Genomic DNA, 72,089 nt, shown 5'->3' with positions numbered 1-72,089 from the left:
GGAGAATTGCCTGAACCCAGGAGGCGGAGGTTGCGGTGAGCCGAGATCGTGCCATTGCACTCCAGCCTGGGTAACAAGAGCGAAACTCCATCTCAGAAAAAAAAAAAAACCCTTGGAATCCATCTATTATCCATCTGTCATCTATCTATCTATCTATACTCTATTTATCAATCCATCCATCCATTCTTCATCTGTATTTCTAGAGAAAAATCTATGCTTTCAGATTTTGATAAGATAAAGTTTTAATTAGATGCTGTTTTTAAAAAATTAATCTAAAGCAACATTTAAGCAATGTATAGTCTTAACATTACCTCCACTGAGGAACCTGAGGTGTTTGCTAAAAGTACAGGAATCTGACTGCAGGCTGAGAATCAATATTACCAACAAGATTGCCACCCCTCCCCCAACATTCTTAAGCACATCATATTCTGAGAACCCTGCATATGAAGACTTTGAAACCACAATATATCATACAATGTAAATGACTATTTTGAAATGGTAGCTAAGTAATGCTGAGGGGTAAATATACCTCTGGGAGCTACCTCAAATCCCTTGTAGATATTAATAGTATGAGTGAAATAAAAAGGGAAAGTTATAAATAAATGAATATATAAAAATATCTTTAAGTAGCTACATATCAATTTATTATATGTATTTGATTTGAATGCTCTGTCCTACCCATTCTTTGAAGAGATTAAAACCTCTTTCCCATTAAAATTTGCCAGCCTGTTAGAGCCCATCAAGCTGTCTTCTAGAATAATAATACTTTTTCAAATTTACCAGTATTTTTCAAAATATATTCTAAAGAACTCTAGGTTTGTGAACTGTCTCTACTACCGCGAAACAAACAAACAAACGGTGAGTCACATTTGCAAAATTCCAGTCTACGTAAATTATGAAAACACTACAAATTATGTAGCCACTATGTGAGCTCCATAGTGCACATTAGCTTATTACAGGTTATGAGAAGTCTCACAATAGGAAACTTTTAATTTTTTTAAACCAGAATTTCTAAAACTTATTTGACCAGGGAACCTTTTAAAAAATCACATTTATCAATTTCTCTCGTTTTTTCCCTCAAAGCTGGTTGCATATTTGTTTGCCATTTAATTATGTGAAGCCTTGAATTATCGTGTGTGTGTGTGTGTGTGTGTGTGTGTGTGTGTGTGTGTGTGTTTTGTTTTGTTTTGTTTTATAGGGACAGGGTTTCTTCATGTTAGTCAGGCTATTCTCAAACTCCCAACCTCAGGTGATCCGCCTGCCTTGGCCTCCCAAAGTGCTGGGATTACAGGCGTGAGCCACTGCGCCCAGCCTGAATTATCTTTTAATTATTTTTTAAGCCTTCATGCATAATTATATGCACTCCATATATGTATATGTCATGTGGGATTCTGTGTTTTTATTTATTTGAGTGGATTATTCTGGTTTTGTCTGTTAGTAGGGCTGTTGCTAAATGTCTGCATAGTCTTGTCTTATAGGAGTGGACTTTCTTGGTGCCAATGAACTACGATAAAGCAGGCCTTGAGACAGAAATGAAAATATGGTTGGCAGGCTCTAGGTAAGAAGAGGAAGAACTCCATTACCTTGGGTCTTGCTATCTGTTATGCTTTTACATGATCATTGTTATAATGATAACATTAATACCACTTATGCAGTTATGCTCATGATGTGGCAAGTACTTGTTATTTATTTTAATTCTGAAAACAACCCAATAAGGAAGGCATTATTAATGCAATTTACTTACATTTGAAATCGACACAGAAATATAGTAAAGCTGAGATTTGAACTCATTTCTCACTGGCCTCAAAGCCCAAGATCGTAACCATTCTGTCCATTGCCTGCTGAATCTAGGAGTTCTCAATTGTACTTCCAAGGTGGTAAAGTTTGTAGGTAGCCTCTTCCATATGATGTGAGGCTAGGAGCTAGACAGCGAGGCGACTCCACAAGCTGAGGATAAACACATATATGCTCTAAATCACACCATCGCGTGCCAGGGCTTGTGTGTGTGTGTGTGTGTGTGTGTGTGTCTTTTTTGTTAGCCCTTAGCTGTTAATAATCCTCCCTGAAATATTTAGGCTTTACCTCAGTTGCGCACTGAATAAGTAAAGAAAAGGTGAGGTGGCCATAAATGGACTGTAGAGCTCAGGAGGGAACAGTTCTTCTCACTCTGAATGGCCAGTGTTGTGATCATCGGCTAAGACTGACAAGAATTAGAAGAATGTTGGAGAAAAAATTGGTGCCTGTAAAGGTCGACTGCTTGAGCTTTGATCAATACACCCATCTAATGTCTAGGATTTAAGAATTTAGCACTAAAAATATATCCTCTATAACAGATATTTAGTAAACTAATACTTTAAGGAAGGGACCATTTTTATCATTCCTTTTAAGACTCCATAATGGTTAGCATGGTAGCTTGTTCCAGGTAAGTGCTCCGTAAATACTGGTTAATAAGAGAGACTGAGCCTCTCTGCAAGTTAAGGAAGGAGGGCATTGGGGCCAAAGACAAACTTCACTCAGCACATTGCATGTGCCAGAGTGCAATTTTAGGATTAATGATGAAATATAAGATCATTGTTTTTGATGTATTCTCATTTGCTTAGGGTATATAGCCTAGTTAAGTTTTTTGTTGTTTATCAATTAAATGACATTTTGCCTTTTACATGGTATCATTTAACAGCAGGCTACTAATCAGAATTTCATTGAACTTTCAATTGCATGATATAGTGAGACCTAAAATGGATATAATTTCAGGAAGTTGTTTTACCAGATTATTTTTGGCCTGAGAAGGATATCCACAAAACAGTTATTTGTAGCTTCTATTATATTGAATGGTTTCTACTTAATTAAAATTGTGTCTCTAGCCTAGAAATTATTTTCTAAGAAATGCTTTCTTGCTAAATAAGATTGTTATATATAGGAGAACTAACTCTATCTACTGACTGCTGCTGCTTACTAAGGAGAAAAATATATTTCCATAAATTTCAAATAAAATGTTTTTAGGTTCCAATCAAATGCCTCATCTACTGAGATGACTGAGATGATGCCTATTACCCTAAAGAAGTCAGGAATGAACTGCTTCAAGGTTCAGACATATGTGGCTCACATCTGACACTGGCTAACACTGGAATCAGTGTGGCCCAGTGGATAAAAATAATAAACAACACAAACAGAATAAAATAGAGCAAACACATTACTTAAAATAAAGACACCTGAATTCCAGTCCCAGCTCAGCCACAATTAGGCTTTGTGGGTTTTGTTCTTGCACATTTCAAATCAAGAAGCTGGAACTTTGTTCTTTTCATTGTTGTGAAGATGAAAAGTTGAGTAACTTGTGGATCTGGGTAGGACTGTATTAGGGATTGGTACAGTAAAACAATTGAAATGAAATGATCAACAGGAGACACTTCCATCAGTAGGTAAGTTACAGTGAGTGAGATAACAAGCCCTTCAGTCTACCAGCGAATCAGCAGGATAATGCTGGCACTTCAGCACATTGGTGGTAGAGAGGGGAGCTGGTGAATTTATCAGCATTAAGCTTTTCTTTTATTAATGGAAAACTCTGAGTAGAGCTTCTCTCTAAGAATTTCCTATCTGTTGCCATGCTGTTTGGGAAATGGCCTGCTATTTGCAGAGACTCACTGTCATTCACCCGTCCCAGTTTTAATCACTGTTTGATCTTATATGACACATGAAATAGTAGAAGAACAATTACATTGTGTGTCGCTGTCCCTGAAGACATATTTTCATATATTAATTGCTGGTTAATCTTCTACTCTGTTGTTGTTGCAGTTGTTATTCTGTGCCATCTTCTCTACTTAAGCAGCTAACCCAGGAGGCATCCCAAACAGAGAGAAAAAACAGAGTGAACATTTTGCCTTATGGAATTGTCAAAAGTTGCTCTTAAAACACAGGCAAGATTTGAAAGAATCTGTAATGAGCCAGGGCCAGGTTTCCTAATTACAGAGCCTAGGCTGGAGGAGAAGGCATTAGAAATTGACTGTTCCTGGAAACTCGCTGCCTGTACTCCATGGCCTGAGTCCCAGGACCTGGAAGTGGCTGGAAATCTGAGATATAGGAGAGACTGGTGCTGCTTTTCCTGAGTACGGCTTGGGAAAGCAGCAAGTTCCCTGAATTTTTCCATGGCACAGGAGCATATGAAATGTCATGATTAGTGTCCAGGCTGGTGGATCGAGTTAGCTCCCAAGAGTCCCTGTACTCTCCAGCATGGCATGAGGAGAAGTAGACCATTTTCCCATGCAGCCGTTGGAAAACAGTACAACAAAACATGGAAATTCAGCTGACCGCAATTGCTTAGTGGTCAGTGTGAGCCAGATGGGGCAGGAACATGCATGGATGGAAACCCCAGATCCAAAGTTCATCCCCTTCTCCTGGTGATGCTCCAGCACATTGTAAGGTTTCTTAGAAACTTAGAGGCAACCTTGGCACAAGGACATGATTTACTGGAAATTAAGTTTTGTCACCTGGGGGACTGTGAACTTGATATGGAAATTAATTCAGTTATAGAATTATAAAAATGATGCACTTCCTACACATCTGATTTTGTGAACCCAAATTAGTTCCCACAACACAACTGTATTAACATTTGCTATCCTCTGGTGCAACACTTTGCTATCCTTTGTTGCTTTTTTCCGGAAGTTTTCAGCTCTAACCCATCTGTCCCTTTTATATTTTCATTTCTAAATTCTGGTAGAGGGGATTTTGATAAGTAGCTGTCAGCTATTTTCTGTCTTACTTGAAAAGTCTTCTCTGTATTAAATAACCAAAGTCTCTTAGATAAATATCTTATCATTACCAGAGGGTAGGTAACTGCTCCTCCTATATGTAACTTCTATTGTCTTTCAACCCAGAAAAAAAAAATGGCAAGAGGATAAGTTTTTGAATTTTGTGAACTGTGATTTCTCTGTCGGAAACGTGCTCTTTTGTTAATGCTAAGGGCAACTTCCTTCAAAGTGGTTCATCTTGGTCTATTACCGTGTGTGTGTGTGTGTGTGTGTGTGTGTGTGTGTTTGTGTGTGCGCGCGCGCGCGTGAGTGTGTGCGTGTGTGTGTGTGTGTGTGTGTGTGTGTGTGTGTGTGTCTAGAGTAAAACAAAAGTTTCCTATTATTTTTGAAGGTAATTGGCCCTGCTGGAAGACAGCAGTGTATAAGGTGAAGCTGGCAGAGAGAAAGGGAAACCGGATCTTATTCCCAGGCCTCCCTTCACCAGCTGTGTGACTTTGCTGAAGTCATTTCTTTCCCCTAAGTCTCAGTTCCGATACCTATAAAGTAAGTGTTCTGCCTGGGTGTCTCTTATGTCCTTATTAATGTTGAAATGTCCTGACTTTATGGCTGCTTATTCACTGTGATGTGGTGACCAAAACAAACAGAGATTAGTAACCAGGACTCAATAATGTAAAACACTGAGAATTACATTTTTGCACATTTTTGTAAATGCAGGATCCTGTCTCTCTCAGTGACAGTATTGGTGTGATCCATAACTACATTTAGCGGATAAACAGAATGTAACTTGGAAGCATTATCTTTGTTACCAGGGGAACATGGAGTTGGATGTATATTATGGGGACAGGCAGTCAATTCATAGGTTGAATACCCAACAAGGGGATATCTCTTTCTCACTATTTCCAAACACTCCCCACTCTTCCTCAATTGTCTTAGTAACACACTGCTCAGACTGGATTTCCCCAGGAGCAGGCTATGAAACAAGGAGTTGATGTGAGCAGTTTTTTTGGAGTTCATCCCAGAAAGACTGATAAAAGGCTAGAGAAGTAACACAGAGAAGTGAAGAAAGCTAATAAAAGGTGCTGGTGCTCTCTCCTGAAGGACACCTCTGGAGGACTGAGTAGAACATGCCCCAGAGTTGCCCCCTCTGCTGGGTCAAGAGAATTAGGCTCCCGATCCACTAATTTCCATTCTTCACTGGTTAAGGGCACTAACTTCCCCAGACTTCTGGCCTGTGCCCCAGATAGACTAGGCATGCTTCTATGGCCAGAGAAAGCCCGAGGGTGGAGAGTCACAGATGCTTGTGGTAGGTAGCAGGTGGTGTGTATGGAAATGGGAATGGGATGCCAAGGGGGTTTGGGCAGGGCACCAAGCATCTGCCGCATTACCCAAACCCAGGCAACAATACTCACAATATCCCAGGGATTCCCCTTCTAGCTGCAAATTCCTCTTATTCTCATTTATTTTGTATTTACCTTCTAGAACATAGTGCCTTAGCTATTAAAGGTTCTACTGACTTTCCTCATCTCTGTGCAACCTCCTTTCCTGCTTAGCCTCTCTTCCATGGTCAAGCCAATACACACAGAATTTTGCCTTTCATTCTTTATTAAGGTGTTTCTTCCACTTGGAATCTGTTCCTCGGTCATTTTCACCAATCCACGTCTCTCCCAGCACACAGAATTTTTCATAGATAACATAGGTAATCCTTTAAAAATATATTTTTAGATTGAATTGCATGCCCCTCTTAAGGTTTCTTTCTTTCCAAAGGGCTTTTTTTTAAAACCCCAATTTAAGAATTCTTTAGCCAATACTCAATGCAGTCCTTCTTCTCCACTTCTTTCTTTTTATCTACCCAATGTTATTAATCTTTTTAGTGTAAACATCATTAACTCACGCAAGCCTTTTCAGATCCCCATGATTAGGGTGGGTTTTTGTGTTGCCTGCTCCAAAAGCATTCTGTTTGTCGTTTGTAATGCTCACCACACTTCAGGTTTCTGTTCACTATTAGCTGTTCAGACACACTTCAAAGGCTGTGATGCCTGATACCATGATTTTGCTGCACTCCTAGACCTGGCCTAAGGGTACATAGTAGACTTTGATAAAAATTTGCTGGAGCATTGCATAAATAAACTATGCTCTTTGGGGCTGATTAACTTTTTAAAGAATAATTAATTTTACTTACTGCAAACATTTTTCTAGTGAATTTATAAATATATTGAAGGTGGAGGCTATTTCTCTGGTGTCCCCTCTGGAGTACTATATGCAATGTACCTTATACAGTAGGAGCTTCAAAATGTTAGTAAACTAAATTTACACACACACACACGCACACGCACACACACACACGCACACACACACACGCACGCATGTGTACATGGAGGTCACCGCAAGATCTCTGAGTATGTGCTTTGGTAAGAGGTTACTTGGACCATATAAGCACACTGTTCTCTCTCAGGTGACATGCAGCAACAATTCAAATAATCAGGCTGGATACAGTGGCTCATACTTCTAATCCCAGTACTTTGGGAGACTGAGGCAGGAGGATAGCTAGAGGCCAGGAGTTAGAAACCAGCCTGGACAACCAAATGAGACACCATCTCTTCAAAAAGCAGAAATATTGGCTGAGTGTGGTGGTGCACCTGTAGCCCTACCTACTAGGGAGACAGGTGGGAGAATCGCCTGAGTCCAGAACTTGAGATTACAGTGAGCTATAATTGCCCCACTGCCAGCCTGGGTGAAAGAGTAAAACTCTGTTTCTAAAATAAAATGAAATAAAATTGCTGGACAGGTACTAAGTAATAAAATTGGGTTTCAAATGGAAAAGCAGTAAAAAAAAAAAAAAGGTCCTATGATTTGGAAGAGTAACGAAGTTACTGAAAATAGACACTAATCGTAAATGTGTGGGAATGCTAGGAAAAATAAAAATTTGGGGATATGTATGCTAATTGGTGTTAGTAACAAACATACCAAGAAAAACAAATTGGTTTAAAGAACAAAAGAAGCACAAGATTTGCAGTCATTAATTTTGAAGAAAAAAGTAAACGAGAAAAAAAGAAAAAGGCAAACTAAATTTTTTGAAACAAATAAGTTCATCAGCATGAGAATGATACAATGGACTTTGGGGAGTTGGAGGCAAGAGTGTGAGGGGGCGAGGGATAAGACGACACGTTGGGTACAAGTGTCCACTGCTCAGGTGATGGGTGCACAGGAATCTCAGAAATCATCACTAAAGAACTCATCCATGTAACCAAACACTACCTGTTGTCCAAAAACTATTGAAATTTTAAAAAATTAAAAAAGAGATCTATATGTATTAAAATAGCAGAGACACTTTCGAAAAGACCTAGTGTTTAACAGAATAATATCAATAATCATCCAAAGAAAACTATTCTTAAATTTGTTGTACTTTCCTGGTAAAAATATAATTAGAGAATAAGTGAAATAGAAGAACGTTTTCTTCACATCTATGTATTTTATCTGTTTATGGATGCAATTTTCATAATATATATGCAGATATTTTTCCTAAACAGAAGCATGAAGATAAAAAACTATTTCAAAATAACAGTGCTTTGGCTGAAGCATTAGGTAGAATATGACAGGAAATTTCATTTGCCCATTCTGTGTAAACCAAATTGGATAAAAGCCTGCTAGCTTTTCTTGAGTGTTATCTCAAAAAAAAAAAAAAAAAAAAAAAAAAGGAAAAGAAAAGATAAAAAAAGTTTGTGATAAAGTTGGAGGTTATATATAGTCCATCTTTAAACAACATATCAAGACTGTAAATAAACACATACACAATAGATATATGTGGTTTGGATTTTAGTGTCTTTTAACATTTTCTACAGACAATTAAAAATTATATATATATAAATACTAATAAGGATACAGAAATATAGGTGTTCCTGATTTTATGTTTCTTTGTGTAGCATTGATTTGCTGTGAAGTCATTTGTCTCTGAACTACCTTTCTGAAAAATGTGCACATGCAGACAGAAACCTGTGCAGAGTAGTACACTGGTAAACGCTGTACTGGCCAAATGTTCTTGTATGCTCTTAGCCAGGCAGGGTTTCATGACCACATGAACATGCTCAACCCCTGAGCAAGCACCCCCCATGCCGCAAATTCTCACCTTCAGAGAGCATTGTACTGTGTTGTCCCAAGCTGAGTGTGCTCTGCAGTGTGTGGCTGATGGGGGCCTCCCTTTTTGCCATGTATTTTGTGGTCTGGTCTACAATTTTGAATGGTTGTGGCTTACAGAAAGTGTGTAAATAATCAGTTTGCAAGAAAACACAAGTAGAGTATTGTGGTTGATGGTAAAGTACGTGTTTAATATTGACTTGAGGTATTTTCAGAGAAATGGTCAAGTAGAATTGAACAAATGAGAGGCAATTAGATGTATTGTTGATCTTCAACATAGTGAAAGGCACCACACGTAACTGTAGTTGTAGGAGGTTGAATCAGTGTTTTGTGAATTATGGCTGGAAGAACCTATGGCCTGAGACAGCATAACTTCATGAGATTTGAAGAAAACACAAGAGCAATGATCAATTTTAAAGGCTAAGAAAGAATAGCTGTCCCTCAGTATCCATGAGCAATTAGTTCAAGGACCTTCTTTGGATACCAAAGTCCGAGGATGCTTAAGTCCCTAATATAAAATGGAATGGTACTTGCATATAATCTATGCCCATCCTCCTATATACTTTAAATCAGCTGTAGATTACTTGTAATACCTAATGCAATGTAAAGGCTATGTAAACAGCTGTTGTGCTGTATTATTTAGGGAGTAACTACAAGAAAAAAAAAAAGACTGTACATGTCCAGTAAAAACACAGTTTTTTTTTTTTGAGTATTTTTTTGATCCACAGTTGGTTCAGTCCCTGAATGTGGAACCCACAGATGCAGAGGGTCAACTATATTTCCATAGAAGGCTTGCTTGATCCCAACTCAGCATCCCAGGAAGGCAACCTCTCAGAATAATAGTATATATTTATATCACAGAGTCCAAAATGTTATTGACAAATATGCATTCATGTTTTTTACCTGGTTCTTAGTCAGTGTGTATAATTCATAATATTTTTAAAAGATTGAAAATACAGCTGAAAATAAAATAGAATTCAGTAAAAATACCAAATGTGAGCCTCAGAGCTAAATACTTTCTAACAGCTCCAAGACATAAAAAAAGAATGATCAAATTGATGAAGATTATTAAAGACAAGGACATTTTCATTTATAAAAGAAAGAAGGTATTTAAAGTAAGTTCTTTATACTTCTAACTAAAATGCTTTTCATTTCTAACATATAGCTATGTAAAAAATAAAGTAATGCTCCTTGCAGACATCTTTTTACTTATAGTAGCTGTGAGAGAAATTAGGTAGTTTAACTTGCTCAAGCCCATCAAAAATTCAGGGAAATTGAAGAAAACAGTATTCAAGATTTTATTCACATTTGAATTGCTATTGTATGCAACAAGAGATTAAAGGAAGCGTAAGATAGAGACTCTGACTTCTATGAGTATATGTCCCAGTAGAAGAGCATATGGAATTGGGATTGAGATCATTGCTTTTTAAAGTATTTGTCAATTTACATGTGACACTCAACCTGTTTCTCTCATCCAATAATATGGTACTAGTATTTATCTCTTTAGAGCCTCCTCCGCATTTCTTTTAAGATGCTGCATTTAGGCCGGGCGCGGTGGCTCAAGCCTGTAATCCCAGCACTTTGGGAGGCCGAGGCAGGTGGATCACGAGGTCGAGAGATCGAGACCATCCTGGTCAACATGGTGAAACCCCGTCTCTACTAAAAAGACAAAAAATTAGCTGGGCATGGTGGCACGTGCCTGTATTCCCAGCTACTCAGGAGGCTGAGGCAGGAGAATTGCCTGAACCCAGGAGGCAGAGGTTGCGGTGAGCCGAGATCGCGCCATTGCACTCCAGCCTGGGTAACAAGAGCGAAACTCCGTCTCAAAAAAAAAAAAAAAAAAGATGCTGCATTTAATTCTCTTTTCTCATTCAGAGCAAGCTAATGGGAGTCAAGGATGAATACAAGTTCCCTCTGTACAAGTCCCCATCACCTCAGGTCTGGCCATATGACCCTACAGTCACCTAATATGATATTCCATGTATTCTTGACCATTTAAAAATCTTGTCCTTCAGGACTTTTATTGATTTTGGAGTATCCAATAAATATTCTTCAATTATTTTTGGTGCTTTATAGCCAGGTTTTTTTTTTTTTTTTTTTTTTTTTTTTTTTTCCTAGGCAACCAAGAATCTTGACTAGCATGAAAGTTGGTTCCAGGGAAAAGAAGGAAGTCTGGGATTTACTTGACATCATTGGAGTTAAAAGCAGTGAAAATGCAGTTGTGTCAGTGATCAAAGGATGACAGACTGTGGTAAGCAATGACAAAGTGGTTAACTTTCCTGTCATCACTTGGAATCCAGTGAAAATTGAAGAGCAGGTTTCGGGTATCAATTTGCTGATGTTGAATAACAGCTGAAAAAAATTAACTGGGTATGTTGGGGGCTGCTTTTAGACACACTAGGTGGCTTGGGTAAAAAAAGAATGACAAGCTCAAATGTTAAATTCTCGGGTCACAAACTTAAGCTCAGGGAACTTAACCCGATGATGCTAGCAGAATCTTTAGACTCTTACAGTGGTAGAAATGAGGTATGCAAAAAATAAATAATAAGGTTAGTCTTGGGTTGCCAAGTTAACACGTTATTTATTCCCTCTTCAGCTTCTTTGGTGAGAGTTAAAATATTAAATGGGACAGAGTAACATTCTGTATATTAAAATAAGGATATATGGGAGGATTTGAAGGACTTGAAATACCCACAAAACCCAGATTCTTTGAGCTTTCTTTGCCAGTTGATGTGTTCACAATATCTCAGGTAAAAACCCTTGTCTTTGCGGTAAGAGGCAGTCCTTCCCATTCTTAAGCCAGTTCTCTTCAGATCCTAACCTTCTTTCCCCTGTTTTCATTTCAAGTTGGTAACTAAATTGGATTTCAGCATACTAATAATTTATGTTGTCAAACTTCGTAATAGCTTTATACAATAAAATAAATATATAAAATAAATATACTTAACAATTTGTATAATGACATATCTAGGGGAAAATATGTCTTATTATTATTAAATTCCAAAATGCTCAACCAAAAAGAGAAGAAATATAGTTTTAGGTTAGTCTATTTTTTTTGTATAGTGCCATTATATGAATTCATTGATAGGGCAAGGTAGTTTTAATTCTTAGGTTGGCTAACAGGAAGCTGTATAGATTACTAATCATGCTAAAGAAAATTAAGATGTCATAAATTATTTACAATAATATCTAGAAAGAAAATGACTGAATTTATAATATGAATCTCATCTATTTCCTATGTTGCTTAAGTAGATACACATGACCAGCTTGTTACTAAGGCCTTGAGAAATACTTCAATGAGGGAACTACCAGTATCTATAAAAAATGTGATTGTGACTTCTCTTGTCAGATGGGGATATTGAAGGGAGACACTAATATTGAAGTAGTCTGCCAGATTACAGTGGAGATTGGAAAGATCCTATGATTGAGAAGGGCAGGTGCAGAAGTCAGGCACTTACCCTCCAGAGGCTAGGTATTTGTGCTTTCCCTGATAGAGACACATAGTTATGTAGCACTGGTTTATTGATTATGGAGTCTATAGATCTGAGATATATGGGCAACTCATAAAGTTCCTAATAAATTGGCATAAAATCTCCATGTCTCAGAATAAAGCTTACCAAAAGAAAGGCAGAGTCATTACCCTATTTCTAGACCCATGGTCATTTTTTGGTAAATATATTCTGAGGAAAAGAATGTAAGTAGACCTTTCAGTTGTTTTCAGATAATGGCTCCCAAATTGCACATTTCTGGTGAGGAAGAATGGCACTGTGGTTCAATGGTCAGAGTAGAAATGTATGGTATTCAGGTGATAAATAGAGTCTTGCCCCAAGTACATCTCACTGTAGGCATAGGGGACCTACAGACACATCCTCTTTTTTTTCCCTTCATTTCCTGTGTGTTCTTGGAAAAGATGCTCTAGGCAACTGGCTAAATACTCACATTTACTTGTTAACTCAAGAATAAGAGTTGTTATGAAAGGAAAGAACAAGGATGATGGAACCCCTGGATCTCACCTTCCTTACCAAAAGAGTAAACCAAGTGCAGTAGGATGTTCCCATAGAATCTGAGAGATTAACGCTACCATCAATGACTGAAATGGTAGGTTGTGGTCATTTCTATCGCAACTCTCCAATTAGGCTGATGGGGAAGACAGATGGGTCTTGGAGAATGAGTGTGGATTATTGTAAGCTTAATTAGATGATGCCTCCAAGTGCAGCTGCTGTTCCAGATGTTGTCTCCTCACTAACTCAAATCAACAGAGCTCCTGGCAATCAGTCTAGGCTGCAATGCAATCAACTCTACCTGGCAGCCCATATGATCCAGCAGATCCAATGAAGCTTGAAGAGTCTGTAGCAGATTGGGATGTTTTATGGAACCCCAGTAGTAAATTCACAGTCAAGACCTCTAATATCATTTTAAAAATAAAAGTTATGACCTCCCCAGCAAGTAACTAGTTTTATTTTGAGAAATAACTCTTGAAATGGTAGAGACTAAATGCCTGGCATTATGATCTGAATTTCCCATTATGAACCAGTCATAAACTCATTCACCAAAAAATAAAGTGAGGAATACACAGCAGTACTCTATCAGGTGAAATGCACACATACACATGAACACACACACACATGCACACACATGCACATGCACACACACATGTGCACACACACACACACACAGGAATGGTTCCAAGCCAGTTTTGAATGCACATGTTAAATTGCACAAGGAGTATTCTAATCTTCCTGGAGGTCTTCCTGCTACCATGCTGCTCTCTCTCAACCCCAGTGGCCTCATGGAGGGATTCCTATGACCAGTTAGTAGCCTGAGATGCCAAATAAATCAGTAAATGGATATATAGGTACATAGATAGCTCTTGGTTTACACATGCTTCTTCCTAATTTCCTGGGGCCAGCATTGGTAGACTTATGCTACGTGACTGTACTCCTTAATTCAATGCTGGTCCTAAAGGGAAGTAAACATATTGTCTGATTTGCCTGTAAGAAGTCATAGATTGAGTTAAGTAATAACAAAAACCAGTGGGTAATAATTAATAGTTTGAGTAGATAGTCAGAAACTTAGAAGTAGCAAGACTATTTTGGTAGAGGGTAGTGGATATCTTCTTCCACTCTGAATGCTCTCAGAGTGGAAAAATATTAGTGTACCATTTGAATGCCTGTCAAGAGTCTCTTAAGGTTCAGGATAGATGGTGTCCCACTCTGTAGATGTCAGTCAGCCCTCTTGCCCATTCTCCTTGTGCTTGCATAATGATCTTAGGAATGATATAGCAATGGTGACAGTGATGAAACCCATTGTGGTGGGTTGAAGATGGCCCCCAAAAGATATGCCCACATACTAATCCCCAGAATCTATGAATATGACTTTATTTGAAAAAGAATCTTTGCAGGTCTAATGAAGTTAAAGGAATTTGAGAAAAAGTCACCTGGATTTCCTGAGTAGGTAGCAAATCCATTGAAAAATATCCTTATAAGATACTTAGGGAGACGGAGCAATAGCCAAGATGTGGGAGCAGCCTACGTGTCCATCAACTGATGAAGAGTGGTATATATACAGGCTGGAATATTATTCATGTTCTCACTCATATGTGGGAGCTAAAAAAGTTGATCTCATCGAGGTAGAGAGTAGAATGATGGTTTCCAGAGGCTGGAAAGTATAGGGGAAGTAGGGATGAAGAGAGGTCGGTTAATGGGTACAAAATTATGGTTACAGGGAAGAAACATGTTCTAGTGTTAGCACGGTCAGGTGACTATGGTTAGCAATAATTTATTGTATAGTTAAAAATATCTAAAAGAGAAGATTCGGGATGTTTTCAATATGAAGAAATGATAAATGTTTTAGGAGATGGACAACCCAATTACCCTGATTTGGTTACTACGTATTACATGCTTATATCAAAATATCATATGTACTTCCAAATATATAAAGTTATTATGTAGCAATTTTTTAAAAAAAGAGGCAATGGAGGAGAAGAGAGACACAGAGCAGGCCATGTGAAGATGGAGGTAGAGATTGGAGTTATGTTGTCACAAGCCACAGGACTCCTGGGGTCACGAGAAGCTGAAAGAAGCAAGGAAGGAGATTTCCCTAGACTTCAGAAGGAACAAGGTCCTACTGATGTCTTGTTTCTGACTTCTGGCACCCAAAACTGTGAGAGAATGAATTTTTGTTGTTTTGAGCTACTGAGTTTGTGGCAATTTGTTACGATCAGCCAAAGGTACAAAAATACTAAGGAGAGACTTCTCTATATTATTTTGTTATCACTATTGCTGAGGACTCAATTTTTCCAGTAGAATTAGTCCCCTCTGAGCTAGGGAGCTAAAGCCTGGGTGGGACTTTTGGCAGGGTGATTACTTTTTTTAGTGGGGCATCAAGTATTTGTGTCAATGAAAAACACCTTAAGGATATGGATTGGATTTGTTTTTTCTGTCTATTATACTTCTAGAAGCATTAATTCCTGTTATTTCAGGCATTGATTATAGACTCAACAGACGCCTTTTAGTTCATCTTGTCCAACCTTTCTCTGGCCATGAAATTGTTGTTTTGTGAGTGAAATCAGGTAATATGCTGCTGGCCATGGGATAATTGGTTTTATCACGTATGCTATCATCCCAAAGCAGCTCACTTACAGCATAATTGGATGGCTTATTAGAGGCTCTCTTACAGTTTCATTCAGGAGATCTCCTTATGAGATTGGAATGCTTTTTCAGGAGAGCAGTATATGGAAAGATTTCTCTCAGAGATAGATAAGATGTGAGTCTGGAGAAGAAGGAATGATAGAAAGTTTGATGCTTTTCAGGTTACAACTCATAGTGTGCCCTAGAAATTGTGCTAACTCCAAACACTTCTGGCTTAGAGGATTTAGTAAGCAAGAGATGAATGCATCCACCAGGCATTGTAACAAGGGTTCTTTTGAGTTGGAAGCTGAGACAGCTATTTGGTCTTTTTAGGTTCTTCACCATGAGTTGAATATACTAAAAAGAGGGATTATGGTGCTGTCTGGGGTGATTAATCCTGACACTGAAGAAAAATAGAGTTGCTAGTTCCCAGCGGAGGCAGAAAGGAGAATGGACTGAATCAACTGAGACAAGAATGGGGTTGGGGGAAGATCTTTGTATTGCCAAGTATAGCAATAAAGAAAAAATGGCTTAAAGGTGACTTTAGTCGTATACAGTAGGATCACCTAAGTCTTAGAATTCTCAGGAATAAAGGTTTGGATTATCCCAGAGATTATGTTATTTAACCAACTTTTGTGATGGCTCATGGCAAAGAGGACATGAAATGAAGGAGTGGGGAAGGCATATTTGTCTTCATGATTTTGCATAAACCAGAAGTGTAGTCACTTATTATTTTACTGGTTCTGTCTCTCTCTTTCTCTGTATATATTTACGTATGTGACTAATCTACCTTTTATTTCCTACAACACTATTTCATATAGAGCATATTGAGTTTATAGGCTGAACAATATTTATGTGTGATGGAGGCAAAATTTGAGAAGAATAGATTGTAACTAAAGAGCCAAGACATGTTTTTAGATTTGTATATAATGGGACTCTGGATGGTCTCCTTGTTGTAGGAGTAAAAAGACGTGTTTTCGTTATACAAGAGATGGTATCATTATATTTGGCAGAAGCATATTTTTGAGACAAGGGTATATTTAGATTTTAATTAGTGAAAGAGTTTATAGTGTAGGGGTATTTGTCATATTTTTGCTGCCCAGGAACTCGAGTTCCTATGTGATAGGAATTCTGTTATTTCAGGGAAGATCCTTATTTCCACCTTAGAAGTCTACATGGTATAAATATTCATCTTTCTCAAGAGCTAGTGTGTGTGCAAATGGCCTAAATGTGGATAATGAGATGCTCATGCCAGGGATTTTGAATATCGGAGAAGTGACACAAAGAATCTAGACAGTATTTAGTCATTTTGATGTGGCATTAGTTTGTCGGTGCTCAGTGTACACAGTGCTACCTGCTGTTTGTGGTAATCTCAGTGGAGAGTTCCAAGGATGTCTTTGGAGGTGGCAGTTATGTTCTAAGACAACTATTCCATTGGAGAGGTCCTGACTGTAATCCTAGTTTCTACTAAGTTTCTAAGCCTGGTTCTTCAGTGTGGTATAACATAAAACCTTGTTGGCCTATGTCCTGTTTACTAGGGGGAGTCTCTAAATCCTTGAAATTCTCTGAGTAATAGGAGTGTCTTTTTTTTTCATGATGAGCTCTTCAGATCACACTCGATAGTGTTTACTAACAAGGTGATTCATGGCAGACTCCTAGGTCATTTATATTAATGAGTTGACTCCGAATTGGGCTGGCCATGCTAGAAAGACCAATCAGATGAATAGAGGGTTAGGGTTTTGCATGACATGGTATCAGCCCAATCTCCTAGCCTCCAATGAGGTGAAAGGAAGTGGAGATTCAGTTCTATGTGGCTGATGATTCAACCAATGATGCTACATATAGAAACTTCAGTAAAAGCTCTGGAAACTCAAAGCCTGACCGAACTTCCCTGGTTGGTGATCACACATCAGTGTGCTGCAAGCATGAAGCATCCTGAGGACACGATTTGTGTTTGGAAAACTTTGTGTTTGGGACATTCCAAACCTTGCCAATTAATATACATCTCTTTATTGATCTGTATGGATTTGTGATCTTTACAGTAAAAAATTAATCATCACACTGTCCTCAGTTCTGTGAGTTGTTCTGTAAGAAAATTATTGAGGATGTAGTAGGAATCTCCAAAACTGTAGCTGATTGGGTAGATGCGCAGGTGGCCTGGGAACCCTGGAGCTTGGGGCTGGTATCTGAAGTCAGGGAAGTATCATGGACTATGCAGTTAATCTGTGAGATTTGACCTAACTCTGGGTAGTTAGGATTAGAATTGCCTTGGGTCTGGCTTTCCTGTTAATTCTGTGAGCCACTTGATATTCCAGCAAATTCCCTTTTTGCTGGTTAGTTAGAGCAGCAGTTCCCACCCCCAAGGCTGGGTACTGGTTCATGGCCTATTAGGAACTGAGCTGCACAGCAGGAGGTGAGTGACAGGTGAGGGAGCATTACTGCCTGAGCTCCACCTCTTGTCAGATCAGCAGCAGTGTTAGATTCTTATAAGAGCACAAACCCTATTGTGAACTGTGCATGTGAAAAATCTAGGTTGAGCATCCCTTATGAGGATCTAACTAATGTCTGATGGTCTGAGGCGAAACAGGTTCATCCCAAAACTGTCTCTCCCACCTTGTCTGTGGAAAAATTGTCCTCCATAAAACCAGTCCCTGGTGCCAAAAAAGTTGGGGACTGCTAAGTTAGAGTAACTTTCTGTTGTCTGCAATCAATATAAGGCGTAAGGAGAAAAGAGGGCAGCTATGCTAAGCATTAGTAGAAACTAAGGATTAAGCCTTGGAAATTAACATGAGTTCTCTAATCCCCTAATTTTCTCTTCTTCCTTTAGCAAATTTACTTTATAAAAAAGTAAAAAATGGTAGGACCATTTTTATATCATAGAGGAAGACATTTGTAAGGTAAAAGAACCTCTTAAAAAAAGAATGATCATGTTGCGTCTATAATATTTTAATTTTTCCTCCAAAGGAAAGTCACTTTCTCGATGATAAACACATCTTCCTAAAATATATTTGTTTTTATAAAATAAATAAAATAAAAATTTCATAGTCACCTTTTTGCCAGTTATATTAGTTAGAGATATGTTGGACTGCTAGCTGCAGAAAACACTAAATACAGTAGCATAAAAGGGATCATTTTTTTCTCTCATCTAATGGAAGTGTGAAGGTAGGCAAGCCAGGTATGGTATGCACAATGTCATCGGAGATCCAGGCTTCTAACTTTCCCCTCAAATGTTTACTCTCTTCCTCATGATTTCAAGATGGCTTTTTGCCCCATGAGTATGGTGACCAGACTCTAGCTAGCAAGAAGGGTGAAGGGCAAGCGGCAAAGAACTCATGCCAATGAAGTCAGCTCTTTATGCAAAACTTTCTGAAAAGTTTTTCAGTGACTTGTATTTGCAATCTTATTGGCCAGAATTATGTTTCTTGGCCAACCTTAGCTGCAAGGGAGTCTGACAACAAAGTTTATTCATTTATTTATTTTTTGCTGCACATATTGCCATCATAAATAAAAATCAGGGTTGTAAGGAAAACTGGCACATTGTTATCTTTAACTTCTAATGTGCTACTTGTAATTACTCTTGTTGAATAAATTGCTCTCTAGTCTGGGACTTATAGTTCTACCAATTTAACAACTGATTACAAGATTAATACTCAATTTAGTAAGTATTTATATGTATACAGGCTAAACATATACATGGAATAAAGTTAAGACTCCCCTGATATTCCTTTCTTGGAAATTCCTGCAATAGTCACTTTCTTGGATTGTCATTGAAGAGTGAAGTTAAAATATCTGGGAGGTTGAGGTTGGTGTGGCAAATCTTAAACATAATTGTATAGATTGAGAACCTACACTGCTATTGAGTCAAACTTAAATGTTGCAAGTTGTACAATAGTTGTCATATTAAAGTCTTTGAGAAGAGAATATATCTACCCAAGAGAGCCAGAGATATGACTTCAGATATTAGGTTTGAAGCTATGGAAAGGAGGACCAGTATCAGGTGGTAACACTTACCTAAGAGGGGACTAAGCAGAATGGCATGGAACATTAATACAATATGAGAATGAAGAGTTGAAAGAAACAAGAATGGATTCTTCATCCACTAGGGAGACAGGAATAAAGGAAATTCTGAAAAGTAAAATCTTAAATATTTAGAAGTAGGCTATATGTTTAGAAGGGAGAATGAGTGATCTAAAGAATATTTTGAGGTTGGAGTTTAGGAAACTCAAGAAGTAGAATTTTCCTGAAGCCAAGGAGGGGCCTGATTTATAGACAGATAAGACCTTGGTATTCTAGGTACCTGATATTCTGAGCAAGAACGAGGTGTGTCCAAGGAATAAAGGTTAAATTTTAGAAAGAATAGACTAGCTGTAACAGCAAGAACTTAAGGAGAAACTACGTTGCTTTAAAATAAATTAATCAAACTGGGTTAAATGGGCTGTAGAAACCACAAATGCCATCTTCTTTTCCTTTTGGTGGGGTGTGCTCTACTAGTATCATTTCAAATAGTGCTCATTTTAGTTTTTCCTTTCCTTTTTGGAGCAGTCTAAACACAGAAAGACTCGCTAAGAAGTCATTACAGAATTCCTTATTTTGTGGCATATAGTTATGATGCAACCAGAGAAACAATGCCAGATTTTGTTTGTTTGAAAAATGAGGATATTTGAAGTTTATTGAATGTGAAAATATGCTTCTTTAAGCTGTAAATAATACAGTACTATCCCTTCAAATTTCCATATAAGCAATTTATATTCTTTTCTCCTTAGGCTCATTTTTTCCTTTGTTAAGTGTATCTGTGCTGCCTTGAAAAATGATTAGAATTGACTTAATGTTAATCTATTCCTTTAATAGTCTTTATATCCAGCTTTTTTTTTTCTCTTGAGCATGTACAAATCTTTTTTCCATATTTGTAAAGTATTCCCTTTATATCAGAACTTTGCAATGGTTGTGTGCAATTCTGTTATACTCTAATAGAATTGTGCTTAATATTTGCTTAATCTTAGTCTTCAATACTCAGTAAAAATATCATAATAAAATTAATAATCATAATAAACCTGAATGGGTTATGCAAACTAGAACACTTGTTTCTACTGTAACTGAGAAGTGGAATATTTTTTGGCTTTTTAGAGGGTTGATAAATTGGTTTCAGACTCACAGCTTTCTGTGAAAAGCCAAAATCACCCAAAGGAGTTCAAATAGTACAAGGATTATGTAATGCCTGGCAGCTGGTGGGTTGAAGACAGTCTTCCACCCTAATTCTTACTGAGACACCTATTTCATTTGGGTAATAAAGAATAATTCAAAGTATTACTTTAATGAGACAAGTGACAGTTACTCTAATATTAACCCATGCCACACAGGGCACAAATGCAGTGATCAAACATCATAGTGTAATTAAAAATAGAAGACTGGCACATGAACTTAAGACACCAAACTCTGCTTCTTGAGGCCTGCACTGAAAATAATCTTAATGTGATAAAAATCTATTCTGCAGGAAAGTCCTCCAGGGAATGTGATTATACAACCTCCCTCTTCACCCAGTACCAATGTTTACAAATCTTCTTGTAAGGAAATACTTTTCTTATATTTAACCTAAATCCCTATGTGGAAGCTTAAGCCCACTACTTCCTCCCCTAGCCTTAGTGAAGATGCAATACAGCTGCCACTTCCAGATGGTCCTTAAAAAAAAAGACCTAAGGCTTATTTACATATAATCAGCTCATACATCTCTTTTCTCTATGCTCATCAACAAGAGAAAAATATTGCAATGCTTCTTCTTACATTGCTTATTACCTCTAAGATTGCACATTACCATTTTATTATATTTTGTAGTTAAATCCTTCAACCTGTTCCTAATTATCTCCTTATGACCAATTTTCAGAAGTGAAATTCTGGGGTCAAAAGGTAAGCATATTTTAAATATTTTTACTCGTATTGCTGAATTACTCTTGACAAAGATTGGACTTATTTATGTATCTAGTTGCCATGTGGGAAAAAGAAGGAAGTCCTTCTTCTCACTCATGCCAGTGTTGTATATTACCATTCTTTTTGTCTTTGCTAGTTTGGTGCCTCATTACTTTAATTTTCACTTCTTTTTTTTAATAATTGAAGTTGAATATTTCTCATACATGTTGGTAATCTGTCTTTATGTATGTATAAGCATTTTCTTTTCCATTCCTTTACTCATTGTTATATTACTTCTTTTACATGTCATAGTTTTTCGTAGGAAAGAAATTATACTTTGTTTGGCACATGTTACCAATATATTTCTTCCACTTCTTCAATTTTTAACATTCCATTTGTCATATTTGGATGTTTTTAATTTTTGTATGGTAAACTTTATTAATCAGTAATATGTGAGTCTTGGTTAAGGAGCCTGTTTACACCTCAAGATTACATAGACTCGCCTATATTTTCTTTCTTAGTACTTTCATATTTTCAGTGAAACAAGGCATTGAGATGGTGACATTTGAGCAAAGATCTGAAGGAGATATGGAGAGAGTCATGTGCATGTTTGGGGGGAAATTGTTCAAAGCAAAGGGAACCACAAATGTGAAAACCTTGTAATTTGAGCTCTTATGTGTTGTTTGCAGACCAGTAAGGAGGCCAGTGTGTGAGGTGGAGTGATTGGCGGGTGAGAGCAGTACCGAATGAAGTCTGGGAGAAAATACGTGTCATGTTATTTAGGCTTTTCAACGTCATTATGAATCCTTCACTCTGATGGATATGGGGAACCATTGGAGGGTTTTAAGCAAATAAGTCATGTGACCTCACTTTCATCTTAACAGGATTATTTATTTATTTATTTATTTTTGAGACTCAGTTTCACTCCTGTTGACCAGGCTGGAGTGCAGTGGTGCGATCTCAGCTCACTGCAACCTCCTCCTCCCAGATTCAAGCGATTCTCCTGCCTCAGCCTCTCAAGTAGCTGGGATTACAGGCATGTGCCACCATACCCGGCTAATTTGGTATTTTTAGTAGAGACAGAGTTTCTCCATGTTGATCAGACTGGTTTTAAACTCCCAACCGAGGCCCGCCTCGGCCTCCCAAAGTGCTGGGATTACAGGTATTAGCCACTGCGCCAAGCCTAGGATAATTCTTTATTCTGTTATATATATAGTCTAACTGGTTGCTTTCAAATAATATGTTGAATAATCAAATTTTTTCTAGAGATAGAAGCTTGCTTTTAAAAATGCAACTTGCATAAATTATTAAATTCTTATGTAGAGTTAATATATATGTGGGATTTTCTCCTTGCTTGCTTTAGTCTCCAGAATTTTTCTTGCATATACAGTATGGTTTAATTATTATATCTTAAAATATATTTAAAATGTAGCTGGACAGATTCCTTGTTACTGCTTTTTAAATCAAAATTTTCCTGCCTCTTTTTGGGTAATTTTGTCTGTATATAATCTTTTCTTTCTTTCTTTCTTTCTTTCTTTCTTTCTTTCTTTCTTTTTTTTTTTCTGAGACAGAGTTTCATTCTGTTGCCTGCAATCATGGCTAACTGTAGCTTTGACCTCCCAGGCTCAAGTGATCCTCCCATCTCAGCCTCCTGAGTGGCTTGAGACTATAGGTGCACCACATTATGCCTGGCTGATTTGTTTCCTTCCTTCCTTCCTTCCTTCCTTCCTCTCTCTCCCTCTCTCCCTCCCTCCCTTCCTTTCTTCTTTCCTTCCTTCCTTTCTTTCTCTCTTTCCCTCCCTCCCTCCCTCCCTCCCTTCCTCCCTTCCTTCCTTCTTCCTTCCTTCCTTCCTTCCTTCCTTCCTTCCTTCCTTCCTTCCTTCCTTCCTTCCTTCTTTCCATATTGGGCAGAGAGGCATGTGAAAATAACTGTTAGTATTATATTAAAATAAACATGGCTCAGAGGGAGTCATCATAAAGCAATTGTAGATTATTTCCAAGAGCCCCTTACGATGAACTCTATAGGGCTATTCTTTCTTCTTTCCCTGGCTTAAAACTTAGGAAGGAACTACAACTTTTAAAAATTTGTTCTTAGGGCACAAAACTCTCTCTCTTTCAGTTTAGTAATTAGAATGTCCTGTCTCATGGGGTGTCACAAGGTCAGTCCTGCTGTCCAGTTGAGGCATCTCCCATAGGTGCTCAGACACATTTTAGGTTGGAAGCCTGAGCCCAAAGTATGGAGAGTAGATGGCTTCTTCCTCTCTGCCAAGCACATCTACCCTTCCGCCTGCTACTGTTAGTGAAATTTTATTTTCCCTTAAGGATCAGAGGTGATGGGGAGAAGGGTAGGAGGAGAGATAGGTTGAGGCAAGATATACTTTAGATGCCTGGTACTATTGTGGGTTGGGAGGTGCTGTTCTCTGGTCCCAATGTATGTTTAATCTGGACATGTTCGCTTATGGGTGCTCTCATGAATTCTTTGAGGATTCCACCCACCACCTCTTGCTTCCCAACTTTTCTAGCATCCCCTCCCTTGCCCCAACCAATCTATAGATGATTTCTATTTCTATTTGGGCTGATCGTTTCCTGCTCCCTCAGCCCTAGGAATCTGATGATAGCTGCCAGTTTATCTCTGGTGAGGTCTATTCCTACTTCAGGTCACTTTCTGGATCACGATCTAAGATGATTTCAGATAACGGCTTTTTAACTCATTAGTTTCACTCAAAGTTTCCAGTGAAAACTTTCATGCATTTTTTGCTGAAATGTCCCTTTCCTTCTCTCAATCTAAATTCTTGGTCTACATATTGATCCCAATTCAGCAACAACTCTCTTTCATTCTTCCACAAGAGAACCTGTCAGTGCACGTTTCACATTTTAGGTTTTCCAAAAGAATCAAGTCACCAGTCCATGGTATCCTCCAAACAGCCAAGAATGTATATTAAATCCTGTGGTTGTTCCTTAAAAACGCTTCCTTTTCATGTGAGACAGCATGAGCACCACATTGTGATCCAATAGCTGCCTCCAAAAATTCTCCTCAATCTCCACCCCCTCTTTCCTTACCTCTTCCTAACTTTTGAATGGAGGGCTATTAACTCAGAAGCTGCAAAATTAATTTTCTGCCTTGGGATGTTTTTCAAATCTCACTTTGAAATGTAGTATCTATTATTTTCAGGCCTCAGCCAAAATAGAGAGAGGATCTCATTTTAATATCCAGTTATATAATAAGTGTCACTGTTAAGAACGCTAATTAAGGAACTGTTAAGGAATGTTGATTCTCTGGCTCCTGTTATCCAATAAGAATATACCCCACCTCTTTCCATGGTGGTGAGATTACTTGGACTACTTTTGCCAGGAAAAGGTAATACATCTTTTCCCATAGCTACCCAAGAAGCTCTGTCAGTATCAACTCTAGTGAAACTGGAGACAGCCTGTATTCTTTGGCTGCATCCATGTACTAGTGGGTCATATTTCTCTGCCCAAACAGGTTCTAGACTCACTCTTTTCCTCTTGGACATACCTGCCCTTATGCCAGATACAGGTGAGGGGGAGGAAGGCAGCAAATCACACTGCCACGTGTGTACCTATGCAACAATCTTGCATGTTCTTCACATGTACCCCAAAACCTAAAATGCAATAAAAAAATCCCCTGGGGGAAGTCTCCCCATCACAGCACTGGGGTATTATAACGGGAGGTAGGAAGCCCCACTGTGCTCTTTAATTTAGTTGATTCATGACAGCTCTGTCTAAAGATAATGCATTTGGCTCTGATCTTTGTGCTTAGACCAGGCCTCCCCAAACTTTTTACGCAGGGGGCCAGTTCACTGTCCCTCAGACCGTTGGAGGGCCGCCACATACTGTGCTTCTCTCACTGACCACCAATGAAAGAGGTGCCCCTTCCTGAAGTGCAGCGGGGGGGCCGGATAAATGGCCTCAGGGGGCCTCATGCGCCCGCGGGCCGGGCCGTAGTTTGGGGACGCCTGGCTTAAACTCTTCTATCCTGAATGTAGAGTATTTTGCATTCTGACTTCTTTGACTTCTACCTTGAATGGAAGAAATATTATATAGCTTCCCAAAATTAACCATGCACATTGGTAAAGTGTGGTTTAACTTTTGGTGGGTAAGAAAAATATGTTTTTTCTGCATAGCAAATCAGTATCTCTCACAATGGTTTGAAATAAACAGAAATTTTGTTGACTTTTTTTTTTTAGTCATAAGGAATTTATTAACGGCTAAACTTAATTCAGCACAGTAAAGTGTTGAACTTAATCAACAAATTAAGCACAGTAATGAGAACATCAGTTCTGTAACCAGGGAACAAAATAGTAAATGACATGTCAGTCTGAGAGTTTAGCTTGAACAAAAAATATGTGGTACAGGAAAACACAGGAGGTTGTCCCATAGCGGACTCAACAGAGAAACAGCATGGAGTACATAATGAGCATTGTCAAGTGTTGCTAAACTAGTTTGATTTGAGATTTTAAGGACCCTCAAGTTCCATGTTAAGAAGCTTTGACTTATTCTCATGGGCAAAGAGGATCTAAGTCTTGTGCAAAGTCTCAAATGAAGATGAAACTGCGAAATTTCATCTCCCATATGAGAGAAGGCGAAAGTCTCTAAGAGTGAAGGAATGCACAAGAACATAATCTTAAGCACAGAGGACCAGATGTGTTGAATACCTGTGATCTGGACAATGGGGCAAGGAATAGATTTTACTAATGTTTTTTGTTAGAGCCTCTGTAGGATGTCCTCAGGGCTGCAAATGAGCTTACAAACCTTCCCTTTAAAATTGACCCTAAGTGTTTGGTGAGCATATTAATAATTGTTATAATCTATTAAATTCTATTGTCATGTAAATTATTACCAATCCTCACAACAATGATGCAAGCCAGTCTCATATCTTCTTTACGGTTTAGGACGCAGGTGCTTAGAGAAGTCAGGAAACCTGTCCAGGTATTCAGTACGATGACTGCGACCTGATAGGGTCTGATGATCTTTTTGGGTAAAGTCTGATGACCAGTTTTGTCCCTGCTACACCCAATACAGAAGTCCCTGAAACCGCTGGAAACAGCCCACACTTAAATCTGTTCCGTAGACTTCCGATTAAAGGTGTGATCAGAAAGTGAGCTTGCCTTACTACCTGATTTTCTCTTAAGTAATATAAAATCTACACAGGAAATTGACGAATTTGTACACAGATTGTGTCTCATGGTGGTGAAAACTGTTCAACTCTGGGGGTAGTCAGGGAGGCTAATGAAAGAGATACGATGGAGAAATACATCTTGGGATCAAAACATTCCCTAGTTTTCTGCAAGTTGTTGGTAGAAAGTACCCTTCATGGATAGAGTCAGACCTAACAGTGAAAGAACCTTTGGTGTGAAGCCACCTTGTGAGAATTGTAGCAAATACTGTTTTGTTAACACTCCAATCTACGCTTTTTATTTTGCCAAAGACTGTGCCATAAAAACTGAGAAAAAAGGAGGAAAATAAATTCAAAAACATATTAACCTTATCTGGAGCCACAATCAGATAGTCACTACTTTTGATATGTTTGATACTGTCTCCAATGACTACTTTACAGTGGGTTAAAAGCTACTTGTAATCCATTACTAATGGGTTCTTAATGCTTCTCCTAGACTTCTACCTCCCATGGTCTTGTATATAGTATCTATATTTTATTGTATTTTATTGATCTGCATGTTTATCTTTTCATCTTCCCCTTTTAAGATCTAATTTTTAAAAGAATGACTTTTTAAATTCTCTTCTCTATTTAAAAAAATATTTTAAAATAAAAATAAAAGTGTTATCTTAAGATGCCCACACACTACTTCTCACCACACTTCATGAGTTGTTCTGGTAGAAATTGTACTGGCTGAGAATATATTGACCCTCCCTGCTACAATGATGAAGTGGTTTTGCACTGACTGTCATCAGAGAAAAAGGTGAAAGTTTATTCCTGTTTCTCTTTCCCTCAAAACCTTGTAAGATAGGAATTAAGACTTAAAGAATGTGAAAATATTTATTTTGGTGTGATAAGTGTGGATGCAAAGTATTTAAAAAATTAGATATGGCATAAAGTTATTAATAAAAAAATCAGTTCTTAGAGAATTAGGAATAAAGTAAGTACTGGGGTATTTATTTTATTGTAAGATACATTAAATTGCTTTTAACTATATAAAGCTATGAACATATTTTAAAAATCAGCATCCAAGTTTAGAAACAGATAAATATTTTCTTCTATCAAGGTAATGGAATAAGGCTATAGAATGAATAGGGTCCAAATATGTACAAATTCAGTGGCTCACAAATCATTTTTTGATCTATGTGCTTGGTTACAAGACATTCTCCATTTTGGAAGATTGTTGCAATCGTCTCGGTGGTTGTGGGGTGGCTGTTTTTCTTGCACAATAATTCAATATCTCTTACAACAGTTTGAAATAAATGGAAACTTCGTTGACATTTTCTTCAGGTAGATGTAAAATTGTTTCTAGTAAACATTGCTATCTTTGTAAGGGAGATTTCCTTGGAAATTCTTATCCAATTTCTGCACATAATATCCTTTCTTCAGGAGCACCTTCAGAAGCACAGCTCAGCCCCCAAACACCAGGGATCATCTCAAAGTTCAGCTCAGTCAACCTTAGTAAGGTCAGTCAATTACTGGAGGAGGTTAGGGGAAAGTGGGAGTGGGACTTGCAATTGGATGACAGCCCTAGCAAGTATGACTCAGTTTCTAGTGGCAACAAGCTCCAGACTCCTCTGTGGGGCAGCTTCATAATTAAATGTTAAAATACAAGTGCTTTTCTATGAAGAAGAGCATATTTTCCTTCCAAAATTCTAATTTAATATTCATGTTCAGAGCTCACAGCTTAGGAGAAAATTCAGTCTTAAGATTCTGCACACTTAAGCAGGTAGTATGTGATTAAGATGATGCCTTAGTTGCAAGGCTTTTAAATCCAGTCCTCTTCCTTGCCACATACATGGTTTGTGAATCCTGGTGATTGGATCTATGTATTTCCTCCATGTTAAACACTATTTTCAGTGTTTTCTGTGGCTTCACTCTGCAGTGGTGGGAACTGAGAGGGTGAAGCATGTTAATGGTCTGAAGTTCCCCAGGGCTACAGGGTGATGATGTTATGATCTTTTCACACAAGCCTGGCCTCAGTGTGATGGGGATGCCTCTCCTGAGAGCCTGTGTGATGGAAATTCAGATCTATGGGTGACTGCATGACAGCGTGGGCAGAAAAGGAAATATGGAAATAATAACTTCAGAGAAGAAGAAAGAGCAAACCAAGGAATAGAAGTGAACCAAAGAACCAAAACTGAATAGAAAGGGTAATGAAATACGGATGGGTCTCAGAGGTTAGGGACCTCCATTATGGTTTCAGTTCTATTACTGAATGCTGTGTGACTTAGGGCAAGGCACGTAACTTGTCTGGGTCTCAGTTTCTCCCCTGGTTATATATTGGCTATACAATTCATGAAGTATTTTATGATTCTAACCTCCTAGGATTCTACGTTCTCTACACTCATATTTTGATTTTCAATATGTTGATAGATTTTATTTTCGCAAAACACAAATGTGTCTCAATTCTTGATGACATATTGTAATGATTTAGCAAGAATGTTATTTAAAAAATTGTCCAAAAAAAGACATAAAATTCACAATATTTCTCTACCTTAGAAACAAACAATATGCACATTAGTTTCCAACCTACTGAATTGGAGAAACCAGAGGAAATGTAGACTGCAACCTGCACTGAAGAATCTTTTCTGAGAAAATCATCTAAGCCAGTTTGAAAATGTCTTCAAAAATTCAGGCTATATTGTTTTAACACTGACTATATATTTTCAATGGTTACTTCCTGAATATTCTAATGCAAGTAATATGCTTTCCTTTGATTACCAAAACTACTAGGAAGACATTATTAGCATAATCTAAAAGTTCTGCAAAAATCTCATTGCTATTACATGCTGAGCCATAATTTGGAAAGTAGTAAAACACATAAAAATATAGGTAAGTCCAGTGGAATAACCCAAGAGGTTCATGTTAATAAAACAGAAAAATCAATTCATCTAGACAGGGCATAAACTAAAGATACGTATTATATTCCATGCAGACATTCCTCTATATTTAGTACCTACAAGTATGTACTGTGGGCAGACCAAGCATTAGGTTGGAAATCAGAGGAATTGGGGCTGTATTTAGAATTTTTCATTTCTTACTCCATAACTTTTAGTACTCTCAGCCCTTGTGTCTTCGTTTCCACATCTGTTAAAATGAGGATAATGATAGTCATCTAACCAATCTGGGATGAAAGTATGAACTCTTAAAAAACGAAACCCTATGCATTTCTAGAAAAAAAAAAAGATGTGATTATTACTATTTCACTGAGACTGAGGCTTTTGGCAAAAGTATCATCCATAAGTGTATAAAGTCTTGTAAGTTCCTTGGCGCCTTTGAAAATTTCCAGGTATACCTGTGATTTTATAGTAAGTGGATCCACCCTTAGTGCTCTTAGTTCATCCAGCTGACCTAGGCCTTTTAATCTTAGAGTGAGGCTGAATGCCAGGTGAAAAATCAGGGGCTGTCAATTCCTCAAAACTGACTTAGAAACAAAAGGTCTTGAAGGGGGACTTGAGAATGTTATTCAGAATACAATCCCCAGGCACTGTGGAATAAACACCCTTATCAAAGAACGAAAGTAAAACAGTGTGATGATATCTGTGCAACTCAGGACTCCTCAGGATGGTGAGTCAATCGGCCCACTTGGCTAGGGTGATCGCTGTGTTACATTGCAGAATTGCATCCTCACCTCGAAGGCAATGGGACCCCCGTCCAGTCTTCCTTCATGGAGTAGTAGAGTCCGAAGCCAAGGCCCAGCTCCTTCTGGCTATGCCCAACTTGCTTCTAATTCATGGCTCCCTGACAAAGGGACAGAAGGATCCAATGGCTCTAAGCCTGGTAGGCAATAGTAGCTTTGGAGGTGAGAGGAGAGCCTTTCAATGGGAATGTCAGCGAAGGGAGGACATGCAAGGGGGGTTTCTGTGCATGTTCTCACCTTTAAAATATACTATGAAGTCCATGAGAATTATGAGCATTGTGGTGTATTTACACTACGGTATAGAATTATGACAACATTCTCACTTCTGCAACATTTCATATCCTATTTGAAAGTGTAAATATGTTTCTTTTCACCCATTATAAGTAGGGCCTTTTGGGTAAGCATGAGCTCCCTGAACTGTGAGCTAATAATTTCCACTGTTGTGGCCTTGAGATTGGAGGTTTATGAAAGTTTTTTTTAACTCATCAAATTTCTCTTGTATGGAGGAGGACAAGTAACTGCATGAATTTATTTTCATAGAGCACATGGTTTTTCTTGTGGGCATGTGAAATTCGCTTACAACCCCTTCCAACACTTAAATAAGATCAAATGCATATAGCCAGGCCTACCTGATTTTTTTTTTTTTTTTACGCTATAGAGAATTGACTTCTTGTTAATTGCATCTGCAGTCTCAATGCTCTTTATAGAATCTTTCGTAAGTGTTATTAATAGTAATGGTGGTCTTTTATTAATAATGCATAATAACAGTAGCTGGCATTAAAACAATATTAGTTAAGTGATTAGAGAAATAGCTAGAGTTGTGGTTAGAAAATGGGCCTGTAGACATCAATACAACTAAAGTCATTTATTCTTTCCCTCATAAAACAGGAAGAACTATAATGGCCAACTAAGCTCTTAATAAAATCCTGCCACAATTGCGTAACTGCAGACTGACATTTTCATTTGTGGGAGAATCCTTGGTGGTGGTGTGTGATGGGGCATCCCCAGGAGAAAGAACAGAAAACAGAGGATTATTTGCATAATTTCCTTATACTCCCTATGATTTTCTTTCATTCTTCCCCATCTGTAGTTAACCATTAGTAGCAAAAATGCAAGCAGAGGGCCTGGTTTCCAGTCCTGGTTCTTTTACGTAATGGCAGGTGATTACATGACAATGTTCCTGAGACTCAGTTTCTCTCATCTGTGAAATGGGAAGGATTATATTTATTTGATAAACATTTTATTGAGTTTGGAAGGTAAAAGTGCACCTAGTCACGCTTTGTAACATGCTCTAAAAGAGTTATAAGCATTTTCCCAATAATTCTTAGCCAAGCCCTGAAGCCAACGCACGTCATTCCCACGCTCATACCTCTGTTCCAAGTTTCTACTCTCCTACCTTTCCTATACTGTTTCACAGGCCCAGAGTGCTTTAGTTGTCTTTTAGGCACAAGAAATTATCCATGCACATAGAAAATTAGGACTACTCCTCTTCCCAACCACTACTCTAGCTTCCTTTCTATCTTCCAAAGGATAACCGAAGATAAACATGATAAACAAATTCATCGTAAGATGCTGAATGTTGACAACAGGGTCATTTTACCACTTCTTTTTCCACTCTCTTTCTCCTCTGTCTCTCCTTTCCTTTCTTCTCTTCTTTCTAAGGGGATATGCCACACTGAAATGGATGTGAGGTAATATACACAATGAAAAGTACAGATAAAAGTAGAGATGTGAGATGTGTTAAAACTGTAATATGATTAAAACAAGGTAGGATGTCACGATTCAAATAACATAGAATGGAGGGAGAAATTACATAAGAAAATCTAAGCTAGGGAAGCGACTGAAATTCATGATGACATTTCAAAATATTGAGCTTCCAGGAAGACAAGATAAAAAGGGAAACAGTAAAAAACATATTCAGGAGAGAGAAATTTTCTCTAACATAATTCTTAGAAAAAAATTATCATATGCATATTCTTGGTGCATAAATTAGAAGGCAGGTAATATCGTCAATGCAGTTTTTTTTTAAGTAGGGATAGCCTTCATATGGGCTTATTAAAAAATTGTTAGCGTTGATAAAATACAAGCTGACATCACTTTTACAGGGACTCCTGAGGAATTTGCATTTTTAAAGTGAACTCATCTTAATCCTGAGATTTCTTGCAAAATCAACATCTATGGTGTTAGGACACGGAGGCTGATTTTGTAAGCAGAGATCTTCACTGTAATAATAATTTTCTGCACTTGCTTTGGCTTTGCACACGTATTTTTCCATCATGGGTTGGATTCGGTGTGCCTTCTGTGAGTTTTATGTCTCTGTCTGGTTTTTGGAATGAGGACTTAGTAAATGGATGTTGAACCTTGGAGAGAATAGTCCAGAAATCATTTAAACCAAGCTGTAGCTATCATTTTAATGTCCCTTTGAAGGAGAAAGCCTCTGAATTATTTCACATATAGCCTCTTACAAATATTTTAAAGTAAGCTTTATTAATCATTACATGGCTGTTTCCTAGCTCTGGTCCCAAAGGTCTGGTAAGCTTTAAATCCCTAGTGACACCTGCTGGGGAGACCTCGGCTCAGTGCTGCAGGCTTTCCATCAGCCTACCTTCCATCTTCTTTAGCATTGCAAAGCTGCAGGCCACTAGGTAAGGGGCTGGCTGCCACTTCCACAGCTTGCAGCCGGTCTGCTCATTGCTCATGCAGGTGACCTCTGTTGGCAGAATCATGTGCCAGTGTTCCCAGTGCTCTCTTTGCTTTGGGGAAATGATTTCCAAACTGCCCAGGTCCCAGAAACACCACACAGGGATCTATCAAAGTTGCGAGAGAGAGAGAAAGGGGGAGAGAGAGAGAGAGAGAGAGAGAGAGAGAGAGAGAGAGAGAGAGGAGAGAGAGAATCCACCACTATCCGCCCCCAACCCCAGCCCCAAGTTCCTAAGCTGCTGCTTTGTCTGAAAACTCGGAGGTGAAAGATGCTACTTGAGCCGTATGTTTTGTTCAAGCACAAACCAAATTATGCTATACTTGCTTATATCTGAACATATTGGTTTATCTTACATAGAGTTTAATTGATGCAAACTTGAACTTCAGTATGTTAGATTTTCAGGGAAAACACCATCCCTGTGATTTAGATTGCTATGTTTTTCTTTGAACAAAGCAAAGAGGAGCCAGGCAATTACACCCCTGCTTTGGTTTGTTTCTTCCATATTCACCAACCATTACAAAAATAGTGTTTAACCTCTTGTAGCATGACCTCTTGTGTCCTCTACTGTCCAATTGCACAATTTATTTCTGAGCCAGCATCTGCATCCTTGGACAGAGCAACTTGTGTGCAAAGTCCATGTTAGCTGATCAAGCATGGCTTTGTTTGCACTTATTCACTGCTCATCCAGCACTGCGTAAGTGGTTTTGCATATTAACTAAGTGCACAGTAACCTTCCCTTACCTCCTTACAGCTCCACCCCCTCCCACCCGGCCCAGGGAAATCAACACTGTTACTCGCTGAGGAAGCTGCCAAGGGGTTGCCATGGCAACTGTTCTGCTTTCAGCAGCTACTTTTCTGGTTTGAAGGGGGGAAGAAAAAAAAACTGGGGAGAACTAGGCAGCTTTCTGATCAGAGTTCAGATAAAGAGGGTCACAGTAATTTGTGGGCACTGACTAAAATAACCCAATGGATTTGAGAGTTACTGCAAAAGAAGCAGACAAACTGAAGAGGTAAGTCTAGTGGAAGGCAAATAATTAAATTATTTGGTAGTGGTCTTAAGCTGAAGCATTTCAAGTTTACATCTGTCCATCTCATCTAAGTTGCTATCTTATGAGTCTTTTCCTTTTTGTCCAGAGTCAAACACAGACTATGAGATTTATGGGATTATAAACAGCAGAGAAGCGAGGTAATAGGGTAAAACAGCAGCAGAGTGGGACTCTGTAACATCTGAAAGTCATTTTCCAAAACTTCAATCAGCACAGGAACAATACGGCATTCAGGCATGATAAGCTGAAAATGTGTGGTGCGCCAGGTCAGATCGGCAACCTCTGCACTCCTCCCAACAGAGTAGGGAGTGGTTTGCCAAGGTAGGGCAGGAAACAGTCTGATTTCAAAGGAAGGGCTGGGATTAGGCAAGGAACCATGCAGAGTCAAGAAATGGAAGCCTGGGCAGCCTGGACTGGTGGGTTTCAGCGGCATACATAGAGCTGTGCTAAAAGCTGCTCTAGACACCTTGTTGGTGGGATTTGGGCAGCTACCCAGCAAAGAGCTGCACCCCTTGCAGTGATCCTTGGCTGAAAGCTGGCAGAGTGATGTCAGGGCCAGCCATGCAGCACGGGGGGGAGAAGAGCCTCACCCTTCCTGCCTCTGTTCTGCCAGTCTCCCTAGTCAACACCTGCTCTCCATTGGCCAACAAGCTTCCTGGCGCTCCTCTGCATTCAAACTTCTCTTGCATTATTTATTCACTTTAAGGAATAGCTGTGATGAAAACGTAGTGCCTCAACCATCCTCATCCAAGCGACTGTTTTCCAAACGTGTATAGCTTTGTTCAGAACCTAACAACAGCTACGACACCCAGATAAAGGAATTTTAATATATTTTTTCTGATTTTTTTTAAGACTAGTCAAGTGCAGTAGTGAGGAGGGAGAAAAGGGTAGAACAAAGGGTTCGATCTGTAACTGACTGTGAACCATCAATCGAGGTAACTCACTACCTTGGGTCCAGTCAGCTAAAAGGAGTTTTAAGTTAGAGAAGCCGTACAAGGACAGAGAGATGAAACGGGATGGTAACTAAATGAGAATGTCATGTAGTTCTGGTGACATTGTCATTAATGTGTGGTGACATGGTTATTAATACTCTCAGTGGAGTAGTTAGAGAAGCTCTAATCTCTCAGAGGTTAACACCTCTTTAAGGACATGCAATAGTGGAACAAGGAATCTTGAGTTTGGATCAGAGAGCTTAGCTATGTGCAGGCAGCAACTTGTTTCTGACTGGAAATACAGCCATTTTGGCTCATCTCCATATTATGGCAGGTTTATAGTCAACATTCTGTGTTCTTTTGTCATTTCCATTGTTTTATTTGTCTTTGACAAGTAGAGAAATTTTGAGGTAGAAAGTAATAGGTAACAAGGGAAGGGAAAAAAATGGAAATAAATTTCCGAAACAGGAAATGACCAAGGCAAATATACTCTACAGCAGGATTCAAAATTTTACATGGCTTCTATACAAAATGATTTTTGTAGATGCCAACACACAGTGAAACAGAAGTCTAAAGAGAGAAAATAAAATAAGGCCAAAGACCTACAGCATTTTATTTAGGCAAAGTTGTGTGAAGTCCCAGAAACCAAACTAGAAAAGGAATAGATAGATCATTAAAGGACAGCCTCCTTACATTGGAGCCCTCATCAGTTAAAACAAAATACTAAGAGTTAAAACGTGAGTGGGCTCTCTCGTGTATCATTGATGTAGCTGGAGGCCCTATATTATATAACAGTAACAGGATACAGGATGACAGTTCCTCACAGACTACAGTAAATGTGATTAAATTATCTCATCAGTTTCATACTCCTGAGTATTTCTACAGTGCCAGAAAACCATCCATTAATCTGACCTGTCTGCTAGACCCCCAGACAGCACGGGCTAGAGTTATTAAAATTCAAAGAAATTTCCCTCTCAAATGGCCAATTGGAGGGATACCAAGTTTAGTCTTTGCAGCTGTGGAGACCAGGAATGAGACACAGAGAAATAATAAGGGGGAAGGAATAAAAGCAAGAAGAAAATTCAGAAATTTGTTTTAACTCAGCCACAGATTCTTTTTCATTCCTTTCCACTGACCTGATCTAATTCCAGCAGCTATTATCCCTGTGAAACACTGCCACAGCTGAATTTATTTTTATTTTGTCTGCTCAAAGGCAATGTAAAGCGAATTTGAGAGCACATCACCTTCAGGGAAAAGACTGCAGCATATTACTCACTGCCTCCCTCCGCCCCTCTGCGTGAAAAGGTTAATTTGAATAAGGCTGCTGCTTCCACAAATAGAGCGGTAACCAGCACCCAGAGGAACCGCCAATGAGACTGTGTTTCAATGATGTCATACTTATACCTGCCTCTTATTATTTGCTGAGTAGTGACAATGTGTTCCTTGAATCTCACGTATCATTGGTTAAGAGCCCTGTCATTCTGAGTACTTCTGGAGAGTTTTAGGCACTGCAGTTTCTTCACAAGCCCAGAATTTTTTCAGCTTCTGTACCTCAACAAACTGTTGGAGAAGGCAGAGTATTTTAAACATTGTTGTCCTGAAAACAAATATAAAAACCTTTGTAATTTAGACCTGATTTACATGCCACCTGAGGCTAGGTCCTTTTGCACTGCAAAGGCAGCATAGGAAAAGTCTAGTTTTTGTTAAAAACACATGAACAAACAAACACTTGGACAGAACTTTCGCTGAAGTGTTTCTAGAAAGAGTGTGCTTAGTTTAATACTGTCCGAATGGCCTAACTGAAAACAGGCTTATTCCACTGAGTCCACAACGATTTGTTGCCCCAGGGAGCAGAGCTTTCTTAAAAAGAACGAAATCTAAAATCTACCAGTTTGTAGGATAGGGGGCACTGGAGGGAGGAAAACCTACTGGGTTTATTTTTGTCCTAAGTGGGTTTTATTTTTAAATCAATTAGGTTTTTGTGCCATTAAAATGTGTGCTTCAGGTCACTCAGATTCCTGGGCTTTTCTGAGGAAACTCCTATAAATAGGTTTGAAAATTATACAGCCTTATAATGAAGCTGACAGTTAGATAAATCACTTGTGCATGAGTTAGGGATTATTCAACTAACTGAAACATTTAAAGAAATATTCTGGTCAGCATGAGATGCAAGTATGATTGGGAGGCCAGGAAGAAATGTTGGTAGTGATCTTAAGCTGAAGCTCAAAAGTCCCATCATCTGTGGCAGCAAGTGAGGCCCCGAGCATGGCTCCCTGGGCAAAGTCACATCCCCGGGGACACAGAAGACAAGGTCAGGCTGTTCATTGTCAGTTGGCAAAGCAGAACATATATAGTGAAGGTTAATCCAGTCCACGGGGCAGGGCTATATATTAAATGCTCCAGTGAGAAGAGCAGGGCATTAAAGGAGCAACTTGATTTTAACTGGCAGAGAAAGACTGGAAAGTGTTCTTGTGTAGGAGAATGAGATGAGAAAGGATGACCATGGATGGAACTGACCTCGCTGACTGGATATACATGTAATATACATACACAACTTAGCGAGAGAAACCTGGAAAAGCAGGCACACAAATCAGCAAAGATGATGTAAATTAGGAAGAGGTAGAAAACACCAGATATTTTGGCATCCATACCTCCAATTCAGTAGCTAATATCAACTATTTTAGAAATTAAAATGTATTCTCAGCTGTGTATCAGAGCCTACTGTCTGCAGAATCTGATCACGGGTTAGTTAGATGTTATAAAGTTTGATTATTTTATACTTTAAATACAGGCTTGCAGAAAATTATTGTAGACATTGGACATTCAATGAGATACTTACTGTGTTAACAGCACGTGAAATGAGGCCGAAGTGAAGTTTAATTGCCATAAAATGTAGAGAATAGACTACCATTCTATTAAGGTTAGAAGGACCTAAAGCTGTATCCACTGTACTTGGACTTCCCGGTATTTCCACCAACAAAGTGCATGTAAATTTTGATTCAAGAGATCTCTCTGTAGTAACATCATGGTGTTGAGTATAATGGCCTTTGGTGTCAGTCAGTCCTGAGTTCAAATCCCAACTTCAACATTTAGTAGCTTTGAAACTTTGATCATTATAATTAATTTGTATAATTAAGTGAAGTGAAGCACTGGTTTAGATGAAGTGAAGCACTGGTTTAGATGACATAATGCCTCCATTCTCTTGAAGGATAATGATGATACCCAGGCATGGGAAGATTGTGAAAATTAGATTGAATAAAGTGTATATGTTTTATTAGCATAGTGCCTAGCTCAGCAAATGAAAGGTGTTTCTTTTTATTATTTTTATTTTATTTATTTATTTTTAATGTTTGTGGTTTTAACCTTGTTATGTCCTTAAGGTCCTTCGGGAAGCTACATGACCTGTTCTTGGCTGACCATTTCTTGTCACTTCTTTTCTCCTACACTCTATCCCAGCCATACTGACCTTCCTGCAACTTCCCAAACAAGCCTAATGTGTTTTGGCCGGAGGACTTGACTTTGCAGCTTCCCTTGCGTGGAATGCTTCCCCTCCCAAATGTACCTTCATCACTTTCTTCAGGTCTCAGTTCAAATATTAACAAGAGAAATCTGACTTAACCCCCTGAGTGAAATGGCTTCCCTATGGCTCTCTTTCCCATAACAGCATGTTATGCTTTTCCGTTGCCACTAGACAGGATTTTATATTATATTTTTAATTTGTTTATTATCTGTTTTGCTCTTGAATGTCAGGTCGACATGAGCAGTATCTTTGTTCACTTTTGAGCCCCTGAGCCTAGAAAAGTGCTTGGACATAACAGATTCCTAAAAATCATTGTTAATGAACACTGACAAAGGCAGCAATAGGAACCCTTAAGTTCTTCAGGGCAGGGATACAACAGGCACATAGGTGCAATGACCAGAATAGGGATCTGAGCACCCCTACCTCATACCAGAGTTGAGAAAGTTGAGTTTTAGTATTGTTTACCGAAGGATGCCAGTGTTCGTTAGGGCAGATGAGGTGTGGGAAGCTGAGACAGAAGAGATTCCAGGGAAAATCCTGGGTGAAGATTTTTAGTTGGTGTATCCTTTCTGAGGTCTACTGTTTTTCTCCGTTCAGACTCTCTCAAAACTAGTTCATGTTGGCTCTGATTCTCATGAATTGTTGGGCACGATCAAGGACTTTGAAACAAGAAGAACTGGAGATCAGATTAGTAAATGCAGGAAGTAATAGTAAATTCAAGAATTTCAGACATTCTCAACATTACACAAAGCTACACACATATTAATATACATATGTATGAAATGAACTGATGGAAGTTTCACAGAATATTTTAGGATCTTTCCGCTCTGTCTCTTTCTCAGTCCATCATCATGATAAAATAGACTGTCCTCTGGATTTCTATTTTCCCAGTAACTGAAGGACAATATAAGACAGCATCCAGCTTACGTAAGCACTATCCCTGCTGACATTCCAAACAAGCGGTTCAAATGCCACCTAATCATGCAGTTATAGCCTGGATTTTGGCAGCCTTTTATAAAACACTGCATTTGAAGGAGCATCTGCCTTTTATATATTGGCCATGTCAGCACCTGTGGCTGCTTCCTGTTCTAGAAACTTCTGAACATAGTAAAAGTAATATGAAAAAAAATTAATGCTAACCAGAATGCTCTTAAAAGCACAGTCATGATGGAAATTCTGAATTTAGAGCCAATTTTTAAAGAAAATTGGCTATCTCCTCTCACCTTTTTCTCCTCCATGACCCTCAATGTTAGTTCTCTTAGATGAGTGCTTCTTAAACTTCAAAGTATCTATGATCACCCAACCATCAAAAGGACCTTATTAAAATAGTACACATTTTTCCAGAATGCCGGGAGTAGGGCATGAGATTCGGCGTTGCCAAAAACTAGGTGAAGTCATGTGCTGGTCTCTGATCCACACTTTGAGTAGCAGGAGTTTATTTTTATTTGTATTTGTATAAGTTTATTGGGTACAAGTGCAATTTCGTTACATGCATAGATTGTGTAGTGGTGAAGTCAGGGCTTTTAGGTACCCATCACCCAAATCATGCACACTGGATCCGTTAAGTGAAGCACTGGTTTAGATGACATAATGCCACATGTTTGGCTTTGTAATCCCCCAAATTAATAAGAAACTTTTAAAGGAGGTCATTTACTATTCTCCCACATACTTTTTTGTTGTTGTTGAGGTGGAGTCTTGCTCTGTCACCAGGATGGAGTGCAGTGGTGTGATCTTGGCTCACTGCAACCTCCACCTCCTGGGTTCAAGTGATTCTCCTGCCTCAGCCTCCCCAGTAGCTGGAATTACAAGCACGCACCACCACACCCAACTAATTTTTGTATTTTTAGTGGAGGCAGGGTTTCACCATGTTGGCCAGGATGGTCTGGATCTCCTGACCTCATGATTCACCCTCCTCGGCTTCCCAAAGTGTTGGGATTACAGGCGTGAGCCACCTTGCCTGGCCTCTCCCACATACATTCTATTATAACTGTGTTAAGAGATTTTATTCTGAGGTATATTCACATCCAATTGGTAACCAAGCCATTTTAAGTCTAAGAAATGTTTCTCTCTTCTCCATCCCCACAGGCGCTGCCTCAGCTGAGGCCTTCCTCATCCTTCCCCTGCAAACCAGTAATAACCTCTGATTTATCTCCGAAGCCCCAGCTGCACCTCCCTCCAATCCATCATGTTATATTCCATCTCCTTATTTTTCTTTCAAAAATTGTTTTGATGAGTTCCTTTTCTAACTGAAAGCCCCTGCTGGCTCCCCTGCTTAAAATAGAGGTTGGCATAGGCTCTGTCCCCTGACAAAATTGGGCTGGAATCCAAACTCCTTCAATTTCCTTTCATGTAACTTTGAGCAAATTGCTTAACTTCAGAGAGGCACACTTTCCTCACCTGCAAAATGGAGATACTACTGCTTACCTGGTAGTGTTGTCATGATTTAGATGGAAGAGCATAGGTAAAAGCGTCTAGTGTTATGAAGGCCACAGTAGATGTTTAATAACTTAATTACTCCTCCCTCCTCCTTTTCTTTCCAGTCTGGACAGTTTGGGCTTTTCTCACCTCTAATGTGGGTACTCCTGAAACTCTTTCTTCTTGTTCTGCCTCTACTCCCTATAAACCACACGTATGCATTCTCCAGCTCCCTGAACATCTCGTTTCCCAGTATGTCTGCTGAAAGACTCTTCCCTCTCTCCTCCAACCCAGAAAGTCCCCTTGGATTTGCTCTCTTCCCTAGGAGCCTGCGCCTTTGTACTTGGACAGAATTTGCCACTCCTTCTTGTCCTCCCAAATCACTGTGATTATGCCTCTTTCAAAATATACTTGCCACGACCTGCTGCTGTAATGTGTTATTATGATTTGTGCTCATGGAGGTTTGCCCCAACATCATTGTCACCTCTCAGTGGCACGGACTTTCCCTTATTTCTTGATCCTTAATGCTTCGAGCATTTGTTTAATAAAATAACAGAATAAATAGGATATGTAGTTTAAAGAAATGGATTTTCAAATATTATATTCTAGAAAATATAAGAATATGTAAAGAAAAATAATACTGAAAGCTTTCTTGGATTAAAAATAGTGGTTTAGAGTACTGATCCCCATTTTCTTTTCTTTTTTAAAAGTTTTTTTGAAAAAAAAATTTTTTTTGAGACAGGGTCTTAGTCTGTTACCCAGGCTGGAGTACAGTTGTGTGATCTCAGTTCACTGCAACCTCTACCTCCCAGGCTCAAATGATCCTCTCTCCTCAGCCTCCTGAGTATCTGGGGCTATAGGCATGCACCACCACACCCAGCCTAATTTTATTTTTGGTATTTTTTAGTAGAGATGGGGTTTCACCATATTGTCCAGCTCTTGAATGCCTGAGCTCAGGTGATCCACCTGCCTCGGCCTCCCAAAGTGCTGAGATTACAGGCACAAACCACTGTGCCTGACCTCATCCCCATTTTTTTTAGTACATTTAAAAAAATGTTTTAAGGGCGGTTTTAAATGCTTTGTGTCCACCATATTTCCAGAATCCTTTATTATTCTTTGTTGTAGGTGTTATAATACTTATTTCACAAATTGAGGAACTGACATTCAGAAAGGTTAAGTAGCCTTTCATAGTTACACAATTTTAACTCTTAGAGTGGGGATTTGAACCTATGACTTTCTGACTCCAAAGTTTATCTTCTATATGGTACTATCTCATGTAATCTATTGCCATAGGCTGGTTTCATTTTAAACATAGATGAAAAGTGAGGATTAGGATCTTGACTACAGAAAAATTTGTGAAGCAGGTGACAGTTGTCTGCAAGAGTCACATCTTTGAGTGGTTGGAGGTAGTAGTTATTAGGTAGATAAAACATAACTCAGAACTCTAAAATTCTAAAATCTTGACGCCTCATAAATCCTTTCATTTTCACTCATTATTTGTTTTGAAGAAGTCATGAAGCAATCTTGTTCCGAAAAGAAAACTATTTTAATAATGCCTTTTTGACTTTCAAAGGTACTTCTCATTTCACCATACAATACTTGCACAGGAGATCCTTACACAGTTAATTTTCTTGAACAAATCACATAAAAGAGCTCATTCCTCTAGTCTCAAAGAAATCAAGCTACACCCCAAGCAAATCATGCAGATTGCTGTGTGTTATACTGTCCTGGGAACTGCTATTTGTAACAGACTGTCCAGGAATTTTCAGTAGGGAACTCTTGTCTATAAGAGCCTATGGATATGGAGAGTAATTGTATAGCTAATTGTATCTGCAATTAATGACAAATTTGTAAATTGATAAATTGTGATCCCAAATATGTTTGAAACCTCTTGGTAACATAGCAACTATAAACTGCTAGAAAAGTTCTCATGAGGGGACTCTTGGAATACACAGTGAAAATCATTCATTCATTCATTCATTCATCTTATCAACCTCTTGGAAGCCTCTCAAACTTAGACATAAGACGTTCAGTTGGATCTATAGAGTTTCTGTATCTATGAACCTGTTGAGATCTAGAATATGCCAGACTATTCAGCAACAGGAAATTGATCCCTGGAACAGCTTAATGCCTAGACAGGGTTTCTCAAAGTGTATTCCCTGGAGCGCTAGCTGCAGGGCTCTTAAGAGATGTCAGCTGAGAAAAAAAGTGTTTTAAAGTCAAATATACAGAGAAACACTGGGTTTTAAAAATTCCAACAGATTTCTTTGCTACTGGACTTCTCAGAACCTTTAATATGTCACTGTTTGTTCTGACTCTCCTGGGATAGTAGTTACTGTTTGTCAGTTTGCTTTGTTCAGGAAGTATCTCAAAAACAATAATCTGGAAGTATCTCAAAAACAAAATAGGAAGCACAAGTCTGAAGTGTCTCTGTAGGTACTGTGGAACTGTGGCCAACTGTATTTTGCCCCTTAGGCTTTGATAGATTTTGTCTAGCTGGGAGCTAATATCTGTCTCATTGGTGTAGCACCATTGTAGCAACTTTGTGCAGATACAATGTCAAGAGAGTAGTGAACAAAGTCCTACCTAAAAATACAAGGAGGCAAAGATAAACAAAACATTGGTATGGCCCATGTTATACAGAGATTTCTGTAATTATAAATAAAGAAAAATTTAAAATAAAATACATTCCATATAGCATCTTAAACATATGTTGAGTGAATTACTATGGACAAACTTGAAATCTTATATTTTCTCTATAGTATTTCTAAGAACACTGTTAATTTTTGTAATGTCAAATTATCCCAGGTAATAATAATTCATTGAGGAAAGTGGGATAATTTAAATTTTATGTAATCAGACATTTGCGATGTTTCAGAAATCAGGTTATGAAGGTCTCTGTGTCACTGTCTCTTTCTCTTCTGAATCTTTCCATCTGGAAATCAAGGTCTATATCTACAGTTGTCTCTTTAGTGTGGTCAACAGAAATGAAATGAAATATATTCTGCTATTCTAGTAGCAGAGTCAGGGTAGGAGATTATAAACCCAAAGTTAATGTGAAGTCCTGGTCTTATTATATTACTGATAAACATATATACTCTGCCACTTCAGGTGCTAGAGGGTTGGCTGTCAAAGTAGTTTTATGGTATTTAAATACTTTTCAGAGAAATCTGCCTGAAAGACACTGGGTAAGTAATATGTTGTATGTCAAGGAGAAGAAAGGAATATGGGGATGGAGATGGATATAGATGTAGATTGTAAAATTGAGCAGGTGACATCTGCTGTTTCCATGTTTTGTAGGAGATATTTACCTTCATTAAAGATGCCCTTCTAGAAATTAAAAATTTGTTCCTCAGATGTTCTAGCTGAGTTTCAAGTGCTCCACAGCCACATGCGGCTAGTGGTTTCTGTATTGAACTGGGCAGGTATAGAACGCTTCTGTCTTTGCAGAAAGTTCCACTGGGCAGTAGTGTTTATATTAATATACAGATTTCAGACCCATGTGGGAGTTAGGAGTAGGAAAAAAGAAGAGAGGCTAACATGGCAGGGTTTTATCAGAAAGTGGTAGATTTTGAAGTCATAGAGGCTGATGAAGTATAATGTCTTAAATTCTTTTCTTTATTTGAGACAGAGTCTTGCTCTGTCACCCAGGTTAGAGTGCAGCAGCACGATCTAGTCTCACTGCAACCTCTGCCTCCTGGGTTCAAGGAATTCCCTGCCTCGGACTCCTCAGTAGCTGGGATTACAAGTGCCTACCACCACGCCTAGCTAATTTTTGTATTTTTAGTAGAGACAGGGTTTCACCACCTTAGCTAGGCTGGTCTTGAACTCCTGACCTCGTGATCCACCTACCTTGGTCTCCCAAAGTGCTGGGATTACAAGCATGAGCCACCGTGCCCAGCCTAATGTCTTAAATTCTTTAGAAATTGAGTACTATAAAAAGACTTTTATGCCTAAAGAATAAAGAAGCATTAAAAATACAGAAACATGAGAAAAATAAATTAACATTTAGCTCTATATTTAACATATTCCTGCTTCTTAATGTATTACTCTTAAGGAAGGAAGAAGTTGTCTTGCTTTGAAGCACATCTTTTACATGACTAATTGAAACCAGGGACTCCTGTGCTCAAACAGCACTGTGAGAACTCAGTTCCACGAGGGACCTCAGTCTACTATAATTTTCCAAAGATTATAGTTGGAGCAATCTCAAAGAGCAGGATTCTCAGCAAAGAAAGAGAAACCAATGCAATGTGTAAGTAGGACATGGCAGAGAGAAATTCAAGATCTGAAGGAAATGTAGGCACCCACACAGACCCATCTGCAGAAATACTGTTCCAGGCATGGGAATTAGTTTATGCAAAGGTCCTGAGGCTGACGTGTGTTTTGGACTGCTCAGTAAATAGCAGGACGTTTTAGTGTGTTTGGAATTGAGTGAATGAGAAGGAGCAGGGAGAAGTGGAGGTCTGACAGGAAGGTGGAGTCAAGTACAGAGATAAATACAGACCTTTGTAAGGGCAATGGACATTTTCTGAGATGGGAAGCCACTGGGAAATTCTGAGTGGAAGAGTAATGTGACCTGACTCAAGTTTTGCTGGTAACTTTCTTTCCTTTCACCCTATACATGCTTTTACAATATCTTTTTATTTGCTTCCTTCATAAATTAGAGTGGATATATATAATTTTGTCAATACCGTGGCAATATTCTCTATCACATTGGGGTAGATTTCATTAATTATGGAATTTCCACTGTATTCCAAATAATATCAACCTGACTTAGGTTACACAGCAATTACCGACAAAAGCAAATGGAATTCAGGTTTCTTTACATTGCTCAATCCTTTCCTCCCTTTTTATAAAGTCTCCCAGTGTTAAGGGCAAGTAAGAAATACTTTTTGAGGAATTGCGGTAGAGAGTTTTGATGAAAAACTTACAGCATAGGCATGCCAGGGAGTTAATTTAAAGCAGAGGAAGCAGAACTAAAAAATTTTCAATTAGTGTTTCTATTTTCTAATTCTTCTTCTCCTTTCTCGAAGCTCACGTACATTTGGGCCAGTGGAGGAGCCGTGCAGCCATTGCATCCCCAAGTCTCTGGCTCTGTTTCTTCAGTGCCAGCAGCTCAGGAAAGGCAGAAGAAAGACAAAATAAGAAAGAGGAAGAGGAGAGGCTACTACAAGTTCAGAAAGAAGTAGAGATATGCTGAAAAGTTTTCACTTCTCCTTTTCCCAGCCTGGGAAGTAGAAAACAAGACTCTCTGCATGTAAAAAGTATTCCTAATGGGAAAAAAAAAAATCATTGTAAAAAAGGGGAAATCACCTTTTGTCCCAAAGACCAGCTAATTGGGTATCTTTAAAATTTTTCAGATAATTGAATAGAGGAACTTAAGCAGGAAAAAAAAATTTTTTTAATTTTCTTTTAGAATGCGAGGGGAATTTCAAAAGGAGGGCAATTTTTAAAAATGCTGTCATGCTCGATAATAAAAAAAAGAAATATTTATTTAATCAAATAGTCTATTGGCTTCGTGCCTCACACATCTATCTCTGTTTTAGAGGTTTTTCTTGATTGCTGTCCTATGACTTTCTTCGGTTCCACACAGTAGCCATTGTTGAATTCATAATAACATGAACAAGAATAGGGTTGTTAAAGATGACCTCCAAGATTTGAACATCAAAAGGACTATATAGAATCAAGAATCAAGGACAAAGCTATAAAATTCATGTTCAAGGAAGATGTGGTAGGGATGGGTGGATGGACTTGTTTCTTCATTTCTCTTTAAGTCTCTCTCTGGGCTGATTTCATTTCATTGAGGAAGATAACCATCACCTTGCCCCTGCTTCCTAAATGGATTATTGCAAGTTTGAGGAATAAAAGATGTCATGCTTATGCCTTCGTCTAGAAGTCATTGCATGCAGCTTTTTATATAAAATTCATCCTTGCAGTTTGAGATTTACATTCTGTTTGCCACCTGATAGTAATATTGAGGAAATTTGAATTGTAAAGATTTTAATAATCATTTGCAATAAAGATAAGTAGTTCTCAGAATTATCTCTGGAAGCTGATTTAAGGAAGGTTAACAGCTAGGCCTGGGTTCCTGGGATGGGATTGAGAAGATCAGGTAGGCTTTGAATCTTGGAGGACTCTCACAGTACTTATTCAAGCAGCTGCTCTTACTAACTGACTTTGACAACTAGAGAACTTCCTGGGACATCCTTTGGGTGAGGATCATGCTTAAGCAAATATTATCTTGATGAGAAAATTTCCATCAGGTTTTGGTATGTTGAAGATTCACTATTGCATTTCTAAGTGCCTTAACTTCTTAAACTATGTTCTGAAAATCAGCAAACTCTGCTGTGTTTTAAAAAACTTTCTGACTCACCTACCTTTTATTTTATTTTTGTAGAAGTCTGTAATGAGGAACATCTAGAACAGTATTTCAATATGGCCCTTAGCTGACCGTCTTAAATATTCCAGATCCCTGATTACTTTTGCAGTTGACAATGTGAACCCAGAAAAATCCCTAAATGGAAATCCTAGTTCTCCTAATCACCAGCGCTGAACACTGTACATTAAAGGCCACCCAAAATAAGCCAGGGCCATAATTTCCATGATGACAGTCCCCAATACAGTGTTTTGTTATTGTTTCTTTCAAATCACTAGAATTCTTCCCATGTGCTGTCATATCTTTAGATAAGAGCCACATGGAGATTAAATGTGATTTTAAATGAACTTTTACAGGCCTCTATATTTTCTTCGTGGCTTTTATTATTTTTAGAGGCAAGTGATGAAAGGTTATTCCCTGCAAGATCTGGCCAGTTAAACGTGCAGCATAAAAACCTGAAGCCCTGCAGTCAGACAGAGAAGAGCAAAGGGGAAAACGAGAAAATGTTCCATTGGGGCTGCAGCTTTTCAGAGTATGCAGGAATGATGTCATTTGTTTTCACAAAACCCAGTTTAAATTTGTTCCTGCCTTTCAAGAACTGCAGCAGGGAGCATGTGTGGAAACTCCTGCATACCATATTTCAGGGCGTTAGAGTGTAAGCTGCATCGGAATCCAACCAATCGCAGTATTCTTGCCCGCCCCAATTTTCATTTGTTCCCCCTACCTGAGCTGCGCCTATTAAATGACCGCCCCGCACCCTCTCCCATGTTACAACTGCAGAGGCATCTCTCCATGCCTTGAAGGGTTTAAAGGAGAATAATACCACAATAAAAACCTGTGATCACCCAGGCACATTCATTTCAATGACAAATAGCCTCCAAGGAAAGATCCATCTGTGAAGGGTGTTTTGGTTTGTTTTGGTTTGGTTTAAATGAAATCTTAGCCTTTTGTTTTTGCAGCCCCTAGGTAGCACTGGGACCACCATAAGAAGCAAGGAAACAGAAATCCTAGAAATCCTAGGCTATTGAACTTTCAGGGGCAGAAGCAGGACCTCCAAGTTCTATACCAACACTTACGTTTTCACAAAGCAAACCCCATTTCTGCGCATATAGTTATACGTGATGACTGGACAGTAAGTAATGCAGCAGAAACAGCAGCATCTTAGGAACTATATTAAAGTGGTAGAGGGAGATTATGGTGTGAACTTTGCTTACAAAAATAACGGATAAGATACAGAGTGAAAAAGATAGCACTGGGTAGCATATTGCCTCACTTGCTCTTAGTTCGTCTCCTCTGTATGTAAATACAGCATATTGACAATTGCAGTTATCAGTGTAGGTTCTCTGGCTGTGAGCAGCTGTAAACACACTAAACTAAAAGAATATTTATTGGAGGGCCATGAGGAAACTTACAGAATAAAAGGAAGACTAAAGAAATTGACTCAGAGATGACAGGGACGTGGTGTTATGGTGCTTTCGTTGGAGGCACTGCTTGTTGGGATTGTAGGTCACCACAGCTAGATTGAATGATCTCCAAGTTTCCCTCCCACTTTTCTCATAATTCAGCTCAAGGGATAAAATTCCAGGAGAGAGTTTCCCATTGCTGACATGTCCAATGTGACTGCTTGGCTTGGAGAAAGCAGGGAGCCCTCAGCTTACTGACTCAGAGGGATGCCTTGCAAAAGGAGAGGAGAAATTCTGCCAGAGGAGGTGGGGGTACTGCTTCTAAAAGAAAAGGGAAAATGAGTGCTGTGTGCTCTTCTCTGTCACCATGATCAATGCCTTGGGTCAGGGCCTCCTAATTTTCTTGCCAGAGTGAACAGTTCTCCTCCTTTAACTCATTTCTTTAAACTCATTTTTAATCCTTTCAATGATTCCCTATTTGAAAAGGCCAAGCCAGGACACTTTGAACCCAAGTGCTATTGATTGTTATGCCAGGACAAGAGGCATAAACTAGGACCATCCGTGGCAAACTGGATGTATGGTCATTCTTCCTTGAACCAGACTTTCTTCCTACACTTCACCGGTATCTATCCTATTCTTCAAGACTTGATAAAGAAAACTGAAAGCTCTTTGAGGTTAGAAATAGTGCCCTTTTCTTCCTGTGTCCTCCGCATCTTGGGAAGGACACATTCTGGTGTCCTTCATGCTTGACAAATGGCAGGTGCCCCATGAACCTTTACTGTGGAGCTATCATTGAGTGTGACTATTGAATTCCCATCTTCCCTATGAGGAAGGATAACCAGGCATCGGGGATCAACTTCCCCTTTAACTGTCACACCACATTTCAATAGAAGAAAAGGCTGACCAGCTGGCGCCTCCTAATTCACCTTCCTGTAGGTGGCAGGCTTGGTCTTGGGGAAACTCTCAGGAAGGCACTGTTTTTACTAAAACAAGATTAAACCCAAAACCTTTTCACATGTAAGTCCTAAAACTATAAACCTGAAACCCTTTCATATGTGATTCCTAAAACTAAACCCAAAAACCTTTCCTGTGTAATTTCTAAAGCTGTAAACCTGAAATCTTTTCACATGTGAGTCCTAAAGCTGTAAATCTTCATATGCAATTTCTAAGGCTATAAACCTAAGTTTCTTCCATGTGTAATATCTAAAGTATAAGCTTATATAAAGGCAGAACCTTCCTTCGTTGGATGAGCTGGGTAATTTGGAACCATTGCCCGGCTCCCTGCAGTAATATTAATAATAACAATAATAACAATGATAATAAACCCTTTCCTTCCCCATTTGGTGTTCCGGAGCTGTTTCTCATGGCCGTTCCTGCTACACCTGCTCCTATATGCTCTCACATCCACATTTTCAGTGTATCTTGGGAGTATACTATTCCCAGTATTCACCTTGGAGGGTATAGCTAACTTCTGTTTTCTTTGCATACCTATCTTTCTTTCTTTCTTTCTTTCTTTCTTTTTTTTTTTTTTTTTTTTTTTGAGACGGAGTTTCGCTCTTGTTTCCCAGGCTGGAGTGCAATGGCATGATCTCGGCTCACCACAACCTCTGCCTACTGGGTTCAGGCAATTCTCCTGCCTCAGCCTCCTGAGTAGCTGGGATTACAGGCACGTGCCACCATGCCCAGCTAATTTTTGTATTTTTAGTAGAGACGGAGTTTCACCATGTTGACCAGGATGGTCTCGATCTCTTGACCTCGTGATCTACCCACCTCGGCCTCCCAAAGTCCTGGGATTACAGGCTTGAGCCACCGTGCCTGGCCCATTCTTTCTTTCTAATAGTGACCGCAGTGGGCTTTCCTCTCCATCATATAAATGGGTAGGATAAAGAACTAAATGAGTTCAGACCATTTCTGTTTATAAAAGATGCTATTGATGAAAAGATACTTTTTTGATGAAATAGAAAGTGACATATTTAAAGAGACTCTCCTTAAAATGGAATGACTTTTGCTGAACACCTCTTTTGTTGTATACAGTAGAGTACTATCATAGCTGTCCCTCAGCCAGTAACTTATTCTCTGTGTTGCCAGACATTGTCAACCCATAAATCCTCTAGGCATTCTTTCAGATACATCCACCTGATTTCAGAAATGCTGGAATTGGAGCTCTACCTTGAATTGTCTTTACCAAGGCCCATTTTGTCATCAGGATTAATCAGAAGGGTGCGTTATTTGTCCAGGTCAGTGCTCAGATCATGCCCTAAAGACTTTTTTTAAGCAATATATTCCCTTTAAAACATTGTTTTAAAAAAATCCTGATGTGTACTGCACAGTTGCATCTCAGAGTGAGACTCAAAGAGGTTTCCTAGGTCAAGCAGAACCCCAAGCAGATTCCTCCTAGGCCTTTCTGAGGGCCAACTCTGCAGACTAATGAGTGTGTGCAACTCCAGGCTGATCCCTTTCTGCCTCTAGCTGGATGCTGTGGGATTTCGGAACCCAAGCCTAGTGAGCTACAGCACACTGCATGCAGCTCTGTGATAAAGGCACAGGCTCAGCCTTGACCAAGGGCCCAAAGCCAAAAATTCTGTGTCAGAAACCAGGTAATTTCACAGAATTTGCACTGTAGTCCCCCTTATCCATACTGTTTTTCTTTTATGGAAATGTTTTTTTCTCTTTATCAGTTACTCTGAAGCCTTGCTCCTTCATTGACTCAATTCTAGAGCAGTACTTTGTGGCCCTTCTCGTAACTATGTTGTCTCCCTGTTCAGAACTTACAATGCAGAAAGCAAAGCATAGGATGCTATTGAAATGTGGAGTTTTGTCTCTTAAATATCCATGACGGTATCAATTACAGCACCAAAGCAATGACATGGAAATTTTTTGGGGGGAAAAAAGGAAAATGAGTCATGTTTATATTATGCTAACATATTATTAACTTAAAGTTTTGAAAAATAAACTATTTGGCATTGCCATTATTAATTTGAGAGAAAAATGAGTTAACTCTGGAACAAAGAGGATGATAATTAAATGTAAGGGGTGAAGTACCTATTTACCACTTGGATGGTATAGTAGAGAGATGGCCCAGTTCATTGGAGGGTAAAATGAAAGAAGATGTAGGAGACAGTGAAGTGTAATTGATAAACTCAGCTGAGGGTAGAGAAAGAGCTTGCAAGCTAGAGAGTTGTGAAGTTTCTGATAAAAGAATACATGCATTAGGACCTACCAGACATCAAGTTCTGCAAGAAAAGAAAAAATACTTTTCTTGTTAGAAACTCTACAGGACATTTTCTGTCATTCTGCATTGCTGAGGATAATTCTTCCACACTCTTATTTAAGATGCCTTTCTCAGAGTCTGTGTCTATACAGTCAGAGTTATGGTGAAAGACAGTATCCATCTGGGTAGTTTAATCAGTGTAGCAGGTACTGCATGATTACCCTTCTCCCTCTTCCCCACTCATTCTCTTTTCCCCAGTAACAATTTTGGGAGCTTTCTCCTCTGCATCTTGAATTATCTGGATAATTGTTTTCTGTATTTCATTTTGCTAGAAATCCATAGCTTGACTGATATCAGTAACAGTTCTTTAAAACCTCCACATCTGCAGAGAGTACCATAGAGAGAAAAAAAAGCACTACATTTCCATTGCTTTTGCTGGTTACCTAATGCACATTTTAAAAATGCTGTAAATTTTAAAAAGTTGTTTAGGAAAACATCTGTACAGCCATTCCCTGAAACTGGCTTATTTACTGATCTCTAACTTTTCTTCATTTAACTTCATGTAACTGTCAGGTCACTGAGGGTCACTAAATATTTAGGTGTTTTTTTTCCTTTTAAAATTGTTGTTAACTTAAATGAGAATTGAAAAAAAAAATAGTGTGCTGCCTTGTTCTCTCTCTCTTTTTTTAAGTTTAAAATCTGTGAGGTCAGGACTTACATATTCTCTGTTTATAAAAAAACATCAAAACTTACTCTACTGCTTACAGTTCACTGTGGGTCATTTAATAATATCAGTCAAAGTCAGTGTCAATCTTTAAAAAGAAATCTTTTTCATCCCCCCGAAAATATCTCTCTAGTAAAACTTGTTTGTCAAATGACTGCAGCTCCCTGAACAAATAAAACATAACAGTATTTGCTGCTCTTTTCCTCTGAAGTGATGAGAAATTGCTGGGGAGTAAAAGCCTTCACACTAATAACAGAGGAAAATTGACTCTAAGATCCCATCATTTTGTTTACCAGCTGTCTATACAATTCTATAATAACCCAGCCCACATTAAAAAATTGTTCAGAGATAGTAAAATAGACTAGAAACAAATGATCTGTCTGCTGAAATTAGTTTAAGCAGGGGAACAGGCTGGAAAGAAAGATTTGATCCAAAAACTTACCTAGCTCTCAGGCATGATACCCGGTGACCACATAGCCGGTGCTGAAACACAACTCAGGAGCATTACATCATCGTGACAAACTTTCATTGGCTGCAGAAACCCCAAGGATAAGACAGGCTTTTAAGGTGCTGTGTGAAAACCCCTGTTGGTTCTTTATCAGGCTATGGCCAATATATTGAAAGAAATACTTTTCCTACATGAATGTTGTCATGGCTGAGCTGACTGAACATTGTTAACCATTTCTTATGCATGTTTATCTCCACTTTAGTCACTAGTTTTGTATTTAACTCTAACCTGTTGGGAATAAACCTGTTAGTTTATTTTCTTAAAACTAATTGTTTTAAAAGCCTTGTTTTTTGTTAGCTTGTTTTTCTTGAGGGTGCACAGTATCACTCTGTGAATGGCTATTTCCCCTTTTGCTCCTTAGACCATCTTTCCTGTTTTTAAAACCACATTTAAATCAATACATCTGTTTTCCTCTCTATTATTTATTTTGTCTTTATTCTTTCTAGGAGAGGACTAGCACTCACAGATTTGAGAAAGCACAAGTGTGTTTATTTATTTTGAGCAATTGAATTAGAACTAACGCACGAAGTCCTTACTTCCTAGTTATTCATTGTCATTGTTAGTTTTTTTCTATATTGACCTCTATGAGTTATTTATGTCGTGCTTATTACCATGGTGATTTATAAACCAAAACCATATGTGTAATTTGAGTATGAGGAGCTTTAAGAGACTGAGTGAAAGGGATAGGACGAGGGCTACAGTCCTGCACCACTGCTGCACCAGCCTCTCTTGCCTGAGGGAGAAGCATTTGATGTAGGGGAAAATGCTCTTGTTATAAAGCTGGGACATTTGGACAATTGGATTCATCATTCAGGAAATGACAACAATATCACATCACTATCGAATGTTAATTTCTCTCTCGCTCTCTCGCTCTCTGTGTGACTTGACTTTATCTCTGTTTCTGTCTCTCTCAAATTTAAGAGCATAGAGTAGCAGAATGATGACAAGAGTGACTGAATTAGTGTCTTTTAAAACTATTTCATGCCCTCTCCTAAGAACTTGACTCTGTAGTCTCTTAAAGATAAGCAAATACACAAATACCCTATAAAATCCTCAAGGCTAGGAATGTAGAACTATGTTTCTAGTGCATGTCTGGGCTACTCAGCTCTGCTGTGAATACTCTCTTATTCCTTTCAGTCTCTTCTCAGCCATGGTTCTCAGCCATGTGCCTTGGAGGAAGCCAGTCTACCTATTGCAAGAGAAGGAGTGGTGGCTGGGCCTATGACCTTGCTTCCATTGTTAGGAACATCTTTCTGCTATTGTTCCTTAGACCTCTGGTCTGCAAGAATAGCCAGTAATCCTCTTTTTTTTTTAACTGGTGTAGATTAATACTGAGGACTCAAGGGCCTAGATTAGGGCCTTGAGATATTTAGGAACATTTCTAATAGTGATGAGGAAAAAGAGAGAGAAAAAAGAAGAGGGAACTCTGTCTTAAATTTTCTCCTCTCAGAGGAAGGAAGAGATAAACCCTCAACAATCTCTCTGTTTTGTAGTAGGATTTACAGAGTAAAATAAGACCTATCCCTTGCCCTCACAATGTTTTGTACAAAGAGGAAGAAAAGTAATAACCCACAATGACTATTAAAATCTGATAAAAATCTGATAGGTATGTGTGCATTGATGGGCCTCTAACTGAGACTGGTAGAGCTTGAAGACGTAAGGGTTAGCTAGCTGGAGAGAGATAGTAAAGAATTTTGGAAAGGGAAAACACAATGTAAAGGCAAGGAGGAATGAAAAGCATGGTTTGTTTGAGAAAGAGTGAAGAGTGTTCTGTTCATAGAAAGAAAGAGTGGTGTGGAAGATAAGGCTAGATCAATAGATACGATCAAATCATGGAGGACATTGTGAGCTAAGCTAAGGAATATGGACTTAACTTGAAACTATTGTAGGTCATTGAGGAACTATATTCAGATTTGTAACTAAGCTGTATTAGTCTAGCAGCAGCCTGGAATACACAGGAATGGACTGGAACCAGAGATCGCAGTTAGCTTATATGTATTTCAGTTAAGCCTTGACAGGAAACAGATGGTACTTTCAAAAAGTGTAATGGTAGATAATTTATGGAAAAAACAAAACAAAACAAAACATTTGCACAGGTGTGAATGGAGTTAAGGAAATCAACAATGGATGGTGAAGCACCCAGAGAGCCACAACAGTCGAGAGTTGTTATTGGTTAAGGTCTGTTATCAGACACTGAATCCAATGGGTAGCCACTGAGAAGGATATCTGGGTGTTGTAGTAAAGAGAAGTTAGCCTCTTGGGCAGGGAGAAGAGTAGAGATATTTATAGAAAGTAACTGTAGATGGAAGGAGACAGGCTGTAGACTCAACAGTACTGGTGTGTGTGTGTGTGTGTGTGTCTGTGTGTGTGTGTGTGCGTGCATGTGTGCATGTGTATGTGTTTAAGAGAGAGAAAGAGAAAGAAAATGAGAGAGGGAAATAAAATAGAAGTATCTAGGTGGGACAATTTGTAGATTGTTTTTTAGTCCTATCAAAGAGGTGAATGGTTGTTTTCCATCAATGTTTCCATTCATTGATGGAAAAGGCTTCATGGATACATGCTCATTTCAGTCTAAGTAAAGTTCCATTTTTATGCTTTCGGACTTTTAAAGAAATATCCATGTAACTTTCTTTGTTTCTCTTTCTGTCTCTCTCAAATTTAGGAGTACAGAGGAGCAGAATGATGACAAGAGTGACTGAATCAGTATCTTTTTAAAAGTATCTCATGCCCTCTCTCTCCTAAGAACTGGACTCTCTAGTCTCTTAAAGATAAGCAAACACACACACACAGACACACACACACATACACACACACACACACACACACACACAAATACCCTATAAAATCCTCAAGGCTAGGAAAATGTCAATTATATTAGTGTCTAGAGCTCAGAAAAGAAATCAAGGATCAAAGATGGGACAGTACATTTGGTAGACATTAGCGGATGCATTGTTTTTGGGGCCATGAGTGTGGTTGAGATGACCCAATGAGAAAGTATACAATATAAAGAGAATGGGGTTAAGGTGCAAGCCTGGAAATACTAACATCGAAGGAACAACTGGAGTAGAGGAGCATCTGAAAGAAAACAGAGAAGACATGTTATTAACAAGTATGGTGTTGAGAGTAAAAAAGTGGTAAGCTTGAAGGACAAGCTGTCAAGTTAAAAGAAGGGGGTGAACTCATGATATTAAAGATCATATCCAGCGTATTAGTCTGCTGGAGCTCTCATAGCAAAACACCACAGACTGCTGGCTTCCAGAACAGAAACTTATTTTCTCACAGCTCCAGAGGCTGCAAGTCCAAGATCCAGATGTCAGCAGAGTTGATTTCTCCCAAAGCCTCCTTCCTTGGCTTGCAAATGGCTGCCCTCTCACTGTGCCCTCACATGGCCTTTCTTCTGTCTGTGCATATCCTTGGCCTCTCTTTCTCCTCATACAAGGACATCAGTCATATTGAATGAGAGCCTCTGTCTTTTAATCTCATTTAACTTTAAGTACCTCTTTAAAGGTCCTATCTCCAAATACAGTCACATTGGGTAAACCAGTGGTTACCCACTGACTTCAACGTAGTTATTTTGAGAGGACACAATTCAGTCCATAATACTGTACCTAGGCAGAGTGTGGATAGGATGGTGAGTTACTAAAATAAAGAGCAGACGAAGCTCACTGGAGCTGAAGCTAACAACTGCTACTCTCACAATAATTGACCCCACACTTATAATTGAATTTTTTTTAGTCATCATGTCCTAGTGAGGTTTCTACTATTTTTGCCAAATGAGCCCAGTAGAATAGGATGACCACTACTGATAGTATAATTATCATATGTACCAATAAAACATACAAGGTATTTATCTATGTAACTTGGAGATCAACTAAAACATTTTATGTTAAAAATATCCTGGCCAGGTGCAGTGGATCACACCTGTAATCCCAGCACTTTGGGAGGCTAAGGTGGGTGGATCACCTGAGGTTGGGAGTTTGAGACTAGCCTGATCAACATGGAGAAACCCCATCTCTACTAAAAATACAAAAATCAGCCAGATGTGGTGGTGCATGCCCATAATCCCAGCTACTTGGAAGGCTAAGGCAGGAGAATCGCTCGAACTCAGGAGGCAGAGGTTGCAGTGAGCCAAGATCGTGCCATTGCACTCTAGCCTGGGCAACAAGAGCAAAACTCTGTCTCAAAAAAAATTGTCCTATATATATAGGTCAAGTTGAAGAGTCTTTTTGTATATATAATCCATGGGTGTATGTATCCAGATATATATATCATGGTCATATAATTTTTTTTTGCCATTGGAGAAGCTTGTTTGAATGTAAATATAATTGGTATGGAAATTTACATGAAATAGTCTAAAGTAAAACTTGTACAGAAATTCACACAAGATAGTCTATTTTTTTTACATAGTATCTTCTTTCTATATGGGATGATTTAATTCTGAAAATGGTTACCAGATACTCAGATTATGTTTTTATGTATTTATATTGCCATTACATCCTTAGTGAGTAAATGCCAGAAAAAAACTAATCAAGTATTATTTATCAATTTTGATTTCTCTAAAGAGGAAACTGAAGCTCAAGAATAATATACAATTAGTAAAAAATTAGCAAAACACTGGCATGAAAGAGTTTAGCTACCATTTTTCTACTTTTCACACTGGTACATACTCAATTATTTTTATTTTCTAGGTAAGTGAAATTGTTTTAAAGTTGACTCAATTGACATATCTTCCCTAAGAGGTACAAAACTGTCATTTTAAAGTAAACGAACTGCAGTACCATGTACTCAATTAACTTGCCAGTCTCAACTCAGAAACAGAGCGAGGAAGGCTACCCAAATCCCTGGCTCCTCATCTTATGAACCTATACCTTGGCCATGTTTCTTTACTTCTCAGATGTGTTAGTCCATTCTCACATGGCCTGAGACTGGGTGATTTATAAAGGAAAGAGGTTAATTGACTCACAGTTCTGCATTTTTGGGGAGGCCTTAGGACACTTACAATCATGGTGGAAGGCCAAGGGGAAGCCAGGAACTCCTTCATGTGGTCTCAGGAGAGAAAAGAAGCAAGCGAGTGAGAGAATAACTACAAAACACTCATAAAACCATCAGATCTCGTGAGAATGGACTCACTATCACAAGAACAGCATTGGGGGAATCAACCCTCATGATCTGACCACCTTCCACCGGGTCTCTCCCGCAGCACCTGGTGATTACAATTCAAGATGACATTTGGGTGGGGACACAGTCAAACCATATCATCGGGGTTCAGTCTGCTCCTCTGAAGATGAGAGGCTTGGTATGAATAATATCTTCTCACTTTAAACTTCTATTTGCCCCTAATCTTTGCATTCTAAGAATTCTAGGGATTTCCAGAAAGCCAACCCTTACACAGTTGTAATCCTTGAATACAGACGACATTACTGAGGCTACAGCATGGCCGGCACTCAACACAGTGAAATCTGAGGTCTGCTGTGTTCTATGAGTATGCCTGGGTATATTGGGTTGGAGCAAAAGTAATTGCAGTTTTTGCCATTAATTTTAATTGCAAAACCACAATTACTTTTGCACTAACCTAACAAAAGGTATTGTGAAAATTCTCAAAACAAGATTAATTGCATTGGACTTAATTCATACATATCATAGATGAGAAAACAATGAAATGCATTGCTTAATCCGTGTAATTATTGTCAAAATTCAAAGATGATTAGAAACCACTGGAATAAGCGTTATTACAAATAGACCAAAATAATCTTTTTAAGTGAGAAAAAATTGAGGTTTTAGAAGCATCACCTGTAGAAAAATGAAATAAAACAGTTTAATTATATAAAAATAAAAAGAAGTTTGAAATTTAGCAAATGCCAAAGGGTCCTTAAAGAAATAAACAAAAAACCTGAAGATTGCATCATCATTTCAGAACTGCCTCAGAGACAGAGTATGTAAAAATAAGATTCTCCCAAAATGTTTGAACTAGATTCTAGGCAACTTGACTAAGAAAATTTTTAAAACACTCACAGAATATTAAAAACTAGTATTCCTTGGTGCCAACTGTAACTGAAAATGAGCAGTTCAAAGATGATTTCTGAGGCATGTTGTTTATGGCAAATTTTAAATACAAACTTTTCCTCTACACCAATTATGTTAATGATTTAAGAACTTTGAAAGAAAGAGATTGGAGAGCAGAATAAAATCAAAAGGGTAATATCACCTCTAGGAGGTATCTGGATTACCAAATGTGATGGTAAAATAAAATTGATTTTATGTGTCAATTTGGGTAGGCAATGGTGGTACCCAAACATTTGATTAAATATTATTCTGGATGTTTCTGTAAATGTATTTTTAATGAGATTAACATTTAAATTAGTAGTCTTTGAGGGAAGCAAATTACCCTCCACAATGTAGACAGGCCTCATGCAATCAGTTACTTTCCCAGAAGAAGGAGAAACTCTTCCAGCAGATGGCCTTTGAACTTGAATGGCTACATTGCCTCTTTCCTGGGTCTCCAGCCTGCTGGCCTACCCTTTAGTTCTTAGCCTTGCCAGCCTATGTAATTATGTGAGCCAATTTCTTGAAATAAATTATCTATATACTATATACATATTCTATTCTGTCTCTAGAGAACCCTGACTAATACATCAAGGTTCTATTAAATGGAAAAATGAAACAGGACAGATTTTAAATCAATGACGGTGAATTAGGAGTTCTCTGCAATTTCAGTTAAAATTCTGAATCTGGAATATAAGTAAGGAAACAACCCCAGGACTGATGGATTAGTTTTTTAAAAAACTCAGCTTATATATTTTACCCATTGCTGCAAAATTTATTTTGATTGAAAGGCAAAACCATTTTCTAAACATCGTTAATTTAATTCTTCTCTCTAGATATTAATATGCTAACCTCACTTTCCGTTTTATTATCTAAATGAGAATCTTAGGTAGCAAAGAATAATGGTAACAGTTGATAACTACTTCCATTTCTTTTATACATGCGTCTTCGTGTATGCATGTATGAATGTTTATCTGCCTTTTCTATTCCTCTTTATTACTGCCTGTCCTACAGAAAATGTATTTTTTGAAAGTCTTAAAATTTTTTTTCTTTTTTTTACTAAATTAGCTATAACTTAATTCTTAGAAGACTTTTGGTGTTTGGAATGAATTGGGGAAATATTTGCAGGGTGGGCGAAGGGGGAAGAAGCTTTCTTACTGAACTTAAGAAAGGTTGGATTCTGAGACCCTATAGTTATTTTCAAATGGCTTCTCATCTTCTGCAATTTCTCCAGCAATCTCCTCTCACCTTGTAATCAGATTCGTAATTGTTGAATCTTTCCAGTATCATGTAGTATATAATATCATTCACTCTACACCAGACATTATGCAAAATTATGCAAGAGGTTACAGACTCTAAAACATTGCAATTTAAATTTTCTCTTCGAGAACACAAACAAATCAGCAAGAAAAAATATAATCCCAGCAAAAAGTGGGCAAATGACATCAATAGACTCCTCTCAGAAGAAGCTATATAAATGCCAAGAAACATGAAAAAACGTTCAACATCACTAATCATCAGGGAAATGCAAGTTAAAACAATGAAATACTACCTCACCCCAACTAGAAAGGCCACTATTTTTGTTTTTAAAAACTTTTATTTTAGGTTCAGGGCTACATGTAAAGATCTATTATATAGATAAACTTGTGTCTGGGGGTTTGCTGTACAGGTTATTTTGTCACCCTGGTACTAAGCCTAGTACCCAATAGTTATTTTTTCTGTTCCTTTCACTCCTTCTACCCTCCACACTCAGGTAGGCCCCCAGTATCTTTGTGTCTATGTGTTCTCACCATTTTACTCCCACTTATAAGTGAGAAGATGGGGTATTCAGTTTTCTGTTTCTGCATTAGTTTGCTAAGGATAATGCCCTTCAGCTTCATCTATGTTCCTATGAAAGACATGAACTGATCATTTTTAATGGCTGCATAGTATTCCATGGTGTGTATGGCCACATTTTCTTTATCTAGTTTACTACTGATGGCTATTTAAGTTGATTTTATGTTTTTGCTCTTGTGAATAGTGCTGCAATGAACATACGTATGCATGTGTCTTTATGATAGAATGATTTATATTCCTTTGCATATATACCTAGTAATGTCGAATGGTAGTTCTATTTTTAACTCTTTGAGAAATTGCCACACTGCTTTCCACAATGGCTGAACCAATTTACACTCCTCCCAACAGTGTACAACTGTTTCCTTTACTCTGCAACCTCACTAGCATCTGTAATTTTTTTGACTTTTTAATAATAGCCATTCTGACGGTCGTGAGATGGTATCTCATTGTGATTTTGACCTGGTTTTCTGTAATAATCAGTGATAAGCTTTTTTTCAAATGCTTGTTGCCTGCATGTTTGTCTTCTTTTAAAAAGTGTCTGTTTATGTCCTTTGCCCACTTTTTAATGGGGTTGTTTTCTTCTTAAAATTTTTTTTAATAGATGGTGGATATTAGACTTTTGTCAGATGCATAGTTTGCTAATATTTTCTCCTGTTCTATAGATTGTTTGTGTACTCTGTTGACAGTTTATTTTGCTGTGCAGAAGTTTTTAATTACATCTTAATTGTCAATTTTTGGTTTTATTGCAGTTGCTTTTGGTATCTTAGTCATGAAATATGTGCCAGTTCCCATGTCCAGGACAGTATCGTTTAGATTGTCTTCTGGGGTTTTTATAATTTTAGGTTTCACATTTAAGTCTTTAATCTATCTAAAATTGATTTTTGTATATGGTGTAATGAAGGGATATAGCTTTAATCTTCTGCAGATGGCTAGCCAGTTGTCCCAGCACCATTTATTGAATAGAGAGTCCTTTCCCTATTGTTTGTTTTTGTCAGCTTTGTCAAAGATCAGATGGTTGCAGGTGTTCAGTGATCCATGTGTCTGTTTTTGTTCCAAATATCATGCTTTTTTGGTTACTGTAGCACTGTAGTATAGTTTTAAGTCAAGTAGTGTGATGCTGCCTGCTTTGTTCTTTTTGCTTAGGATTGCCTTAGCTATTTGTATTCTTTTTTAGTTCTATGGGTATTTTAAGATAGTTTCTTCTGGTTTTGTGAAGAATGTCATTGGTAGTTTGATAGGAATAGCATTTAATTTATAAATTGCTATAGGCCATTTTAATGATATTGATACACGTATAGCAATCCATATTTGAAAGGCAAAACTGAAATATTGTATGGCACAGTTGGAGAGGCAGGCAAACCTTCCTGGGAAAAACAGTCTGGCCATTTTAATGATATTGAGTCTTTCTATTCATGAGCATGGAATGTTTTCCCATTTGTTTGTGTGATCTCTTATTTCACTGAGCAGAGTTTTGTAATTCTCATTGTAGAGATCTTTCACCTCTCTGGTTAGCTGTATTCCTAGGTATTTTATTCTTTATCTGTGGCAATTGTGAATGGGATTACGTTTCTGATTTGGCTCGTGGTTTGTCTGTTGTTGATGTATAGAAATGCTAACGATTTGTGTACATTGATTTTGTATCTTGAAACTCTGTTGTTTATCACTTTAAGGGACTCCTGAGATGAGACTATGAAGTTTTTTTTTTAGATGTAGAATCATGTCATCTGCAAACAGGGACACTTTGACTTCCTCTCTTCCTATTTGGATGTCTTTATTTCTTTCTCTTTCTTGATTGCTCTGTTCAGGACTTCTGATATTATATTGAATAGGAGTGAGAGAGGGCATCCTTTCTTGTGCCAGTTTTTAAGGGAAATTCTTCCAGCTCTTGTCCATTTAGTATACTGCTGGCTGTGGAGAATGACCATTATTAAAAAGTCAAAAAACAATAGTTGTTGTGGATATGCTACAATTTTGGGAATGCTTATTCTCTATTGATGGGAATGTAAATTAGTATAACCTCTATGGAAAACCATATGGAGATTACTCAAAGGACTAAAAGTAAATCTACCATTGGACCCAGCAATTCCACTACTGGGTATCTACTGAAGGAAAAGAAGTTATTATATAAAAAAGACATATTGCACGCATAAGTTTATCACAGCACAATTCACAATTGCAAAGAAGTTGAACCAACCTAAGTCCCCATCAACCAATGAGCAGATAAGGAAAATGTGGTATGTACACATCATGGAATACTACTCAGCCATCAAAAAGAACAAAATAATGTCTTTTGCAGCAACTTGGATGGATCTGGAGTCCATTATTCTAAGTGAAGTAACTCAGGAATGGAAAACCAAATATATGTTCTCACTTGCAAGAGTTGTTCTCACTTTGTGTATGGGAACACAAAGGCATACAGAGTGGTATAATGGACACTGGAGACTCAGAAGGGGAGTTGTAGGGAGAGGTGAGAGATAAAAAACTACATATTGGGTACAATGTACACTTCTCAGGTGACAGGTGCACAAAAATCTCAGACTTCAACACTACACAATTCATCAAGGTAACCAAAATCACTTGTACTCCTAAAGCTATTGAAATAAAAAAAAATACTAAAAGCCAGTGATTTGTATACTTTAATTGGGTAAATTGTGTAACATGTGAATTATGTCTTAATAAAGTTGCCATTAAAAACTTGCTCTTTGAGTTTGACTTGGTGTTCACGTTTTCTAGAGTCAGACTTATTCTTGTTGTTTGATTTTGTCTTGTTTAGAGACAGGTTCTTGCTGTGTCACCCAGGCTGGAGTGCAATGGTATGACCATGACTCACTGCAGCCTCAAATTCCTGAGTCCAATGAATCCTCCCACTTCAGCCTCCAAAGTAGCCAGAAGTAAAGGTACACACCACCACTCCTGGCTAATTTTTAAAATATTTTGTAGAGATGGGGATCTCACTATGCTGTCCAGGATTCTTTAAGTACCATATCCACAGTTTTTCCAGGAAGGTTTGCCTGCCTCTCCAACTGTGCTACATAGTATTTCAGTTGTGTCTTTCACATGAGTAGCTATAGATGTATTTTATTTTTCAGTTGCAGACCCAACATATATGAGCGAAGTGAACATCCTCAGAGGTTTGACTTTCAGTGGCAGCAGGGATGCACATGTAATTGAGATTGGTTCCTACCTAGGGATTATCTCTCATTGGTGACTAATGGACACTTTTCATCATAGAGAAATCAAGGTATTTTTTATGGGGTTGTGGTCTGTTTATCTACAGCAAGTACATTCGGAGAGTTCATTTCAAATGTTCGCTTCTTTTGTCAGGAAGGAATTTCTGTCATTTATTTGAGAAGGCAGTACTTTCTTTACTAACCACACATCAACCAAACAACACGTCCTCCCTCACACAGCATCTATCAAACAACAGCAGTCAAGGAAAGAGAGAGAGGAAGGGAAAAAAGAAACCTCCCACATAACTGACAGTCTGCTTAGACAAAGCTCATACTGCATTAGACAGTTGTATCAGAATGGACTATTATAAACACAAGCAGGAAGGGGAATGCTTACACTGTTCCATTAATAACTATGAATAAGCTATAATTTAAAGTTTTATGTTGAAATAGATTATGGCTCTGCTTGTTTATTGAACATAATAAGTGGAGCTCTTGCTGTACGTATTATGAGTAATTACATTAAAAATGCTTGACCTGGAAGAAAACACAGCATATAAAAGGTCTCAGAATTTACCAGGCGATATGTTAGCTCATTTCCTAATAACTCTTTATTTATTTATTTATACCAAAACATCAATGAAAAAAGTAGTCTATAATATAATGACTAATTAGATGAGATACAAATTAGACTTATGACATTTAGAAGCCTGCACAATTATGGCTTTGTAATTACTGACTATGGGTAGCACACTGAATCCTGTCAAAGCCGAAGCACCAAACTGGAGAGTTGGTCTTCCTGCTAGAAATAGATCCTGTGGTTCCCCTTTTGGTAATTGCAGTTACACATTGGCTTCAACAGTCAACCAGCCGTACTTAATTTTATAATATCAAGACAGATTTGATATTGGATTCACGATTCTATGTATGTATATATGTGTGGTAATACAGACACTTGACTTTCATCAGAAATTTTTATTATATCCTATATAGTATTAAAAACGGGACCCAGCTGTAGTTTCTTATTCCTGATGTAGTTCTCTAAGGTGACTAAGGTTCTGTGGTAGTTGCTTTGATGTTGGTGATGTGGAATTATGCATTTGACCCCCCAAAATGAGCACTTCCATTTGTAATATGTGCGATTCTAAAAAATTCAAGATGAGAGAAAGACTGAATGTCAAGTTATGGAACATCACTTTCATCATAATAATTTAAGTATCAAAGATAATTTAATCTTACTATGCACAAGAATATTTGCTTAGTAGGGTCACAGAGTGATGTGAAAGCAAAATATCTATATGGAAAATATGAATATTTACATGGTTTTGTGATATGTTAACTTATTTTTTACCTGGTTTCATATAAATTAAAGAAAAAAGTGAACATTTACTGAATACCTACTATGAGCTAGATGTTGTACTGAATGCTGTATATGCATTAGTGCAATTAAGGCCCTCTTCAACGTTGGTAGGCTAAAAGTAAATGCAGCTCGATCCCGGTCAAAGAGACAGGATTTACTTAGGTCTGTTTTGTGAAAGCTGCATGGTAATGCCGCTCAATTTAAATACAACAGAAGCCACTTTAAAGATCATTAAGTTAGTGAAAAGCTATAAGAAAAATGAATGCTTTCTTTTTTATTGCGTATCTTTGAATATTTTCAGTGGTAATGATTACAGGCTGAATACAGCTAACTGGTTGAACGTATATAATTTGCTGCTGCTTATAGAGCATGTTTCATCTCATGACTTCCCAAACTAATTGCAATACTAGATTTATCTATTAATTTCCAACAAAAGTAAATACAGTTTTGGTGAACATATATAAATTTCAACTTACTTGGTCCTAAAGGAGCTGGTCCCAAATATATAAAGCATTTAATACCCACTACCGTCTCAGGACCGAAAATTCTTCAATCTCTGATTCTCCTGATTTCCTTTAAGCTCTCTATTAGATCATGCAGACAGCTCAGGATCTTTTTTTTCCCCCACTGGTCACCAGGAACCTGTTTTGCTTTTTAAAACTCTTTCATTTCCAGTTATCTCTTTTTAGTTTCATAACTTCACAATTAACTTATTAGGGCTAATACAACATATGATTTTAGATATTATGATTTTCTAAATTATGAATATGAAGTCATTGATGTATGTCTTTCTGTTACTTCAAACCTAAATTTACTGTATTTCATTGTATGTTCATCAATAAGTATCTCTTTTTTAGCTTTCTTTATTGATATTGATTGATCCATTTATCTAACACACAACTATTGAGTGGTAGTTGTGTGTAAGGCTCTAATCTGGACGTTCTAGAAGAAATAAATGTGACTGTTAACTGATGCTTTCCTTCGAAAAGGCTAGTTACTATGCAATGGGCAAGTTAAGCACAGGAAAAACAAATCAGAATTAGATTAAGCTATGTGTTATGGGAGAAATGAGTGATTCACTTTCATCGAATGAACAAATCACATCTTGGCTCAAAATTTTCAGTGGTTCCCATTCTCCTTAGGCTTACACCATCTGTATCTAAAGTTCATTTGTTCAATTAGAATTTCATTTTAAACATTTCAATCATACCTAAACATTAGCCTTTGGTGCTCAATGTCTCCTAAATATATTCTTCATAATATTGCTTAAATTACTTCCTTCAGAAAGAGTTCCTTGACCAGACCCCATGTACAATGCTTTCCTTTTCTTTGCAATCTGTAAGATCAGTTTAGCATCATCACTTAATACATTGTTGAAAATATATCTTTTTTTGAGTACATGAGTCATTTGTTTTTCCAAATTTGAATTCAAATTCCCTAGTAAGAGATCATGTTTGTGCCTTTTAAAATTTTGTATAGTACCCGTGCTATATATAAAAAGGGTCAACAAATGTTTGCTGAGTGATTTATATAGTCTTAGAGATCAGAAAACATGTTTTGTCAAGTTAAAAAAAAAACCAAACTTTTGCTTTGACGCTCCTTGCAGATGTCATTTCTGAGAATTAATGCATTGCTAATGTTAAAATGCAGTAATACCTATTATAAAAGGTTGGCATATGCATTTTTTTTTCTAATTTGGCCATAATATTTTTTTTGTAAGATCTAATATTCATTGTTGAGATGTTATCATTGAAAATAAGGTGTAAATTGACCAGGCGTGGTGGCTCAAACCTATAATCCCAGCACTTTGGGAGGCCGAGGTGGGCAGATCATGAGGTCAGGAGTTTGGACCAGCTAACACAGTGAAACCTCATCTTTACTAAAAATCTGAAAATTAGCCAGGCATGGTGGCCCATGCCTGTAGTCCCAGCTACTCAAGAGGCTGAGGCAGGAGAATCGCTTAAATACAAGAGGCGGAGGTGGCAGTGAGCTGAGATAGCACCACTGCACTCCAGCCTGGGCAGCAGAGCAAGACTCCACCTTAAAAAAAAAAAGAAAGAAAAAGAGAAGAAGAAAATAAGAAATAAAATTAAACTTATCATCAATCATCAATTTACCATTAAATACCTAATCAACATAACAAAATAACATGGCTAGTAAAAAAAAAAACTAGATAAATACGTATGCATTTAAAAATGACATACATGCTGATACTTGCACAAATCACAAGAGTACAGCCTGATGAGCAACCAACCTGCAGATCAGGAATAGAATGTTATGAGCTTATCAATAGTTCCCTCCTACTATCCGATATTGCTACAGTTTTCCTAAATGTTTCTTTCTAATTTGCAATCTTACCAGTAGTGTGTCAGATTTCCATTTCCTCCATATCTTCACAATCACTAGTTTTGTCTATCTTCTTAATTTTAGCTGTTTTAAATTGACATAATTTGGAATGTATAGTATTATTTTATTTTTCATGTCCCTCATGACAAATGAGAATAACATGTTTTCTTATGTTAATTGGCAAGGTGTTTATCCTCTTTTATGAAGTGGCTTAGATTTTTATGCATTTTTCACTTGAGGAATTCTTTCTATATTTGGCATAGGTAATCCTTATTGTAAAAGCATTTCAGATATCTCCTCCCAGTGTATCTGACCTCTTAAATCTCTTAAAGATTTCTTCGGCTAAACTGAATATCTTAATTTTAATTTATGGTTAATATTTTTTAATATTTTATTTGGGAAATCACTGTCAATTGAAAAGTCTTGAAGATATTATCTTATGCCACTTTCCTGAAACCTTATTGCTTCACTTCCCATTCAGATCAGCACTCCATCTGGAATTAACTTTTGTTTGTGGTGTTTGCTAGTAAGGAGTCAGCATTCATTTGACTCCATATGATTATCGGATGACTCAGCATTTTTTATGGAAAAACCTGTTCTTTTCCCACTATTTTGCAGTATCACTTTTGCTGTAAGTCAGGTGTCCATATCCGTGACTTCTCTTTCATTCTGTTTCTAAGCTTTCTCTTCTGGACGTTTTCAATTCTTATACCTATACTACACTGGCTCAATTACTGTAGCTTTGCTATAAACCTTGTAAGTCTTTCAACTTTGTTCTTCTTTAAGATTGTCTTAGTTATTGTTTGTCATTTAGAAAGAGTTTGTATGTTTTTATAAAACATAATTTGGCACTCTTAGGAAGTTTTACATTAGCTCTTTAGATCAATTTGGAGAAGTTGATATTGAATCTTTCAGATTATGAACATGATATATCCCTCTCTGTGTTTAGATCTTTTTATCTCTCAAAAATGTTACGTAGTATTTGTGTAGGGCGTGTACTGATTTTTAAGAAGAGGTTTATTATTAGGTATTTTATATTTTATATTGCTATTGTAAGTGTGTTGTTTCTCAAATTTATTTTCTACATATTTGTTGGTGATATATTGCTGTTAGGCTTCTCCAGAAAACAGAATCAATTATATATATCTACCCACACATACAGATATATATATACACTCACATGTGTATACTCATATATACATATTAATATATATTATATATGTGTACATGTATAATACATATATTCAAAGTGACATACATACGAACATATGTATTATACATGTATACATATATAATTCATACATTCATTCTCATATACCTATAAATATGTGTTATATATGTATATATAAATATATATCTGTGGGTATATATATGGTCAAGTTAGCTACACTCTCTGTGCCTTAGTTTTCTCCTGTATGAAATGAAGATGACTACAGCACCTAAGTTTTAAGGTTGCTGTAAAAGCATATAAGTCAGCATATGTAAAGTGTTCACACAAATGTATATACATATATACATATGTGTACACATATATACACATGCATATAGATATAAACACATATACATGTATACATATACATATATATGCACACATATACACACACATATATACCCAGATATAGGTGTGTATATGAATATATACATAAGTGTATATATATATACATATATATGTGTGTATATATGTTCTATTGTTTCTGTTCTCGCTATATATTCATACACACACACACAGAGGGAGAGAGAGAGAAATCTGTTATGAGGAATTGGCTCAGGTGCTTGTGGAGGCTGAGAAGTCATGATTTGCAGTCTGCATGCTGGTGAAAGCCAGGGTTGTAACGCAGTTCGAGTCTGAAGGTTGGAGAAGCAGGGAAGCTAATGGTGTACATCCCAGCCCACGAGCAGGTGAAGATGAGTGGAGATGTCCCACCTCAAGCAGTGAGGCAGGGGGGAAAAAAAGGAGAGTAGGAGAATTTCTTTCTCCTTCCTCTGCCTTTGGTCCTCTTCGGGCTCTCCATGGATTGTCTAATGCCCACTCACATTGGGGAGGGCATTCTACTTTACTGAGTTCTCAGACTCAAAGGCTAATCTCATCCCAAAACATCCTCACACACACATTCATAAATAATGTTCAGACAGATACTTGGGCATCTTGTCACTTACTCAGGTTGACACATGAAATTAGCCACCTAATATTGAACATAAAATTGATTTGAAATATACTATTGACCTTATATCTAGTGACCTAGCTAAATGCCATTATTAATCCCAGTAGAATTCCAGTGGTTAGAAGCCAGGACAATGAGAAAGGCAAAATACATGTAAGGATGGAATTGCCTGAAGATTCTGTGGATAGAAAGCTTGGCTACCCAACATAAAACATGAAAGCAGAGATCAGAAGGAAACTAGTCAGGAATCTACAAAAGAAAATTTAGGTGGGTGAGAACAAAGTCTTAAAGTGAGCACGTTTTGGGATTGGATGCATTTCATTTCATAAACTAAGACCTAATCAATTTATGTAAAAAAGATTGTAGTTGAAAAGCTTGGACAGAGCTAGAACTTTAAAAGATATGCTTTCTGGGACTTTGGACAGAATAATAGTGAAGTAGAGAAGGTTATTCCAACTATCTTGAATCACATTACATCTCAAATGATATAACCTATGCCTTTGACAACATGTATGCTGGATTACTTAGATTACAGTAATGGAATTAATGGAGGCCAGTGTTTTTAATGTTTTCTCTTGTGTCAAATATTTTGAATAAATCTTCATAAACATTATGTCTATTCCTGTCCCTGCAGACAAGCTATAGAAGGGTCATTTAATATTATATTGAACTATATGAAATGGCCATTACATATATTATTGCTTAAAAACAGTCAATTTTGTAATTTAATCTAGTAATAGCTAATATTAATAACAATAGTTGAATGTTTACTATGTGCCAAGCATTGATTTAAATACTTTACATATGTTTACTCATACGGATTTACAGCAACCTTAAAAGTTAGTTGCTATAGTCATCTTTATTTTATATTGGAGAAAACTAAGGTACAGAGAGTGTAGCTAACTTGCCCATCATCACGTAATAGTTAAGTGTTAGAGCCAGGATTCTAACCCAAGCAGTCTGGTTTCAGAGTCTATTACATTACAAGATAGCAGCCGAAGGAATCATGTAGAATTGGGGAAGGATATTCACTAATAGGCATGACATTTACTTTGGTGGGGACTCTTTGCTGATTTTATTCTGTGGATTGTGGCATTACCCAGGGTGTATAGGTCCTTAGAGTTGGTCATGGTGTTCATTTAATACACTCTGAGAATTATGGCAAGATGGGGCTGTGGAGATGAAGGCTTTCTTTCAATGACCTTCCGAGGCATCATGGCCAGAGGTCTGTGGTGAAAGCTGATCTGGACATTAAAGATCAGGGTTTATTAATTAGTTAAGGAAAGATTTTTATAGGCCAAGTGCTCTTTAACTTCTTTGTTGAAGTAGTGGCTCTCTCAGCGTGGCGTCTGTAAATGAGTCTTTTATGGTGAGCAATTTGGGGATTCTCAGTATAAACTTACCACTATAATTATCTTTTCTTGTAGTGGATTGTATTAGAAGTCGATGCTCTGCAATAAGGTGTTACTTTTTCCAAGAGTAACAATGAAAAACACATAAATTAGAGGTTCTTATGTTCCAGACTCTGTCCTAAAATCTTTATATCTGTTAAGTAATTTTATCTTTACAGAAACACAAGAAGATATTAGGAAAGATACTTGGTAAAATGCACAACCATAGAGTATGGGAGAATAAGGGATCCCAGGTCTAGAGTTCAAGCTCCTATCTGTTCTATGATAATAGTACAATAATTATCATAATAAACATTATTCCAACCTTTAGAAACATAATTTCATGCATTAGAGAAATGAAGATTATTCCTTTCCACTAAACCTTTAGTTTTAAAGACACAAGCAAAGGAAGGAGGAATTTGAAAGAAGAAGAAGAAGAAGAAAAAAAAAAAAAAATCCTGGAAGTGAGTTGTCAGATAAGCAATGAGATGATTTTTCCAAGGGCGTAAAAGCGAGTGTCACAGCTGTGTTTTAAGTTGTTATCTTCACTGGAGTTTGGTTATATGTCTACATTAAGAACAATGTCAAATAAAAGCTATAGAGTCACTCACTTTTACATGGTGACTACTATGTGTAAGCACTTCTGCTGGGTCTGTGATTTATACGTCTCTCCATCACAGATAAATACAGAGCCGCTCTCAGTGTAGCCAAGAGCTGTCTCCTA

The sequence above is a fragment of the Saimiri boliviensis genome, chromosome 16 (assembly GCF_048565385.1).
Source record: "Saimiri boliviensis isolate mSaiBol1 chromosome 16, mSaiBol1.pri, whole genome shotgun sequence".
NCBI lineage: Eukaryota > Metazoa > Chordata > Mammalia > Primates > Cebidae > Saimiri > Saimiri boliviensis.
The sequence above is the reverse complement of the archived record's forward strand: the minus strand, read 5'-3'. Positions refer to the sequence as shown.